Source organism: Lycium barbarum, chromosome 12 (assembly GCF_019175385.1).
Source record: "Lycium barbarum isolate Lr01 chromosome 12, ASM1917538v2, whole genome shotgun sequence".
In the NCBI taxonomy this organism is placed as follows: Eukaryota; Viridiplantae; Streptophyta; class Magnoliopsida; order Solanales; family Solanaceae; genus Lycium; species Lycium barbarum.
Window position 1 is genome coordinate 77,616,133 of NC_083348.1, and position 72,089 is coordinate 77,688,221.

The window sequence follows — 72,089 nt, forward strand, 5'->3', positions numbered from 1 at the left end:
GCCAAAGATGAGTTTTACAAACCCTAGCATTCTATTTATAGAAGTGCCAAAACGGGAACAAAATCTGGACAAAAATACCCTGCGTACACAACATGCTACTCGCATCTTGTGTCGCAGGTGCAACATGCCAGTCGCATGTTGTGCCAAACTGTAGCATGTTGTGCACATATCTCTGTCAGCACATGCTGCAGCAAGTGCTGCTCGCATGCACGACATGCTGCAGTAAGTGCTGCTAGCATGTGCTGCTAGAAAGTGCTGCTTGTTCTATTTTTGCTCTATTTTGCTCTGTTTTGCTCTGTTATGCTCTCCGGGCATCTTATCCTACAAAACGACATAAATACACAAAAAGTAACAATAAAAGTGCTTGAAAAGTTACAAAAGCTTAAGAAATTAGCATCGAATATCCCGCAATTTCACCGGCACATCAGTCCTCCCAATACAAACTTCTTGTTAACAAGAATGACAATCATATGAATATTTCAATATAGTTGTAAATGTTGACACCCTATTTTGTCCCGCCTTTCCTCCGAAATACCTATTTACGCTTCCAATATTTTTGGCAAATTAAAAAATATATTTATATTTTACTCTTATCAATACTGGCGTTTCATTAATCTATTACAGTTACTAGCTACTATTATTATTATTATTATTATTATTATTATTATTATTATTATTATTATTATTATTATTATTATGTTACCAGTACTGTTATAATTCACATTTTTGTCATTTCGGCACTTTTTACCAGCTTACGCACACGCATCGCATTTATCTTCGCATAATTAAATAATAATGTTTATTTACTGTGGACTTTCGAAAAATTGTTGCACGACTATTACGACGGCATATAATTTTATTGTCTGAGCACTAATAATTGCATATTTTATATTAAGTAATATTTTAACAATCTCTAGTATCGAGTTATTTAAATGGGTCTTTATTTAAATGTAGTAGCCCAATCAACTCGTACTATTTTCGGACCAATTCATAAAATCAACCTACATTTTCAATTTACCTGGCCACATTTTAATTCAATCAGCCCGTTCTTTTAATTCACTAGCCCGAATCAATTAACCCACATTATATTCCCAGCCCACATCTTCAGACCCAGTGCACATTTTAGCCGACCCAGTCCATTAAATCACTTGGACCAGGCCCAATTCTCATTTAACAAGGGAAACCCTAAGGTTCCCTCATTTCCCTCATCACCTTCAGCCGTTACCTCCCCTACCTTTCTCTTTCCTCCTCCCTTCTCTCTCCTTCTCTCCCTCTCTTCTCCCCCACGCCACTGTTGCCTCCACCTCCTTCTGTTCCCCACGCCTCTGCCATCCCCACGTTCCTCTGTCCACGCTCGCTCTCTTCTTCGCAACAAACCCTAAATCGCCTTATAAATAGTCGTTTCCAAGTAAGTTTAAGGGGGGATTTTTTTTTTTGGAGAGTGGGGAAATTCAAGAAGAGAAGTTCCAACCATCGAATCTCCAGAAATAAGAAGTTTTCAGCCATAGAATTTCTATTGAGTCTAGCCTGTCTTTTGCGGATCTTAATTTCTCTTCCTGTTTTCGTTCTGTTTGAGTGAGTCGAGGCTTAGAAACGAAGGTTCGATTTTGTTATAGACGAAAATCGCACTCAAAAGGATCCTAGTATCTTTCGAATTCGAGCGTAGATGGAATACTCTAAGTCCCATTTCGCTGCACCTGAAGCAGAAATAGTCCTTGGTTTGATTAAATGGGATAGTCTGATAAGTATGCTTTAGGCTTGGATCCTGAGATTGTTGACGCGAGAACCTAATGTCTGTAAGTAAAAAATACTCGAGAAGTTCCTTTTCAAATGCCTTTACTGCTACTTGCATTATCGGTTTTGCCCTCTGTGATTGAAGCCTTCTTAGGTTGAATTCATCCTCTTTGTAAAAGCATACTTGTTGTTCTTCTGTTCTTTAATTGCTTTCCCGATGCTTATCTACATCGCTAGCAACCTTCTTTATATGTTGTGCCTGGGTCACTACTATTTTGATTGCATGTCAATTGCATGAAATTCTGTGTCTGACTTTTTTTGATATTAGAAGGCCTTCATTTTTCTTTTTCTTTATCACTTTCTGATGATGAATATTAGCGTTCGCTTCTCTTGCAGCTTCCATTATACTTAATAATTTTGCTTTTACTAATAGTCTACTTATTTTATTATGTATATTGGTAAGGGTCACAATTGAGTTATTTATAAATAGCCTCAGAGAATTATGATAGGAAAAGTTAGCCCCTGAGTTTATAGTACCTTTTTATATTTATTTAAAGAAGTCACTAGCCTGTGCAAAATCTGTTTTGATTTACCTCCTTCCACATAATGCAACCCTCAATTGTCTGTTTGAAATCTCAAGAATGGAAAAAATGTAGATATAAAATAATTAGATTGCTTGGTAAAATCAGATCTGTTTAAGGGAGTTCTCTGTCCGAATGTGTACGTGCTAGTGTAGATCTCAATATGTTTTGTTGGTATTATGTTACGGTAATTATGTTCCAAACGGATGCATAAGTCTTTGTCAAATGCACAAGTTATAACAGAATATAGTAGTTAGGTGTTATATTGATTTTTCCTTTTTGTTGCAGCCTTCTGCCTGCTATTGTTATACCCATTTTTTTTTTTATTATTATTATACATGTTTAGCCTTGTTTGTTGATTGCATACTAATCCTTATCTTTCTTTTTATGCATGACCATCGCATACGAGTCCGAGGGACTCATCTCCCTCCACATTCGGTGTCGGGCCAAAGCCCAACACAAAATCTCCTTCTCGTGTCCAGCCCTATCCGCAGCAGCGATATAAAGAAAACTCACTGGGCCTAAGCCCAATCACGTGGACAGTTCCAGCAGTTGGGCCTTTAAAATGGGCCGGATCCATTTCATTTTTTTTTCTTTCTCTCTCTCTTCCTTATTTTATTGTTGTGTATTTTTATTTGCTTTGTATGACTAACCTCAACTTAGATGAATCCTAATGAATTAGTAGATTTAGTTTTAGTAATGGGTAGTTAGTTTAAGGAAGACTAAAATTAATTCCATAAGTTTTATTCCCTTCTTTTCATGTTAAAACTATTTATAATGTCTAATATTTATTTTATTTGGAATAATTGATTTGCAAAATGGCATGACTATATATTTTAAGAGAATCATATTTTATTCTTACTATCCTATACATTTCAAAACGTTACTAATACGCAAATATAAACTCAAGCATATTTCATAAACATTGTTTTCAAGATTTATCCAATTATACATATTTTTAGCCGAGTATAGTTAAATAAAGTTAAAAAGAGAAAAAAAAATCCATCATCTTTTGCATCCTATTTATAAAAAATAAGTCTATATTTTTACATTGCCACTTTCATATCACATGATTTTATTCAAAGTTTAAATGTGCTAAGTCCTTTCTTAAAAGTTATCACTTATATGCAAAATATCGTATTTCCTGCAAGCTTCATTTTAAAATAGTATTTTTTATTTAAACCTTAGCAACATTTATAGTTTATTCTAAATAGCATTTGAGGTCTCTTTTTGTGCAAATTGTCCTACAAGTCTTGTTTTAAACAACATTTTTATTTAAAGCCTTAGCATATTTTCTTAAGTCTTATTTTAAGCAACATTCTTATATTTTCTTTAAAAACCTTAGCAACATTTCCTAACCCTTTTTCTTAAAATTTAAAGCGTCTTATTTAGCATTAATTCATTAACCTAAGTTTGGCCGGATAACCGTAATTAACGGATTCTAAAGGATGCCTAACCCCTTCCATTTAGGATAATATAGAACCCTTACCTAAAATCACACTGGTTAAGCAGACTATTAACGGAGGTTTAGTTAGCTTTACCTTAGTTAATAATTAGGTGCCCTAATTCACCTTAAAATCAATTAGGTGGCGACTCCTTAAAATAAAGCAATATAGGAATCTCCAATATGTTGCACTCTAATTTAACCCGATTAAAATGGGGTATAACAGTAAATAAAGACGAAAATCAAATATACCTAGGAATACGTATTCTGCACAACAAACTGCCCCTTCCTAGTCATGACACATAATCACCTCCAATCCCGTAACATATAACCATCACGTTAGTAGCACCGAACACTCAATTAATTACTCATCGTTACCCTAGTTACTATTTACACACAATTTTCGTTAAATTGCGAATATATCCATCCAAACTTCGTGTCCGGAGACCTAATCATGCAATCTCTCATCAACTCTAAATGTATATACGATTTATTAATTAAAGTCTAACTCAAGTAAACCATAACCTACCTCAATGACGAACAACAATTTGAATTCCCATGAATTTCTCGCCTTCCTAGCCATTGTCCGAATCCATGAGAGATGATAATTGTGGGGAAAGATGTGGAGAATATTGGGAAAAGCCTCTTCTCTTGGTGTCAAGGGTTTTTCTTCTTGTGAAAACCTAATAGCAGCCTTAGAGGGTCTTTTACTAAAAAGAAGGGTGAAATATAAACTGAGTATCAAAAAACACGCTTACTGCCCCCCCTCGCCCGCTGCAGCGGACGAGGTCTCGCTATAGCTGTCCAATTCCTACCTTGGGCCCAAGACTTTTAACCCTTTTCAAAACTGATTTTTCTCACTATTAATCCCTAAAACATCCCATGGGGCTTACTATTTACGATCATAGACCTAGATTGTGCACGGTTTCGCGAAATATTAAGTAACGATCGGACGGGCCGTTATATCTCATCTTCATACGTCTTTCTCCTTCTAGTTTCTGGGCAATATTTTGTGCAAGCTCCATACTTCCACCCACTAGTGCAGGTGTTTGGGAGTTGTTGTCGAAACTTGGGGAGCGTGCCGGGCTAAATGATTTGCACCATGGTCGGTCTGAAAATCGTTTTCAAGGCAGTGGTTTGTCGCGACACAACGGTGGTTTTATAATTAGTTTTCTTGTTTTACTTGTTACTGATCTATATTGTTCTCGATTTTTACTAACACGTATTACTTCCTCCGTTTTAATTTGTTTGTATAGTTTGACTTGTCACGAAATTTAAGGAGGTAGAAAAAAATTTAAATCAAAAATATGTATAATGTATCAAAATATACTTTAATCTTATGGTCTTAAATATATCATTGTGAGATGTTGAAATTAAAGAATCGTCAAATTAGAAAAGAAACGTTCTTTTTTAAATATGTTAAAAAGGGAAATAAGACGAACAAATTGAAATAGCGAGAGCATTCTATTTTCTTGAACTAGACGGCCTATGCCCGTGCTGCGCACGGGCCCAACACTTTAGATTATAGTACATTTATGTGTATGTAGTTGTTTTTGAATAGTGATAATATATATATATATATATATATATACATACTATATTCAAAACACGATTAATATAACATTGTAGTTTGTACTCCGTATCTAAAACTTTATTATATTAGTGTTTACTACGAATACAAAGTCTGCACTTTTTTTTTTACATTATTTTTTTTTAATAAGGGGTTCATTTTTTTTATTTTTTTTATATTACTTGATTTTGTTAATATGGGGTCCATTTTTTTTTTACCGTGAGTTTAGAGATGGTGGGATCCACTTTTTTTTTTTTTTATATTGCTTGATGTCGTTTAGTATGGGGTCCACCCTTTATGGGGTGCACTTTTTTTTTTTGGACATTATTAGTTTGTACTATTTTTATGCATATAATATATATACATATACTATGTTCAAAACACGATTAATATAACATTGTAGTTTGTGCTCCGTATCTAAAACTTTATTATATTAGTGTTTGCTACGAATATAAAGTCTGCATTTTTTTTTTAACATTATATTTTTTTTAATATGGGGTTCACCTTTTGTTTTTTTTTTTTGATATTGCTTGATTTTGATAATATGGGGTCCACATTTTTTTTTCCATGAGTTTGGATATGGTGAGTTTCATTATTTTTCTTCCTTTTTTTTTATTGCTCAGTGTTATTTAGTATGCCCCCCCCCCCCCCCCTTTTTTTTTTTTAAGGGACAACGGACGACGAAGCATGGGTCTAAACTCATGCTTTATATAGTTTTTTTATTATTATTATTTTATATTGCTTGGTGTTGTTTAGTATGGGGCCTACCCTTTTGGACATTATTAATATATATATATATGTATATATATATATACTATGTTCAAAACACGATTAATATAACATTATAGTTCGTGCTCCGTATCTAAAACTTTATTATATTAGTGTTTGCTATGAATACAAAGTCTGCACTTTTTTTTTTGACATTGTTTGTTTTTTTAATATGGGATTCACTTTTTTTTATATATATATATATTGCTTGATTTTGTCAATATGAGATACTATGCTCAAAACACAATTAAAATAACATTGTAGATTGTGCTCCGTATCTAAAATTTTATTATATTAGTGTTTGCTACGAATACAAAGTCTGCACTCTTTTTTTTTACATTGTTTATTTTTTTTAATATGGGATTCACTTTTTTTTTTATATTGCTTGATTTTGTTAATATGGAGTCCACCTTTTTTTTTCCCGTGAGTTTGAAGATGGTGGGTTTCACTTTATTTACTTTTTTTTTATTTTTTAATATTGGTTGGTGTTTAATATGGGGACCACACTTTTTTTTTAAATGCTTAATTGGTTGGTGTTTTTTTGAATTTTTTAATATTGATTGGTGTTTAATATGGGGACCACACTTTTTTTTTTAAAAGTATTTTAAGTATGTTGTTGTACAATAATTTCATTTGCTCCCACTAATGGGTTGATACGCATGTGGAAATAAAAAATTTCCAACAATCTCCACTTGGACCACATGTTTTTGAAAATTGTACATAGCTAAACCTTATTGTGCGCACAATTTGCTATCGCTAAGCAATCTGGTCCATTAATCGTACTAATATGGGATCAAAGTGGTTTTCGTAACATAAATTTGTCACTAAACCAGCAATGGTCACTATCAGCAAAATCAATGACATAGATCAAGTATGGATGCTCCTGAAAATTACATGTAAATTTTGTCTCGGTCATGCCTATTTTCAACTAGTCCTACTTTATCCATCATTATTAATTTAATTGTTTGATTTTCTAAGCACTTTTGTATTTTAAGTATGTTGTTGTACAATAATTTCATTTGCTCCCTCTAATGGGTTGATACGTATGTGGCAAGAATCCATCATTATTGATTTAATTGTTTGATTTTCTAAGCACTTTTTTTTAACATTGTTTGTGTTTTTTAATATGGTATTCACTTTTTTTTTTTAATATTGCTTGATTTTGTTAATATGGGATCCACTTTTTTTTCCCCGTGAGTTTGGATGTGGTGGGTTTCACTTTTTTTCTTTTTTTTTTATTACTGGTTGGTGTTTAATATGGGACTCACAATTTTTTTAAAAATATTAGTAGTTGTTTAAAATATGTGAGCCCACAATTTTTTTGTTGGGCCCACAAATGAACGACGAAAAAGCGCCCCAAACCCACCTTTCTATATAGTAGTTGGTTGGTGTTTAATATGGGGACCACACTTTTTTTTAAAGTATTTTAAGTATGTTGTTGTACAATAATTTCCTTTGCTCCCACTAATGGGTTGATACGCATGTGGCAATAAATCCATCATTATTAATTTAATTGTTTGATTTTCTAAGCACTTTTGTATTTTAAGTATGTTGCTGTACAATAATTCCATTTGCTCCCTCTAATGGGTTGATACGCATGTGGCAAGAATCCATCATTATTGATTTAATTGTTTGATTTTCTAAGCACTTTTTTTTAACATTGTTTGTTTTTTTAATATGTGATTCATTTTTTTTTAATATTGCTTGATTTTGTTAATATGGGATCCATTTTTTTTTTCCCGTGAGTTTGGATGTGGTGGGTTCCACTTTTTTTTATTTTTATTTTTATTTTTATTACTGGTTGGTGTTTAATATGGGGCTCACAATTTTTTTTAAATATTAGTAGTTGTTTAAAATATGTGGGCCCACAATTTATTTTTTTGGGCCCACAAACGGACGACGAAAAAGTTACGACGAAGCATGGGGTGCAAACATTTTTTTGCATGGATTGCCCTTCTTTTGGGGTGGTCTTTAAATTTTGCCTCTCATATTTGTGTTCTTTAAGTTTTGCCCTTCGCTTGGATACCTGAGGTTCTGGGTTCGAACCCCCGCTCAGGCATAAAATAAAAAAATAATTTCGCAAGACAGGGTTAGGGGAAGTGTATGCCGGATCCGGCATACAATCCTTAAGGAAAAACTAAAGTTATGCCGGAGGGGGCTGTCACGCCCCAAAACCCACCCTAGACGTGACCGGCATCCGACGTCATGAACAACATCGGAAGAACCTAAGCAACACAATAATGATACTTGAATCCGCCAGGTTCAACATTCGCCTCCAACAGTTTATAAATTAAATGTAACAAATCATGAATACATGAATTAAATCAACTGAAGTCTTTATAAGTAATAGTCTAAAATGTGGCGAACACCCATTAAGTCGTACGAGACTTTTGATAATCTACCCACAATTCTGACAACTATCTATGGAGCTTCTGAGAGACACAACAATCGTCTAACTTCGGGACGCAGCCCGAAAATCTAGAATAATAAATGAAACAGGAAGTGTCCCACTAACAAGGATGTGAGCTCACCAAATCGACAACAGCAGCAAGTTCTCCTAAGCGTCGAGAGTATCACGAACCTGCTCTTCTCCGTTACCTAACATACCATCAAAAATAACAATGGTATGCCTGAGTACTTTCGTACTCAGTGAGTGCCTCGGGGACAACAAGTATTATAAAAATAAAATATAATAATACATAAAGAAATCAGTTCTGAAAGGATAGTATAAAAACAATGATTCCACTTTGTGATTCTTAATATCATTTGTTAAACAGTTTACAAAGCCATTAACCAATATGAAAACAGGTATTCAGCATATGTATCTCAATAAGAATTATCAAAATCGATTATAAAGTCTTTTGTCAAGTTACAACTTTCAATTATGCCTTTCAAATTGATCATGATTGTCAACAACAGTTCCACGAGAGATTACGAATATCACACATGCCGATACAAGCCCAAGAATCAATCACATCGAGGGGATGACCGTAGGGTTCCCTTGTCACAACACACCACACCGGATTATAAAATTCTCGGTGACCACTCATCCTCTCGAATGGCTAGGCATAAACACACCGGAATATGAAATCCTCGGTGACCACTCATCCTCCCGAATGGCTAGGCATAAACACACCGAAATGTGAAATCCTCGGTGATCACTCATCCTCCCGAATGGCTAGGCATAAACACACCGGAATATGAAAACCTCGGTGACCACTCATCCTCCCGAATGGCTAGGCGTAAACACACCGGAATATGAAATCCTCGGTGACCACTCATCCTCCCGAATGGCTAGGCGTAAGCACACCGGAATATGAAATCCCCGGTGAGCACTCATCCTCCCGAATGGCTAGGCGTAAGCACACCGGAATATGAAATCCCCGGTGACCACTCATCCTCCCGAATGGCTAGGCAAAATCACATCCACAGAGTTCATAGCATAAAAGCCGAATTACAATTCATCCCAAGGTAATCACATCACCATTTACCAGTAAGGTTTATTATGCCATATCGTAAAGATAAATCATTTCAAAGAATATTTTGAAAACGTATAACTTCTTTACGAAAGATTCCATGTCCTGATTCATCAACGAGAATATCATTACCAACCCTTAACCATCATTATTAAGCATCTCCTATAGAGGAAAACATTCATAATATCACATACATATGTAGGGTTTGTTACAATCTAGGTTTAATGTGGGTTTGTCCCCTCACACACATTAACCATTAATCAAACCTATAATAGATTTCAAGAGTGTTAAAACTAATTCATCATATCATTCAAAACATGCTTTTATAAAGAATCGATCTTTCAAGAGAGTTTGCAAAAGAGACATATAAATTACCTTCATAGTCGAAAGGGTTTCCAAAATAGACATACATCCAAAATAAGGTTTTAAAAAGGGACATACATTAGGGTTTTATATGAGAAGTTCACCCTTTTTATTCCATAAAGAACTTTCAAGAAAAGAAGTCATGCATTCCAAAATAAGATTTTCAAAAGAGACATATCTTAATTTGTTAAACAAGGTTTAACAAATCACTTTTCTAATAAAGAACACCCAAACCCTAGCTTGAATCACTTTGGGAAGACTTATGTTGCAAACCCTAGGTTTTGGTCACAAAAATCATGTTATAATGATTTAGTAATGTTAAGGATGCCCTTACCTTTGATTTGAAGACTTGGGGGAATAATTTTCGTCCTTAGGGTTGTTTAGGAAGTGGAGGAATAAATAAAACAAGGGTCTTATTTATATTTTTCTGGTGAAAACGGGCCAAAGGACGCCTCTGAAGAACGGACCGTCCTTCGTGTTACGGACCGTCCCTTAGTGGAAATTTCCAGAGAGTTTCTGGAAAATTTTGAGACGTTACGGTTCATGTTACGGCCCGTAACGTCTCACCGTAACACAGGCAAAATTTCCAGTGAAGACAGGCTTCAGTAAAATGGGCATAACTTTTTGTACGCAGCTTTGTTTGGGCTGGGCGACCTACCGTTGGAAAGCTATTTCAAAGATCTACAACTTTCATTAAGGAAGTTTTTCCAAATTCGCAATACATTTGCATGAAAATCGCCAGAAGACAGACCTACCAAAACTTAGGCGAATTTAAGAGCCCTTAAGAACTTCACTAGTTGGTTTGACTTCAAAACGATCATCCTCCACCCGAATTCATCAAGAATGGGTTCATATAGATAAGATATCATCTTAACACTAGAGTTTTACAAATTCACACCTAGTTCAAGTTTACGGGGTGTTACAGGGGCAGACTTTGCCTTGAGACACATATATATATATATATATATATATATATATTTTTTTTTTTTCTTTTCAAGACAAACTTTTAATTATGCCTTAAGGAAAAGTTCCGCCTTATGGGGCATACTTTTAGTTATGCCTTAACTAAAAGGGCATAACTAAAAGTGTGCCCCATAAAATATAACTAAAAGTTCTGTCTTATGAGATATACTTTTAGTTATGCCTTAATTAAAAGTCTGCCCATAAGGCATAGTTCCTTAAGGAAAAGTTTTGCCCCATAAGGCATAACTAAACTATGCCTTGAGGAAAAGTTATGCCCCCTTCGGCATAACTTTAGTTTTTTCCTTAAGGACTTTATGCCGGATCCGGCATACACTCCCTTCAGCCCTGCCTTGCGAAATTATTTTTTTATTTTATGCCTGAGCGGTGGTTCGAACCCAGAACCTCAGGTATCCAAGCTAAAGGCAAAACTTAAAAACCACAAATATGAGGGGCAAAATCTAAAGACCACCCAAAAGAAGGGCAATTGTGCGAATTGCCCGGGTGCAAACCCATGCTTGTATATAGTACTAATATCAAATGAAGACAAATCAAAATGAAAGAGAAATATGAGTTCGGGTAGAAAAGTCGCTATCAATCCCATAACTTTACAGGCGTTATCTCTACATTATGAAAGGTGAAGGAGCTTTATATCACAAATGACAACGTCATGGGGTAGTCCATAATTTTAAACATTTTCAAATAACAACGACATCTCTCCAGTCTCCATGATTACATGACAGAGGGGTGTGGGGTTAAAGGAATAGTTACGGTTGCAGTAAACAGTTAACAGTGTGTGACTTACCATAAATAATTGCAAGAAAATACTTTTGAGTATCTCCTCGAGTGTGACGGAGAAAGAGAGGGATCACAAATTACTACTTATCTCTCTCTCTTTCTACCAGACTTTGAATCGGAAGAGTACTTATTACTTCAATGGCAGATGAACCTGCTTTGACTCGCTGGACCTTTCCGGTAAATTTAGACTTCCACTAATGCACTTTGATTCTCTTGTGATGTTAAGACGATATATGTGTGAGTCGATACATGCTCATGGAGGAGTCGTGGTAAACTGGTAATGATTTAAGTATCGGAGAAGGAATAAATTAGATTTTGAGAAAATCAAAATGATTTTTATGTTCGTGCATTTTTGGCTTTGATTTATTTGCGTTATCTTCGAAATGCCGAGTTTTTGCTGAATTTTTAAGGTGACAGTTGGAGATTAAAGTGAAGTTTTGTAGGAATTTGATGTTTTACCTATTCATGCGTGAGACCAGGATTGACAAAAGAAAGAGATATTTGTGGTGTTAGTTTGACATTTCCTTAAAGTTTATTCTCTTTCATTTTCAGTTTTCCTTCGAAAGAAAGAGATTTTTTTTTTTTTTTTTTTTTTTATAATTACCAAAGAAATTGTTTTGATTTATTCTGTGAAATTTTCGGTTTCGATTCAGCCATTTTCTGCTCTCTGTATTTTATTTTATTTTCGATTGCAAGTGAAGTTAGATGAAGAGTGTGCTTGACATTATTTTGATGTTATGTGTTACTTTAGGAATTATCTGTGAGGACAGATTGTTCTGATGTTAGATTGACATTGCCTAATTGATTTAATACCTTTTTGGGCCTTGATTCTGATGTTTCTTACCGAAATTTGGCTCTTGTTCTTCCAGAAAGTGTGGAAGGTAACTGAGATGTAGTCATTAAGCAAGGAATTAAAATGTCTCCTTTTAATTAGTGACTGGATGTTAAAATTCATTTAGATATGAGATTTTGTCATTGTAGATGTAGTTTGAACTGCTCAGGTTTTGATTTGAGTAGTTGCGTTCTATCAGAACAAAAGTATGGTCTTCCCAGCAATGTGGAAATGAACAAGAAACAAGCTGTAAAGTGATAAATTATTCGTTTAGTAGATACAAGTGTTATTGAAGTTTGAAAAAGAGAAATTGTTTTGTCAATGCTGAAAATAAAAGAGATAACATAAAGTATGTGCCTGACCTTGAGTAGATTTTGAAATTTAAATAGATGAGTAAGTAGGCGAAGACTTTTCCGATTAAGTCGGATTGTTCAGCTTTTGATCTTATTTAACTTTGTGTCATAATATTGTCTTCCAAAGAATTTAGAAGGGAGCAGAAAAGAAGACGCAAAACCAGTATTTAGTTCTTAGTAGATTGAAGTTCTACTATTAATTAAAGGAAATTGATGGGGAGTTAAACAGAGTTGACATGAATAGTTTGTTAAACCGTATTGTTAGTTCTGTTCACAGGAGTTGCAATTGCTGAATGAGTCATAACTTGGATGTGTTTCTTGATAAAATGAACAGATCAGGGTTAGGGACATTGAGTATTTATATACAACACTTGTTTTTGGTGTCAATATTTAGGATTTTAAGTTGTTTTATGATATGAAGTTTGGGAGGAAGAAGGTTCCTGCACCCGATGCAACTGAGAATAGTGATGCTGTACAAAATGGAAATTCTTCGACTGTGAATGGAAATGGATATGTGCGGAACACTGCAGAATTATCAATTTACGAGCAGTATAATCAGGTATTTGCGGATGATGAATGAGATGATTATATAAATCCTATTGATAGTCTGACACGCTTAATCTTAGTCTGATACGCTTAATCTTACTTCTGGTTTAGGCTAATGGAGGCTCAGCACAATCTAATGGAGTTAACGGGGTTCAGTCTGCCGGAGTGGACGAAAAACCGTATGACACAACAACTAATGACCTTAAGTTTTGTGTTTGGTTGCGCAGAGATATTTCATATATATAACAACTTTCAACTACCAAAACTCCAACCCCTCTTCCTGAAGAAGTTCAGTAAATTTAAATGTTCATTTTCAGGCAAAGATCTCTACTTCCCCCTTTCGAGTCTGCAGAGATGCGCGCTTTAGGAGAAAGTTTAAGCAGGTAGGTGTTGACAAAATGACCTGAACTCTAGAGTAAATGCTGTTGACTGGATCTGGTTTTCAATCTCGTTCACCATCATTGTTAGGATTGGAGACTAATTTTGCTAAATTTCTGTCTGTTTTACATTTCCAGGGATATTCTTCGTGGTAATCCAGATGTTAAGTGGGAGAGCATTAAAGGATTAGAGACCGCCAAGCGTCTACTAAAAGAAGCAGTTGTCATGCCAATTAAATATCCAAAGTAGGTTTAGTAAACAATACTTGGTTATATGCTGCTTGTCTAACAAGTTGAATACAGAGGTTATAATATTGTTGTACCACCGAGTGTCGAACGGTTATAAAAAAAAATAATTCTTTGTACTCTTGTGGTGCAACCTAAAGGACGAAAGATTTAGTGCCAATGTCCAATCCAATAATGTCTTCGGACGTTTTATTTGTAATTTTCATGAACTTTTTCTCTTTGAAAAAGCATGATATTAGGACTCCTCGTGATTGAGAGAAGATCTACTTTTTTCTCTCTTCTTCTAGGTACTTCAAAGGTCTTCTAACTCCATGGAAAGGTATCCTCCTTTTTGGCCCTCCAGGAACGGGAAAGGTCTGTAAGCATGTTTTTCTTCCGTGTAAAAGGTTTTTTTTCAATCATATTCTGTATCCTTCAGCTCTGTATATAAACTGTGTTGTTAATTGCCTTCTGGTTGTACTTCTATTGGTGATCTGTCCCGTTTGATATTCATGTTGTTGAGATTCTGCATCCTGACATTTCTTTTCTTTATACATAAAGCTTAATAACTTGAGATGGGAGGGGGCTGAATACAAAAGTCGTTTTTGATGTTATAATGTCTTTTATCTCGTTAAACTTTTACTCTGTTAATTTGCAGACCATGCTTGCCAAGGCAGTTGCAACTGAATGCAATACCACGTTTTTCAATATCTCGGCATCATCAGTTGTCAGCAAATGGCGTGGTAAGTTTTTCCTCTGCAATATACTAAAGTGGTCTTTTCTATTTTTCATGTTGAGGGTTTTGATTCATTTGGCAAAGGTATGAAGATTATAGTTGGAAGTGGCTATTGACTCAAACATTAACTAAAAGAGGAGAATAATGCCAAATTTGTACGATATTAAAAGAGAAATGTGGAAGGGGTGATATTACCATCCTATTAATTGATCTTCAATGATGTTAGACAACCAAAAAGTAGATACCATCCAATTTGAAATAAAGTTACACATTTTATCTTGGTTTGTGCACTGAAGGTCATGCTATATCACGCTCCAATGTTAGCTGCGGATTCAGCTTGATCTATTTCTTTCCCTATAAAGTTGCCCTGTATTTAGTTATCAGTAAGGAAGAGATATCATTAATATAATAAAACCAGACACCAAGTTGGTGATTGATAAGTACAAGAGTGGGCGATCCATAATGCCCCAATAAAGAAGGGGATCACCTCTATATAAAAGATCCTATTCCTGAAACGAGCTAATGAAATCTATCATCCAGTCTATTTCATACACATCCCTGTAAGTTTACCAAAAGGCTAGCATACACAAGCATCTATAAAGTTGCCCTGGATATTTTTCCTTGCAATTTGATGGAACAAAGCAATATAACTTCTCATGATTTATGAAATGTCTAAGGTAAGCAAAACTGGTGTGTAGTTAAAACCCAATGCATGTTCTGAGTTATTATGCATAATGTGGTCAATGTGGTTCTATTTGTCTGCACTGACGTTCAGACAGCTCTTATGTGTGTTGTCAACTTTGACACAAGCTAGCACCTAATGCGGCTGACTTATTAAGGCATCTGTATGGGTATATGGGGTTCAGCTCTTCCACATATCATCAATTTTTTATTTCTGTCTTTGATTGTCAGCCTCTGCCTTCTGTATGTATCTTTTTCTGTTGCAATGTGAAAGACAATTGTAGAATGTTGAATCATCTAACTCAAATGAGATCATTCCAGTGTATCTCATCAGCTTCTAAATGAATAAAGTATTAGACAGGTCAGGTGAGAAAAGTGCTTCAGTTTTTGTGTTGTGTACTCTAAAAGTTTCTTGTGTGATACAGGTGATTCTGAGAAATTGATAAAAGTATTGTTCGAGCTTGCCAAGCATCATGCACCTTCAACCATCTTTCTAGATGAAATTGATGCAATTATCAGTCAACGCGGGGAAGCTCGTAGTGAGCATGAAGCTAGTAGGCGTTTAAAAACAGAATTGCTCATACAGGTGAAGCTTGATAATTAGAAGTGCATGGATGACATGTGAAAAACTATGCTTTTTGCACAGCGATGCAACTAAGAAGTCAAAAGCCTACACTTTTTTTCTAAAAAATTAATGAGTCAAAAGCCAATTACTGCCCTAGGGAATGATTTTGCCTTTTATTCTCTCTATATGTTTCTCCGACTCCCCCCCCCCCCCCCCCCCCCCCCCCGCCTCCTCCCTTCCCTTTGTGGCTTCACGTTGGGTGGGTTGGGGAGATAGAAGCACTTGAGGCAGTACCTCAAAGTCCTTCCTCTTAAAAGAATAAATGAAACTATGAACTAGCATCTTAAGAAAAATCTTTTCCTGCTGTTATGAGAAGTTACAACAGCTGAACCTTCTTCTGAAATTAGCAAATTAATAGAATTTCTTCTGGTTAGCACCCTTCTGAGGTTCCAAGTACAATTGGAATCTGGATTTTTTCCCTGACCGTTGACCCTAGAGATTTTTCAGCCACTTTTGGTTAGGTAACAATGCTCAGTCAGATTTGAATTATGTGCTGTTATACAGTCAGTGAGAAGTAAGTTGAGTGAGTAGGGTAGTCGTTGGAACTTAAAGAGAGGAAAGTCACTTGACACTGGAGAGGATAAGTAACTTTATGCCAAAACTTAGGAAATGGTTTGACTCATCTTTTTAGACTTAGCCAATAATCATGCAGAACCAGGATAAATTGTTTTAAAGAAATCACACTATAGATAAAACTTAAAAGTAATCCATAAACTTGTACAGTTTGCTTTATGTCCAATCTTGCCATTTCTTCTCTTTGATATTAGTGAAGACATTTAGTATGGTTTTATCAGAACTTTATCGATAGGTAATGGCTGAAATACACTGCAGATGGACGGTTTGAATCGGACAGATGAACTTGTCTTTGTTTTGGCAGCAACAAATCTTCCCTGGGAACTGGATGCAGCAATGCTCCGGCGTCTTGAGAAGCGGGTAATCTTTCGTGTGGGCTTGAAACATACTTTGCTTGATAACAAGACTATTTGCAAGAAATAAATGAATTAGAGCAAAATCATATTTTATTTTCAGTTATATTTAGCATCACAATGTTCTCATTTCTTCGTCAGTATCTCCTAGTAAAGCATGTCAAACATTTTATAATTTAAGTGGATGGAGCCTTTCTATCTATGTAAAAACATGTGAGATTTGAAGCCAGTAAATATTGGTCCAGATGGTAAAGTTGGGGATTAAGCTTTAACTTAGAGTTCCATGGTTTGATTCCCATAAATGCTATTCCTTTGCAGGTATGGTTGTTAAATGAACTTTCATCTTTTAGTTGAATAATTACATATTATAGATCTATATGGTAATTTCCCTCCTTTTTCATTGTTAAAGAGCTGGAATGGCTGGGTGGGGAAACTTTTGATTACCTTTTTTCTGGAACATGCTTAATATGCGCTTAATGTGAGTAGTAGAAGACTTGGCTGAAAAAAGGAAAAGAATAGAATTCAGTCATACTTAATATAGTCTCGTTCACTTGTAAGTCAAGCTCGTAACTATTTTGTTCACCTTTTGATTGTAATTGTAGATCCTCGTGCCCCTTCCGGAGTCAGAAGCGAGGTGCGCCATGTTTGAGGAATTACTACCATCCCTCCCTGAGGAGGCGCCACTTCCATATGATTTATTGGTAGAAAAGACAGAAGGTTTTTCCGGTTCTGACATTCGGCTATTATGCAAGGAGGCTGCCATGCAACCATTAAGACGTTTAATGGCACAACTTGAAGAGAAGGAAGAAGTGGTGCCTGAGGATGGTATGCCATATTTTATCCACTATTTTGTTGGGGTGGGAGGGGTAATAAGTATATGCCGGGATGTAAGGGGCTTCGTGTTTCTGGTTTTCTACTGTGGCAAGGGTATATGCTTACTATATTATTTTTCTCTCTCTGTCACATCCTCCTACCAGACTATTCCTTTATTTCTCAATACTGCCACATGCATGCTATTGGTTTATGGTGATATTTTAATGACAATCAATGCATCCACTCTGTTAATCTGTCTTCCAACAAAATTTTGGTTATAAGCTCTAAAATATGCTTCTTCCCCATGAATTACTGCTTGATCCAACGACCTAGAGAAGTCAATGTATGTTAGATACCGGTAAAGTGCACTTGATACATGTTCATTGTGTATGTGTATTTCATTACAGATCTTTACCTGCTCCAGTTACAAGAATACAGTGTGATTCTTTACCCAAATGAACTATTCCAGCAGAATCATTATACTTGACTCACTGAGTGACTTTGTTGTCATTGAAACTGTTGTTAACCCAGCACTGTGTGAAGAATTTTAATGAGGCACTTCTTTAGGTCCACGATCTCATCCATTTGTACTGAATTATTGCATTCTTCGACAGAGTTGCCCAATGTTGGACCAATAACCGTGAGAGATATTGAGATGGCGCTACAGAACACTAGACCATCTGCACACCTCCATGCACCAAGGTACGATAAGTTCAACTCAGATTATGGCAGCCATGTGCTCCAGTGAAGGCATCCACCTCTATCCTCTTCCTGAACTATTGACCTATGAGCTATTCAGCAGCGTGCCAGTTCAGATGTTAATTGTTGAACTTGTCGTGTTTGTAAAATGTATGACTATGTGAGTGGATGGTTGTATAAACTACATTCTTTAACAACTGGACATGTTGCTTAATACTATTTCTTTTACTCTTATGTATCTTCTCACATGGAGTAACGAGCATTTAGAAATTCTGAAATTTTGTATTACTAGCACGTGTGGTCTCTAGATAACGGGAGGTGAGTATCCTGTAACTGAGAGTTCCTCCCAATACTTTCATCATAATCAGTGGCCTATTTGGTCTCAACATCAAAATCAAGCATAAATATCTTATTAATCTTTGATTTTATTCTCATCATAAGACTTAAGCATGTATTTCCGTTGGTAAAACATAAATAGTTCAAAGGCATGCGAGTATATTCAAGTTATGATCATGTCTTCTCATAGTCAAACATATAAAAATAATTTTATATGGTGAAACTTGCACAAGTTCACAAATTAGTATAATGTTAGCATCATTTCTTGCAATTTTTCAAGCACTAGATAGAAAGCCATGCTTTTCGACGACACCACTTTTAGAAGGTTAGATCTCTACCCAACTCAGCCTTGACATGAGTGGAGAACCTATGAGGCTAACGATGCATCAAGGATCTTCAATTTTCATGAACAATCACTTTAAGGCCTCATTTGTTTGCACTTATTGGAGGTCTGAATCTGAATGGTTCAGTTCTTAAGCCATTAAGTGCATTTGTTTGCATTAAGATCTTAGTACTTATTGGGTCTGAATAGATCTTAATCATTAAGATCTTGAACAAGGTCTTAATATCATTAAGAGGTATCTTTGTATGAAACATTTTTATCACCAGCTCCAACCCACCCCCACCCCCACCCACTCTCCACTCCAACCCCACCACCCACCCACCCTCCACTCCAACCCCCCACTCCCTACCACCTCCGCCCTACCACCAAACTCAATCCCACCCCAGACCACCCACGCCCCACCACCAATCCCTACCCCACACCACCCACTCCGCACCACAATCCCTACCCCCACACCACCCACCACCACTCCCCACCACTAACCCTTACTCCACTTCACCCACCCCACTCCCACTACCCCCACCTCCCACCCCCACTCCCCACCAACTCCCCCACCCTAACTACCTCCCACCCTTCACCCCAACCGCCCACCACCCACTCACCCCTCCATCCCCACTCACCACCCACCACAACTACAAAACATCTCCACCATTACTAGTGAACATAAATGTTTTATTTTTTTTATCAAATAATATTTTATTTTATTAAATTTGTATTTATTTTCTACTATTTAGTTACTTTTTAATTTGAATTATATATTTATTATGTTTAAATAAATACATTATGCACATTCAGATATTGAAAAACAAACAGTCTTAATCATTCAGTGTTCAGACTTAGAGACAACATCTTAATCATTCAGATGTGCATTCAGATTTAGATGTCTTAATCTTAATGAAAACAAATGAGGCCTAAGTCATTCAAAGCTTCAGGAGCCTAACATAGCTTTTGGGATTTGGTCGTGGTCCATTTAACGCTTTACATGAAACCCAGGGTGAGAATGTTGTATTAAGAAAATCCACTAAATAGTTATATATATTTATTTGTGGATTTAGTTATTATTGCTAATTCCATTTGAAATTGCTAAGGAACTCAAACTTTGAATTTTGAATTTGCCTCTACCAAATTATATGGTTATAATTTCTCTATTTCTGAGTCAAATGATTTGGCTAATTAGAAGACAAGGTTATATTCAAGTTCCAAGGAAAAATGTAAAGAGCACCTAAGATTTTCTTGAAGGATATCATGATGATTTGAAAGCTAAAGATGGACCTATGCTATAAGAAAAGGGATCTCCTAATTGCCAACCCTGCAAAGAGGAAACAATGCTATAAGTAACTTATCATCAAATTCGGCAAATGCACATGATAACCTACGTGGGAATGGGGTATCTTAAGCAACTTTCCGACTGTATCAATTTTGTTTGGTTGCAAAAAAGCAACCAATAGAACCTCCTTTGTTGCCCTGTACTTGTTTTCTGCTAGAATGTTGCACAAGATTAGAAAAGGTGCCTTGTTATAACTTTAATATGCTCCAATCGTCAATTTTTTAATTATTTTAATTCTTCCTTTTGCTAATATTTGGCGAAGGCAGTTAGGGAGATTGTGGTGGGAAGACTAGTGTTGGATTCATGTGTATCGTACAATTAGCTTATGGCTAATATACATCTATATGATAATTGAACAGCTGGAGATGTTGCTTGTGGGGAAATTTTTAGCGATGATCCAGAAATGTTGATATTGGGATATTCAGGTAAGATGAAACATATCTCACTTGACCACTAATCAAAGACTAACATTAGCAAAAGAAAATGGGATATAAAGAATTAGAGTTGAAACAGGTTGTCTACTAGTGGCTCGGCTTGGTCTCGCTCCCTTCCCGCACTATTCCTCTCCACTAAAAAGAGCGATTGAGAATCTCATGTGGTTCAGCTTCTCAAAAAAAGATTATATAATATCACCCTACGGTTATTATTGAAGATCGCAAACACTTGCCGAAAACTAACAAGACAAATATTAGATACGGGAGAGAAGCAAACAAATATACCTTCTGGCAACTAATGAAGGTCACGAATGTGAGTAAGTTTTGCTAGTTTGTGAAAATACACAAAAAAGTTCGAGTTTTTTGCTCATGAGAGATTTAAGCAATGTTTTATGTAGCTCATGAAACATTTTAATATTTCTATTTTATATTTTCAAGAGTACCAAAAAAACTTAATGATATTTGAACATGTAATCTACTTCTGTTTTTTCAGTTTTTGCTGAATACATTGCTTGAGACTAGTAATTGTATATGCCTAAGTTATTAGCATCCAAAAGAAACAGCAACACTTTTCCCAAAGTTGCGTGGGACTTCCGACTAATAAGAGAATGCATTGTCTATATGGCCTCTATTTTTTTTTTTTTTTTTTTTGCCCGTGAAGAATCACTTCAGAATTTTACCAATGTTTGTTATAGGTATTCCCTTTTTCAGCGAATGATCCATACAATGATTCTTATTTTTGGATTCCCTATATATATATATATATATATATATATATATATATATTTGTTTTCGGTTGGCTAAGAGATCTACTAGAGGTGGCTTCATGTGCAGCATGTTAGGTGATACCAAATGGATCCCAAAGTTTTGTGATTCTTTTACGTATAAAGAACATTGACATATAAAATTCATAAAGCCGTTTACTAATTTGTTTCATATCTCAACAGTGAAAAAGTCTAAAGCATGCTCCTTTAAGAAAAGGATGGCAGACATGCACTATGCTGACGGTTTATGCCCAGGGAATAAAGGTTGCCCTAGCTAGCAGATTATATATATCTAAAAATTTAAAAAGAAAAAAAGGTATCCTTTTTGCCCTTTTGTCGCGTTATATTTAATTTAAACTTTTGTATATCCAGAAAAGAAAGAAGGCTAGAAAGAACTTATCTCTCTTGTTTAACCTATAAGAATAGTTATGGAATCCACCTCCAAAGACGTAATCATTATTTCCAAACGATCTCTAGTTGTATGTTATTTCTGAACAATAAATATTATAGATACATATATTACAAATGTTTAAAAGATTGTAAGCCCTTTGCATTTCATATAGAATCCTCTGCACAATGGGATGTTCATAATTAACAAAATGAATTTTGTCAATACCCTAGCAAGGAATGAGCTAGTTAATCTTTCGGAACATCAATCTCTATATTACACAATAAATGACGTCGACTATACATACTTTTTCTATTAAACGAGAAACTAGATCCCTTAAAAAAAAAATATTACATGAAAGCTCATTGTGTCCATTCATAGTCTGTGGTAGTTGTCGTGAGCTCCATTCTTGATGCATGCATAGACGTCCAGTGGCTAACAAATGAATATTCCCAACAAATGAAAATAATTTTTTCCTTTGCTGTTGGAATTTGGACTTACTATTTGTATCCTTCTTTGTGATTCTACCAGCTTAAAGAGAAGACTTGCCGATGTATATATAGCCAAGTACTCCGCTTTAACCTTCATGTTATCTTCATCTCATTAAAAGCCAGCAAAAATATGCAAACATCATCATCCAGTTGGCCAAGCTTTGATATCCTACTTGTTTCACCTGTTTGAAAATAATATGTACAATAACAACACCACATTAATCCAAAAAAAAAAAAAACCATATATCAGTTAATTTACTGTATGACTATTTATATCAATTCACTTTAATCATTAAAACCCAAGAATTAATGGCGAACAACTTTTGTCACTAAATAGCAAGAATTTGTCGCCAATCCTATCAATTATCAAAAAATCCTGATAGCTACGAGTTATTTAGCGACAGACTTACTATGAATTTCGTAGTTAATCTTTTTTTTTTTTTTTTTTTTGTAGTGAATTATGTATGCTTAATTACATCTTACCCTTAGTTGAGTTTATTCCTAATTAGGCAAATAAGGAAAAAGTTTACAAAGTAATTAAAAGTCTATGTTTTTACCATAGGAGGGGCAGATGAAGCAAGGGAAATGGAAGCTGATGATGGCTCTGTAGTAGTAGAAGTAGTAGACAATAACCCCACATTATAAACCATGGTTCCATCAGGTTGAAACAAGCCATAATTCCTCTCTGAAGTTGGCCCTGGTTTCATGTCTTCATTAAACAAAGCAAACACATAAATATCTAATCTCACATTAGGTCTCAAAGGGGTCCCTTCATTAAGCAATTGCCTCCTAAAAATGTTCCTATTGTAAATTGCTGCATTTTGTAGTGTGGCACCAATTTCATTAGAGTCGCCTTTTGAAGGCCATCCAGTCTCAGAAATTTTAACTTCTAGCCCATTAAAACCCATTCTTGCAATTGCAGATATAGCCGCATCTACCTGTGCATACAACATGTTGTCGTAGTGTAGCTTGGTGTATGGATCAACCATCCCTTGATTGGAATTGAATAGCACGTAGTCTAAGGAAATTTTGGTGGGACTGTCTTTGTATGCAAAATAAGGATATGCATTGATCCAAAAGGGTGATCTTGTTGTGGATAAAAATTGCAAGAATTGTTGCATGATCCCATTAAGGTCAGTCCTAAAACTACCAGATGAAGGAGGGTAAGAATTGGCTAAAACTGCAAGTGAATTAGGGGAAGAGACTTGAATGGATTGACTAAGTCCTGTTTTAACAAGTGCTGCATGGAGGTTAACCATGGCTGGCACAAGATATGTCATTAAAGACGTGTCTCCGTCAGTGAAGATCTCGTTGCCCACTGCGATGCCTGTGATGTTTGTGGCCGGAAAATAGGGCCTAATGTGGCTAGTTACCCATTGAAGGGCTTGTTGTTGGTCACATAATGTAGCTAGCATTTGATTCTCCACTGTCACAATTAACTCTATGTTGGAGTTGGCAAATGTTGTCAACACTTGAGGGTTTGTGTCATAGATTCTTGTCTTTGTTATCTTGAGAGCACGCAAAAGTTGAAGGACTTTATCTGGTGGTGGTAAATTGTTTGCAACTTGACCATAATTAATCCCAAGTGATTCTACTCCTCCAATATTGTTCAAACCTGTTGCACATAATTCAGAATATTAATCTTAGTAATCATAATGGCATTTAAAAACAAAAATTCCACACTATTAAAGAACGCGAATCTCCGATGGATGTTGGCCCTCGAAATGATATCAGAGACGTTTATGAAGAGCCAATTTCTGACGGAGCAGTGTAATTTAAACCATCTTGGAAAGGAAAAAATGAAGGTACATTACCTAATAAAATTAGGAGAAAGAATGTTGAAAGAATTTGCCACAATGAAGTTCTTGATCTCAAAGGGGCATCCATGGATACAAGTAAAGTACTCTAACTTGAATAAACAAATATGGATTCTTGATTGATGTTTCTTAGAAGAGAAGAGAGAGAGAGAATTGAGAGGAGAGAAGAAAGAAGTGTGAAGGGAGGTATATATAGGCATCTATGTTTGACAATTCTTTTCTTTACTTGCATGAATTTATTTATGTTTTCTTAGTAGTAATATTTTTTGGAGGGAAAAAAATAAGTTGCTTTTGGCTTCTTATTAATTGTGGACAGGTTTTTGAATGACTTTGTCTCATCATCTTAATTTTCTTCACTCATAGGTTCTTTTGGGTAACCAGTACTTTCATATTTGTTGTCTTTTCAAAGAGGTCACCCTTTAGTCCACTTGACAAGTATACCCCTTTCTTCATCCAAAAGAAAACAGCTACATTGATAATTTGATTATTTTATTTGCCACCAAGTGAGAGGCAATCCCAAATGTTAGGGCTATTTTGGTTGTTTGTTTTAACTATTAAGGAAAAAGTTTGTTTGTCTAATCTCGATGAGGTGGAATCTAGAACTATGGCATATGGTTGGGTATTGAGTCAATTCTTCGAATAGTCGTTATGCAAATTATCTAATAAAATTATTTTTTCCCCATATGATTATTTAAGTTTATATATTTGTCTTACAAAATAATAAAGGCTAAAAGTTACTTTAAAATAAAAGAAAAAGAGTCAAGTAATCCCTTAAGTTTGAATTTTCAATTAGAGTAATCCTTGTTCTTTAACATAAAACATAACAACTTTTTAATAATATAAAATAATATACAATTTTAGTAAAACTCTAACTGTGATATTAAAAATAACGGAACGCACAAAAGGGTTTTCGTAAAGAGAAAAAACATAGAAACACATTGAAGGGTATCATCATAATAATATAAATTATTTGACATCACATAAATTGAGGAGATTCTACATAATCATTGTGTACTAAAAAAAAATTAAAGTTTTCAAATATTATTTTTGTCAATCTTGTAATTATTTGGGTAAAAATTATTTCCTCCCGCTAAAAATATTAAATATCGCTCCCAATTTCGAACAATAGTTGTTCCTCCCCTTTATCGCATATCTCTTTTTATTTTTAGACATTATGATTTGTTTCTTTTTTTAAAAAAAAAATCTATGTTATGAACTTACCTATAGGACGAACACAATCTAATTAACGAAGTAAGAAAGTGAAAAATAGTTGGATGACCATTATTGTTCGGTGTTAAAAAATAAGGGGTGTTTTAACTCAAAGTCTAAATTTAAGGGACTACCTTGGCCATTTTTCTTTTATTTTTAAAGTGACTTTTGGCTTGTTACTTTATAAGGCAAATGCATAAACTTAAATGACCATAGGAGGAACAAAAAATAGATACATGACTTTACTAAGTAATTTTCTTAAGTTGAGTGACCATATGACTCGTTGGGTATTCTGCATTTCCATAAAAGAGAGTTCCGACATTGAATTTAAATTTTATGCACAAATAATTTTTAAAAAAAATCATATATATAATTAGGTTATTTGTAGGTAAATATAGGTAAACTTAGCTAATTTGCTACTTGCATATTGAAAACTATTAATACTGTAAAATGGGTAATTAATTCGTATCCGGTATTTATATCAATTAAATGAATGTTACTTCCTCTGTCTCATATTACTTATGCACATTCCCATTTACAAGTCCCTTAAGAAATCGTAAATAAAAGTGTATTTTTAAAACATACTCTAATAAATTACACTCTACTCAACATTGGTTACTTTAAAAAACAATTATGGTACAGACAAAATAGAATTTTTTTAATTAATTCTATCTTGGTTCTGTAAATTGACAAGTAATATTTTGATATAGCTATTTTTAGTAATGTAGACAACTAATATGGGACGGAGGAAGTAGACACTTCTCTTTTATACATTTAGTGGTCGTTTGGTAGATAGTCAAAATTATCCGGGGATTGTAATCCCAGGACTAATTTCTTCTTTCTCTTCTTTCTGTTCTTCTTTGTTTCTTTTTTGTATCGGAATGCTCGCAAACTTGAGTGTTGACATTTCGCTCTTTCTTAGCTGTTCTTGTTCGATGATTATCTTGACCGTTGTTTTCGTTTTCTTTGTTGCCCCCTCTTTTGTTTTCGTTTAGCCCAAGAGTTGGGATTATTTTATCCCATCTTCTGAATGGGATAAAATAATCCCAGTATAAGTGGGATAAGATGGGATATCTCATCTTTTATCCCAGGATGCATTTTGTGCTTTGTTTGGTACAAGGTATAAATTTATCCTAAATTTATACCTTGTACCAAACATGGTGTAAAAAATTAGTGCTGGAATATCCCAACTTATACCATGCACCAAACGACCCCTTATTGTTTAATCATGATTAGCTGATGTATATTTTACTTGAATTATTGTTAAGATTTGGTGAAAAGAGCGGGTGCGGGTAATAAATATGGTGTTAAATATGTATATCTTCTTAAATCCTGAATTTGACAATTATAGACTTAGACGTCTCACCTTTTTTTTTTAAATTTCTTTTTCATTTTATTTTTCACTTTGACAACTCGAGATTTACCACAGGTCCACTTTTATCTTTTGTTACTTTTTTTCCACCTTTCTGAAGCCAACAATTGGGTGAAGATGGTCGACGCCTAACTTCCCTTTGAGAATACAACTACGAAGCCTAAAAAGGGACCTTTTCTCTCCCCCTTATTCTGTTCAATTTTAATCTTGTAATTTGTAAAGGTTCATGAAATTTTTTGATGTATAATAGATGTATAATATAGTTATAATTTTTTTTTTATTTTTACAATAACGATGTATATAACACTTAACATCCCATGTAATACGGTAAATTTTATATCTTTCTATAGCAGCTATTTATTCATTGTGCCCAAAATTAGTGGCGTTTGCACAATTTTTATTAGAAAACTTTTTCAAGATAAATACTTTTGACAAAGAGTATCTGTAACATTAATATGTGGTTGGATAGTTATAGTTTCCTTTGGGAAAAATATCGTTTTTCTGAATGTTACCAACATATTGCTTTATGCAAAGTACATTTCAACGAAAAGTAGTCGTTTGAAAATAAATATGAAGCTCTATTCCTAGAAAAACTTATCCAAGCAAGTTAAATTTTCTTAAAATGTCAAAATAAACATTCAGAAAAGGAGTCCTTCGAATAAATGTAGACTTTTCTTGACATGCTAGAAAATTTGAGTTAGACACCTTAATCATGTGCCAACATATATACTATATAGCAAGGCGGAAAGTAAAATACATAGCTTCAAATAAAATTGTTAATAGTTGCTTGACATGTATAGATACCTAGTGGATCCTTAGATAGTGTAGACAATTCCACAAATATATAAAATGGTTATCCAATATACTGATTAAAAGTATTTTCAATGTCTACCGTACTAGACTAACATGCTAAGTATTGTTATCATATTATATATTATTTGATTCACAAATGTTTTGACATAAAAGGTATAATCCGACAAATTCATTAACAAGATCAAAGAGAGAGTTTTTCCAAGTGCGCGAAGTAAAGGTGAAAGTGAAAGTGATCCTCCTGATTTGATCAACTCAACTTATATATTGGAGTCGGCATATTAATATTAACCACCTTAAAGTGAAATAAATGTATATTAAAATATTATTCGAATTAACATAAAAACTTTACGAGCTATAATAAATAAATTACCCGATTACACCCTCCACCACATACGGAATATTCATTGTAAATATCCCAACGTCGGAATGTGTAGTATGTACGTTGGAGCTTAAACATATTAATGTGTTTTATTAAGTTGATAAACGAGTCAAAAATAAAAAAAAAATTAGAAATATAAAACCATAAATGAGAGGGCACTATAGTCATAGTAGACCTTCTAAGAAGAATGAGTAAAAATGAAGTAACAATGTCAAATGTTTATCGTAGATGTTTCAGGGGGGTAACGTCCGATCCCTACATCACACACACACATATATATATAAGATTCAAAGATATTTGGTATACAGTCAAACCTCTCTATAATAGCCCTTTTTTTTTTTAGATTTTTTGACTGCTATAACGACTGACTGTTATACATCTGTAACAACACTTGATATTTACACATTTAAAGCTTATTTAGTTGTTATAAATAAACACATGATGCATAAAATCTAATTTTTAAATTTTTTTAATGTTATAACAAATGATAAATTAAATTATTTAAATTCCAAATCTCAAAAACAATGAATACTTCACTAACTAAATATTAAAGAAAGTTAGTACAATTTCAATAAATTCATAACTAAATACACAAAGATTTAAGCTCTGAGGCACAGTACACTTCAAATCTACTTGAAAATTAAACTTTATAGGATTGATGGAAGAAATAAATATAGTTTTTTTTTTTAAATCAAAATATTTGGTCAAAATCACTAGACATATTATTAGTAATCTTAGAGATTCTATTTCTATAAAGATGGTTAGTTATTATGTTACCAAAAAAGAAGATAGATGCATGTTATAGAGGAGTAATTTTATAAAGATAATTGTTGCTATTATAGGTAAACAATTGTTATAAGGTAAAATATTAACATAAAAAATGGGTTTCGTGAATTGTTGCTGTTATAGGTAAACAATTGTTATAAGGTAAAATATTAACATAAAAAAGGGGTTTCGTGAAAAACTGAGCTTTTATAACAAGCTATATATATCTTAAGTGTAAGATCACAAGATTCAGATTTAAACATCGTGTCTGGTCAAACTAAATAGGCATTTGGTCATAGGATTTGACACTCCAATTTCAAGTTTTGATTTGATATCAGTGTTAGTTTGTGAAATCTGCACAAAACTTCAATTTCAATTTCAAATCCCAAATTCTCTAAAAAGTAGAATTTCAAATTTCAAGTTGTGATTTCAATTTTTTAAAATTTTAAACTTGACTCATAAGTTTATATTAGTAAAAAAAGACACATCATTTTAAATTTTACAAAAAAAAAAAAAAAAAACCAGGCTCGACATGAAGAAATTGTCCATACCAAGTTGAAGGACTATATTAAAGAATAACTAGTTACTACTATTGATGATTTTCCCGGACTAATAGACCTTTATAAAAATATGTGTATTTGAAAGTTTGTAGCATGTAATTGCAAGCATTTATTTATAAAAGGAACATGGAGATATGCTCTCTATTAATACGACACTTTAGGATATTTCGATACCTTGTTTATAAACTATAATTTGCTCATTAGATAAGATATAAGAGTTGGGGAAGTTCTGATAGTTCCACAAATTGTGGGGATTTCTTGTTTATAAGAAAAAATACAACATAAGAAATTCAAATTGCATGTCCAAATAAAATTTCAACTTCAAATTAACTTGATTTCATGCAAATCATAATTTGAAATTATGTCCAAACGGGCCCTAAGACACATAACTTAAAGCGTAGGGAGTATATATTATTCTTTAATTAGGAAATTGTTGATAAAGAACATTATCATGTACATATATTGTTTTCATGTTGTTCCTAGAAAATGAAAACTATTAGTGTATATTTCTAAGTTATCATGTTGAAAATAAAAAGAATTGTTGGTCATATATATGCTTCGTGTCTTGAGGCAAAGGCCCCAAGATCCCATCCCGTGAAACATACCATCGGTTTGTTTTTAAGTTTATATATTCGTCTGTATTTTCTTTTGGCATGATGGAAATTTCTGTTACAATGCTTTTTACCTTTTTATTTTTATTTTCTGACATTGCGTCCCAATTGTCTGTAAATTTTTTGAGCTAAGAAGTTCAAATTGAACTCCCAGGAATCCAGGAATTTAACGGAAAGTCTTCTCAAAACCTAATTTTAGCAACTTAATTACAAAATCATTTCACTCGATATGAACAAACATAGATATTAAAAGCATGTCTTATGGGAAAATGAAAGTATAAGCAAATGAAAGTATATATATTTTATTTAATATATATATATATATATATATATATATATATATATATATATATATATATATATATATATATATATATAGTGATGCCAGTTGACATAAAGATCAAGATGACAATCATAATAATTAACGAGTTTAAGTTATATAATTAAATCGCATGTATAAGAATATTTTTGTGCTATAAGATCATTTAAAGAATATCTACATGTAATCCTCCTTAAAGAAGTGATTTATAATCTTAAAAATAAGACAGGTTATCTACTACAGGAGGTAACGATAACCTGATATATGTTTAAAAAAAATTACACTAACTGTTAGATTATGTAAATATTTAGTCAAAAATATTTTGTAATCTTCTATTTTTAGGATAGCATATGTTAGAATCAATTAGTTAAATTAGTTCCTAATTTTTAGCCTACAATTATGTTGTAAATGATGTATATTAACCTATGGAATGAATGAGAATAATCACGGCAAATATTCTCTTACATGGTATCAGACTAGGTCTCTACAACCCTAGCAGCCGCCTACCTTCTTCGTTCCTTCCTTCTTCTCATCTCCATGGCTGACACGTCCAAGTTGCATCCTGCAACTACAGTCACCAATATCAAATCGTGCATTCCTATTGTTCTTGACTATGAAGGAAGCCAATACAATAACTGGGATACCCTCTTCAAGCTCCATTGCCGAGCAAACTTGGTAATTGATCAAATATTACCTCCTGCCTCCTCCACCGTCCCATCCCCAACAACCGCAGCCGAAAAAATTGCTGCAAAGACTCTATGGGAACGGCTAGATGACATCGTACGGCAATGGATATATGGTACGATGCCAAATTCGGATATATGGTACGATGCCAAAATCGGCTAGGGCTCTTGCTCTTGCTCTTGATGCCAAATTCACAAACACCAAATTGGTGGATTTCCCGAACGTGAAAGCATACTGTACCAGGCTCAAGGTTCTTGCAGACAACCTCGCCAACGTCGGCCACAAAGTCTCCGACGAACGTCTTATGCTCCGTCTTTTGCGTGGGTTATCGGAAGAATATAAGACTTTTCGAACAACGGTGCAGCACCGTACTCCTCTCCCATCCTTTGACGTTGTGCGGTTGATGCTCGAACTTAAGGAAGACAGCAATGGTGAGGACGCCATTCACGAATCAGGTTCGAATGCTGCTCTCGTTTCCTACAATATTAATTCTCATAATTTCTCTGTTAATGGGCAGCCCAACAATTCTGAAAATACCTCCAATAATCGATAAAATTCCCACAATAGTGGAAAGAAGAACAACCGCGGTCGTGGTAGCGGGAACCGCAACAACAACCGTGGTGGGAATGGCCAGAACAGCGGCGGGGGCAACCGAAACAACCACCAGACCAGCCTGCCCGCCGCGTCGCAGCACCAAGGAGCTCCTGCCCAGCCTTGGTTTTCCCCTCTTTGGACTTCTTGGGGGCCACAGCCGTGGGCCACTCCACCGTGTCCCTACCCCACCACAGGGTGGCAGCAGCCTCGCGGGTGGCAGCAGTCACGCCCAGCCCAGTCGCAGCAGGGCATTCTCGGTGCTCGCCCTCCCCAGTCATTCTATTCGGCAGCCCCTCTACCACAGCATGGTGGGTATGTGCCCACGGATATTGATCAGGCTATGCATACAATGTCCTTGAATCCGCCCGATGACAACAATTGGTACATGGACACTGGAGCCACATCTCACATGACCAACTCCCAAGGTACTCTCTCATCTTACTATCAATTGAGCAAAAACAATGGCATTGTTGTTGGTAATGGTAACATGATTCCGATTCATGGTTGTGGTCATACTTCCCTTCAAGTCAATCCCTCCCTAAACCTGAAAAATGTTTTACATGCACCTAAACTCATCAAAAACCTTATTTCCGTTCGTAAATTTACTATCGATAATATGGTTTCTGTTGAATTTGATCCTTTTGGTTTTTCTGTGAAGGATTTATGGACGGGGAGAAAACTCATGAGATGTGAGAGTTCGGGTGATCTTTATCCATCCTCCAAAAATTATCGAGCCATTTCGTCTTCCGTACCATCTGCTTTTACCATCATCTCTCCTCATATTTAGCACTCCCGTTTGGGTCATCCGGGGGATGTAACTCTTAGTTCTTTACGTAGTACTAATTTGATTGAATGTAATAAGGCTCGAAACAATGTTTGTCATTCTTGTCCTTTGGGGAAATTGATTAAAATGCCTTTTTATGACTCTCTTTCAACTACTACTATGCCCTTTGACATTGTTCACAGTGATTTATGGACTTCACCTGTTCTTAGCTCCTCCGGTCACAGATTTTATGTTTTATTTCTTGACAATTATACTAATTTTCTTTGGATTTTTCCCATCAAAACAAAGTCCCAAGTTTATGGTATCTTCTTGTCTTTCCGGATTTTCATTCTCACTCAATTTGAAAAAGAAATCAAAACATTTCAATGTGACAACGGGCGTGAATTTGATAATGGTCCTTTTCATAAATTTTGTGAACAAAACGGGATGCTTTTTTGATTTTCTTGTCTGCACACCTCACCCCAAAATGGTAAGGCAGAACGGAAAATTAAATCCATAAACAATATTGTTCATACACTCCTTGCCCATGAATCTATGCCCCTCTCCTATTGGCATCACGCTTTGGCCATGGCAATGTACCTACACAATATTCTCCCTTCTAAAATCTTAGTATATAAGACACCCACTCAGATTCTTTATCAAAAGAATCCATCATACTCTCATCTCCGAGTTTTTGGTTGTCTATGCTTTCCTCTCTTCCCTTCCACACAAATTCATAAGCTACAATCTAGGTCCACTCCGTGTGTTTTCCTAGGGTATCTTTCCAATCATCGGGGGTACAAATGCTATGATTTATCGAGCTGAAAAATAATCATAGCCCGACATGTGTGGTTTGATGAAAACTCTTTTCCATTTTCAAAAATAAATAATCCAACTCCTACCTCATATGAGTTTTCGGGTGATGATAATTCCTAATTAAGAATACATTTGTTGCATGACCAGGCCAATGCTCCACAAATGCAGCCATTATGGCCCGCTCCCCCTCCTGCAACCCAACACCCGAACCCACCCATTTCCTCTCCTCCCTTGTCGCTTTTCCAGCAGGTCGCTTCCACCACCTTAGCTGCCCAACAACTTCTTCCCTCTCTTGGCGTGGCCCCACTCTCTCCTACCAGCAGTCCCGTCCCTGCCAGCCCCATCTCACCTACATTGCCACCAGTTACTCGCATGACTACACGTAGTCAACATGGGATATTTAAGCCGAATTTGAAATACAAAAATCAAGCCTTAAGTGCCACCACCACCTCCATCTCTCCTATTCCCCGAAATCCAGTTGGTGCATTTAATGACCCGAATTGGAAAAATTCTATGCAGGATGAATATAATGCTCTTATTGTTAGAAAGACTTGGGAGTTGGTCCCTCGTCCTTCAAATGCTAATATTATTCAGTCTTTGTGGATTTTTCGGCATAAAAAGAAATCTGATGGTTCTTTTGAGAGGCATAAAGCCCATCTTGTAGGTGATGGCAGGTCTCAGCGGGAAGGTGTTGATTGTGACGAGACTTTCAGTCCGGTTGTCAAACCGGCAACTATCAGTGTGGTTCTTACTATTGCTTTATCTCACTCTTGGCCCATTCACCAACTTGATGTAAAGAATGCTTTCTTACATGGCAACTTGAATGAGACCGTCTTTATGTATCAGCCTTTGGGATTCCGGGACCCGGCTCGTCCTGATCATGTTTGTCTATTGTGTAAGTCTCTTTATGGCTTGAAACAGGCACCACGGGCATGGTATCAGCGTTTTGCTGAATATGTGGCAACCATTGGTTTCTCGCATAACACATCTGACAACTCTCTCTTCACTTACTGTCGTGGAAAAGATACTGCTTACATTTTGTTATATGTGGATGATATTATTCTAACTGCATCTTCAGATTCTCTCAGACTCGGTATTATGTCCAAGTTAGTTACGGAATTTGCAATGAAAGATTTGGGTCCGTTGAGCTATTTTTTGGGGATTGCCGTCTCCTGGGACAAAAATAGCCTATTCATGTCTCAGAGTTCTTATGCAGAGGACATTCTTGATAGGGTAGGCATGTCACAATGTAAGCCTTGCCCCACACCAGTTGATACAAAGGGCAAACTCAACGCCACTTCGAGCGCCCCATATGAAGATCCTACGAAGTATCGTCGTCTGGCAGGTGCCTTGCAATACTTGACATTTACTCGACTAGACATATCGTACGCAGTACAACAAGTATGCTTGTTTATGCATGATCCTAAAGTCGAGCATATGGAAGCATTAAAACGCATTTTGCGTTACATTCGAGGTACGATTGAATTTGGTACACATTTATACAAAACCTCTCTACAGTCACTACTATCATATACAGATGCTGATTGGGGAGGATGTCCAGACACTCGACGCTCCACATTGGGTTATTGTGTGTATTTTGGGGACAACTTGATTTCTTGGTCTTCAAAGCGCCAACCTACTCTATCTAAGTCTAGTGCTGAAGCTGAGTATAGAGGGGTTGCTAATGTTGTCTCTGAATCTTGTTGGATTCGTAATCTGTTGCTTGAACTCAATTGCCCTATTCGTAAAGCAACTTTGGTCTATTGTGACAATGTGAGTGCCATTTATTTATCTGGAATTCTGGTACAACATCAACGTACCAAGCATATTGAAATGGACATTCATTTTGTTCGCGAAAAGGTTAGACGTGGAGAGGTTCGTGTCCTACATGTTCCTTCCCGTTATCAGCTTGCCGACATTTTCACCAAAGGTCTTCCGCGCGTACTATTTGATGATTTTCGAGACAGTCTAACCGTTCGTAAACCTACCGCTTCGACTGCGGGGGTGTGTTAGATTATGTAAATATTTAATATTTTGTAATCTTCTATTTTAGGATAGCATATGTTAGAATCAATTAGTCAAATTAGTTCCTAATTTATAGCCTACAATTATGTTATAAAGGATGTATATTAACCTATGGAATGAATGAGAATAATCACGGCAAATATTCTCTTACACTAACAATGCATATAATTTAATCTCTCAATTAACTAGCATATTTTTCTATAGCAAGCACAACAAGAGCCTATGAGATTGGAATGATAATAAAAGATTTATCTCAGAAGATAATTCATAAAGTGTTAAATTATGGTTTTATCTCACAATAAAGCTATGAGAAAACTTTTTGACAAAGATGAGAATTAAGGTGTGCGTATTTGTTAACTTTTTTTGCCTTTGGGTGGAACATTCAAAGTTTGGCTACGTTTATTATTTTATTTCTGTTTTGGCAGACCATTTGAAAAGAAAAAAGTTGGTTCGATAAGTGGATAAGGTGTCAAATACGTGGGAATGATGAGACTTAGAACGTTCTTATCTTAAATCTAAGTTTTTTATTTAGCATTTTTATGTTTCAAAATAGAAAAAAAGAAAAACAGAATTTGGCTTCTTATCGAGACCTGAAGTTGCAACAGTACTGAGATATTGAATATGAAATTCAGATGCAACAATATGAACATTTTTATTACGTACACTCCAAATGGATCTTTTTATAAGACATTAAGATTTCTTTTTGTCCAAAGAAAAACTCATTCTAATATTCAGCAATATATTTATTCATATCTGAATAATGATGACGCAATAAAATTACAAAATCACATTTTAAACCTGATCTTGCTGACTGTTTTAGGGCCCAGATGACAGAGAAACTTTTTCTTGGGTGCTAATTATCTAATTAAGAATAGTAAAAGATGTATAAATTAGACCAACATGACTGTTGCACTGGCAAATTAACTTTTTGCTTAGCCACTCGGTTTGTCAAAGAATTCAAATTAACTTTTTGCTTAGCCACTCGGTTTGTCAAAAAATGACTACAACAATAAAAGTAAACGTTGTTAACTTTAATACTCGTACTACTAAGTAGATGTTTAGTTAGAACGCATTTCCTTGAAAATTAAACCACGAAGACTTTTGGTGAATTTTTTTGCAGGAACACGACACATTCTTTGGTATGTAATTAATTATTGTTCTTAAGGAATTACGCCACAATTTTTTTGTTTATCTAGTACTATATACAAAGCTAATTTGGTGGCTTAATTAAAGTAGCCAATAAGCTAATTGAAAGTTCGTGATAATATTTGGTGGTGTAAAGTAGCCATTATGGATGTTTGTTCAACCTTTGTGATACAGACATGAACTGAAAATGCAGTAGACGAAAGATTGAAAACCTTTAAGGCGACATATACATAAGTTGGAGAAAAAGGGTGATCAACCATACACTTTTCACAGTCATCAAATTAAAACAGATGATGAGAATTGTATTCTAATTGCGGCATTAATTGTATGGTATATATTAATTCTAAGAATATATCGAGTGCACTGGATGATGAGAATTGTATTCTAATTGCGGCATTAACTGTATGGTATATATTAATTCTGAGAAAATGATAAAAATGGTCCATTAATTATGTTTGAGGTAGGTTTAAAATAGTCCCTTAAGTATGCATTAAACAATTTTGATCATTTATATTTGTCAAAAGCTAACACTTTTAGTCTTCTTGAATATTTATTGCGGTTAGATTTGACAGAAACAATGAGAAAAAATAATAATTAGTGGGAACTCATGTTTAGAGGTAAAATTTTTGTAGTTTTTGTTATTTTGATTTATTTCTATAACCAACTTTTTGAGGTGTAATTTCTGTTATTTCTTAAGAGTATATCTTAATTAGTGAATTTGTCCGCGCTTCGCACAGTGTGAGTGCTCATTTTATATATTGTTAGTATTTAAAAAGTCAACATATTCTTACTGCTATTGTTCTTTTAAGCATTCTTTAAATAATATAAACTATAAAGAATATTGCTAATTGTTATAGTTTTCATGCCTCTCCTAAAAAAAGAAAAAAGAGAGAGAAAGAGATCAATAACCAAATCTATGTTTAATAAAATTTTAATATGTAAGCTCATATAAAATCTGGCTTGCAATAATATTAGAATTCAATCTTGTAGGAGAAGGAAAAAAATGTTGCAAGTACTTGGATGAGTCAAACGCTAAATAAAAATAATTGAGGGTAGCGATTTATCAAGCTCTCCTTTCATGTTAAAGCTTCAATTGCTAAATGATGTGCTCTTCAAGTTCATTATCATCCTTCCTCTAAAGGTTGTGTAATTGCAGCATAATACAAGAAAAGATAAATAAATAAAATAATTATATGCTTGCATCTTTTTTTGTTAACCATCTATATCCGGTAAGAACGAAAAATGAACTACAAAATAAATATATCTGCACCTTTTGGCCGTTCCTCTCTTCTTCACCTTGTTATTATTTTTCATGTTTATATCCGCAGTTAACAAATTAACTGTTAATTTCAATTCTTATTGATGTGACACATTTTGTTATATCACAAAACTCTCTCTTATTCTTTTTCTTTAGGTTTTCTTTAATTCCTTGAAAGTGCTAAATGTTGTATGTGCAATCTTATTTTTGGAATCAAATAATCATATCTATGTAATATTTGTATCAATAGACTACACACAAGAATTAAAACGATCTTGATCATCATGAAGTTCTTGTGCTCTTACAAGTTTCAAAATTATTTATTATGAAAATGAATTATAAAAAGTGAATTACTTCTTACTTCTTAGCAAAGAAGCAAACTTTGATGAGGGAGGAAGGACTTTCGAGCCTCAACACATGTTATTGACTCGTTTTATATTTTTCGCCCTCCAACAATGTACAAACTATTGCTAAAGTACAAAATAATGGAATTATGATGCAACAAAAAGATGCTCAACAGTGTGTCCAAAAATTAGTCTGAATTAGGGGTGAGCGTTTGGTTTTTCGGTTCGGTTTTATCAAACTTCGGTTTGGCTATTTCGGGTTCGGTTTTTTGAAGGTGGACACCGAATACCGAACCAAACTAGTTTGGTTCGGTTCTTTCGGTTTCGGTTTTTTAAAGTTCGGTTCGATTCGGTTTCGGTTTTTTCAATTCGGTTTTGTTTGATATGATATTAGAAGCGATTCCCTTGACACTAACTCATATTCTCAAAAGCAATAAAACATAAAACTGATAAATTGAAATCAAAATCAAACAAACAGGATATACAAGAATAGAAAACTATAACCATGATATAGGATTACTAGGTGTTATATACATACCGTAAGAATAATTAAGAAAACACATAAAGGACATACATTAATCCTAAAGACACATCCTAGTTGTCTTCCTTAACATATTTGATTTTCTCCACTGAAGTAGAAAATTAGGGATACAAATGCAAAAGAGGGCTTGTTACAATTGGGGTTTTTTGGCTTTAAACTTAATGGGCCTGGACTATTTTATTTTTTTGGGTAATGTATTAAATTTAGGTGTGTGTTCAGTTTTTCGGTTCGGTTTTATCAAACTTCGGTTCGGCTATTTCGGTTTCGGTTTTTTGAAGGTGGACACCAAACACTGAACCAAACTAGTTCGGTTCGGTTCGGTTTGTTGAAGTTTCGGTTCGATTTGTTGAAGTTTCGGTTCGGTTCGGTTCGATTCGATTTTTTGATTTTCGGTATTTATGCCCAGCCCTAGTCTGAATCTCCAATAACAAATAAAAATAAAACTTGCCCAAAAAAATAAAATAAAAAAAGCCCGGAGATAGCTATTTGTTTGAGCTTCTTCAATAAAATGAATCCATCTCAGTCCTGCAATTTTCTGTGCAAGTTAAGAAATATCCTACAAGAAAAAGAAGACAAAAAGAAAATAAAAGCATAAAAGAACAAGGAAAGAAGAAAGAGAGACATGAAATTGGTCAATTATTTTTAACTTCACTATGGAATAGGCATGAAACCAAGAACACAAAGCGTGTTTTGAAATGAAATTTGTGGAAAATTACCATTGGTTTTTCCATAACGGGCAAGAAAATAGAGAAAACACACAGACCCTTTGTTGCTGCCGTTGCCTTGCTTCTTTCTTTTCAATGTACAATCCGTACAAATTAATAGCCTCAAAGAAGAGGAAAGGAGGTAACATTTTTTTTTTTTCAATTAAGGTAATTTAATGTGAATTATGGATATTATTAATTAACTAATTAAGAGCAGAAGTTATGGATGAAGAGGTGTGAATTATGGAGATGAATTTTTAAAATAAAATAATTAAAAATTTAAGAAAAAAACAAAAAAAGGAGAAAAAAATAAAAAGGATCTTTGGACAAAGAGAGGTGCATCACTCTTCTTTTTACCTATCTTTATAATATACTCCTATATAAATTTAATCTTAGCAAATAATTTAAGGGTAATGTAAGAATAAAAGGTCGAAAAATTGACAACAGAACGTGGGTCACAACTTGACACTTAAAACTTCCATCGGTTCTTCACAAACGACATGCAATTAATATATAAAATTAATATGGACTTCAAATAGGAAAGAGGAAAAGAACCAAGATTATTTACAGTTTTTTTTTTAGCAAAATTAGAAGAAGAAATAGCAAAAAAAGAGAAAAAAGATAAATAGCAATGATGGTCACAGTGAGGTGCCACATCACCTTGTTTATGTGGCTATGCCTAGCTTTATATTATATATAGATATTAGTGTCTTAGTGCAGTTTTTTGTGTTGCATATTTTAGGATTTAATGGGACTTTTTTGGTATTTATGGTTAAATATTTTTTTCCCATTGTTTTCGTCAAATGTAACGAATATAAATTGTTTAATATTTGACGATGGAAACAAATATTGTTAAGTTTTGGCAAATTTAAAGAACTAAAATTGTTCAGTACATAATTATGAACCTATCCTCATCATTTTTGTCATTTTCTCAACGGAGGCCTTTAATCTCATTTTTTTGCACGGATTGCCTTTTTTTGGGGTGGTCTTTAAATTTTGCCCCTCATATTTGTGGTCTTTAAATTATGCTCTTCTTATTGCTGGTCTTTAATTTTTGCCCTTCGCATTGCAACTCTGAGCGTTCACGCAGAAATCATGAGGTTCTGAGTTCGAACCCCCGCTCAAGCATAAATTAAAAAAAAAATTGCAAGGCAAGGTTTGGGTCGCGTGTATGCCGGATCCGGCATACACTTATTAAGGAATTACCAAATTTATACCGGACCCGGCATACTCATGCCTTATGGGCAGACTTGGCATAAGTATGCTGGGTCCGGCATAACTTTGGTAATTCTTTAACAAGTTTATGCCGGTGGTGGCATACTTTTAATGGGCAAACTTTTATGCCGGACCCGACATAAACTTGTGAAGGAATTACCAAAGTTATGCTGGACCCGGCATACTTATGCCAAGTCTGCCCATAAGGCATAGGTACGCCGGGTCCGGCATAACTTTGGTAATTCCTTCACAAGTATATGCCGGTGGGGGCATAGCGAAATTTAAACTCTGCCTTGCGAATTTTTTTAAAATTTTTGATTGTGTGGGGGTTCAAACCTGAAATCCATGAATTTTAGCCGAAGGGCAAAATTTAAAGATTTCAACTATGAGGGGCAAAATTTAAAGACCACCCCAAAAGAAGGGCAATATTCATTGACCATTACCTAAGCCACTGGCAACATTCTCGGTTGCGCAATTTGCCATATATAGTTTAAATGTTAGTTTACGCGTGAATGAGACTTTTCGGACTCCTAATTACTAATTCCCATCCAAGCTGCCTTCTGAGAAAAAGTAACAAGATCGAAAGCAAAATTAGATAGATTGAATTTTTTGACAAATAATAAAACACAACGTACTAAAATGACCATGTTAGTTGGTCAATACAAGTCTATCTTTTCATTTCCTTTCTCTTTTTTTTTTTTTTTTGGTCCAAAAGGAAAAGAAAAGAGATTTTGGATAAGCATGCACGAATGTTGCTTTTGTTGATAGAAGGAAAAGTGTGTTGGAAATGCCTGTCCTATACGGTGGGTGCACAGGCGGATCTAGGATTTGAAAGTAATGGGTGTCATAATTTTCTTCAACATACATCTTGTTAGGAACGTGTATTTAGGTCGGGTCCATCTCTTTTTAGTTTATTCGGGTCAACTTAATAGGCTTTTTATTTATTTACAAATATGAAAATTACACCTCAAAAATTAAAAAACGAACATATTTAGCATTTTAAATAAGGAATCACACTCATTAACACCCATTAACAACAGAAGTAAAATCAACATTTTCACCAAGGGACTTGCATCTCTTATGTGTATTAAAAAATGAATTTGCACAAGTAAAACAACATCTTCAATAAGGGAATTGCATCAATCAAAATAAGAAAAATAATAGAAAAACTCTTCAATAGGTAAATACTCCCCATAAGTAAATGCAGAATTAGATAAACTACAAGTTCTCAAAAATAAATCATAAATTTCATGTTTTTCTAAGCAGTAATTACGAAATTTCCATCACAATTTAAGTAGTTAAGTGATTTAGATTAAATTTAACAATTATGGAATAACATAAATTTTTATTATACACTCCCTCCGTCCATTTTTATTTGTCCATTATACTAAAAATATATGTCCACTTTTACTTGTAAGTTATATAGTTTGAAAAACCAATACATAATTTATCATTTTATACCTATTTTATATAATTCATTTCTCATTTTATTTATTGCTTATTAAGAGTGTCCCAAGTTAAATATAGGCTAGTAAACATGGACGGAGATAGAGTAATAAACAAAAGAAATTATAAATAAATAAAAAATTGAATTTTGATCTCCATCCAAAATTCTCATTAAGACCCAAGTTTTTCGATTTAAATACTCACAGATTTGAGATTAAGAGAAATGCTTAATTTAAAGGATTTTGAAGTTTCTATTTATGTGTTCTCTCTAGAGATCACAAATAAAATAATAGAAAAGAGAAAAGACAATATAAATAATAAAAAGATAACTAAAAAATTGGGAGGGCCGAAAATGGTACAAAGGAAGTAAAAAGCGCAAAGAAAAACGGGAGTCAGAAAATGTTCAAGATAGATTCAAATTTTTCTACCAGCCGTGACACATTTATCTAATTTACGACTGGGGGTGGCAGAATCAAGACTTTAACATAATTTAAGCAGATTACAACATAAGTATATAAAAAATTTATTTATCGAGGGGGTGCCATGCCACCCCCAACCTATAAGGTGGATCCGCCCCTGAGTGGGTGCATGCATGCAAGCTAGCCGTGTCGAGGTTTAATTTTTAACCGAAATTTCTCGTGTAAATATTGCTACTAATTTGACTCTCCAGTCGAAATCAGCAGTTGTGTCTTTTTTGACATATTTTTATGGATTGTTAGTTAAGAACTAGTACTAAGTTTTCTTAAATTGAGCGTTTACTGACAAGGAAAACAGAAAATCTAAGAGAAGTACGCTAATGAGTAGATATGTTTGCTCAAAGACATGTTTCTTTTTCATTGGAATCTTAGCTTTGAAATGTTAAGGATGATGCATGGACCCCATATGAAGATTTTGTTGTGCTGGAAAACCATTAACTAGTTGAATGTGTCAGAAAGGAGAATTCGACTTCTTAAGTTGCTTTCGCGGAAATGGCGGTTCCAAAGTTGCACAATATGATAAGTACTCACGTTGAAACATCTACATATATCTTCATTAATATCTAGGTGATGAAATGAATGTGATTCCTGGCTTCTTATAAAACAAAAATCAAATTTAAATTCTTAAGAGAAAAATATTACTTTTAAGCTGGAAGCTCATTACTTTTTGATAGACCACATATAAGAAATTTTTTAATTAGATGGATCAATAAATTTCGAATATCAAGTTATATATATATACTTGTGTTCACTGAATCTCTTGGAAGTTGGAAACATTGCAAGTGTCGGCCACACCCCACAACCCCAAATTTCTAAGTCTTACATGTTTTGTTGTCGGCAGAGAGTACTGTGTGTTAAGGGGGTTAAGGCACATGGTATATAGCATTATATTTTTAATAGGCTTAGCACATAGCTATCTCTTAAATTTATTGTGATATTCTACATTCGAACTAAGTCATATATGTATATACTAATATTCGTATTGGCAAATTAGAGTGAAATTTATTTACAAGCTTATCATTAGTTGTGTACTTATGGTCAAATTTGACGATTTTGAACTATTTTAACGAGTATTATTAATTCACGAACATTGTGTTTTCTTTGTCTATTTAAAAACAGTAAGTGAAAACAAAATTTTTTACAAGAAAAAGCCAGGTTTCGCCAGCTCGTCCATGGAAGGACAAAAAAAACACTAACGGCTACTGATTTTGTTGTTTTTATGCTCCTTTTTAGATATTTTCTTCTAGTGCTTTGTAACTGAAGGTAATGTCCTTATAGGAATGAGCTAGTAATCACCTGAAACAAATGGAGGAGGGGGATACAGAAAATGAAGACATCCCTCGTTTATTCAATTTCTGTAGCACTATGATCTTAACTTTTAGGGTGTGTTCGGTATGGATTTTTCTCATGTTTGATTGGTTAAATTTTTTGAAAAATATTTTCTCTAAAAAAATGTGTTCCTTAAAAATGAAAAAAATAACTCTGTCAACATTATGGAAGTAGGAAAAATAAGTTCCACACGAGTGACATTTCTCATTGATTTTATTCTCCCCACCTTTCAATACACCTCATCTTCAACCCAGTTCCTGTAGCCCTCATTCCAACCCACACCCTCCTCCCTAAGTATTTGTCTAGATTATATATAAATACTTTTAGAATAATATTTGTTGCTTACAAACACAAGAAAGTAAGTAAGAAATTCATTTATTTTCCTAAAAAATATTTCTATGAAAACATTTTCCTTCGTACGGACACACCCTTAAACCTCATATTATTTGTTCTGATTAACTAACACTTACACATTGTTACTAATTATTATTAATACTCGAAATTTTCATTAAAATACTCCAAATTTTCATTAACTAACTATCTTTTAGGAGCAATTAACCATCCATAACTAGCTTTTTCATAGTTACAATTCATAGCAACATTAGGTATTTTTATGTATTTGAATGTATTCGAGTTGGGTTCGAACTTGGGCGGGCAGGGGCAGAGCCCACACCTAATAACCACTCCAGCCACAGCCGCTTGATGTATTTTGGTATAGCTATGAATGGTAATTTATGAAATCACTGTAGCTACTAAATATAAATAAATTAAAAGATAGTTATTATCAATAGTTACCTCTTGGAGGTAGCTATGCCAAGTAATTATTCCTATTATTTTTAATGTTACTACTGTATATATTCTTTTTACAATATTTTTCAATCACCGATTAGATATCGAAAAATATTTTGGGGAAACAACGTCGTTGCCCCCTGAAAATAAAATAAATTATCCGCCCATACCGTTCTTACTTTCATGTCCCAGAAACTATTTACCCAAAATTATGATACCAACATGGTATATAAATATAAGTACATGGTATCATGTTCATTTATTCAAAAGACACACTTTTCTCAAAAAATCTCTATGATACTATCATCTTATATACATATACTGTGATGGTATCATGGAGGACTACTTTAGTCCTTCTCATAGTCCTCCATGATACCATCATGATATATAAATATACTGCGATGGTATCATGGAGGAAGGGTTTTGACCGAGGGGGTACTTGGGTAAATATTTTTGACCGGTTGGTAAGCAATGAAACTAGTTTAGAAGGAGACGTGTGCGGGTAAATATTTTACATTTGTGTTGTTTTCTTCATGGAAAATGTCAGATAATACCGAGCATTTTTTTTGTGCGGATTGCCCTTCAAAAGCACTAGTCATTAATTTTTGCCCCTCAAGTTGGTGGTCTTTAATTTTTATCCTTTGTCTAATACCTCAAGATTAAGGGTTCGAACCCCAGCTCAGTAAAAATAAAAGAAGGAATTTCATAAGGCAGAGTTTTGAACTCTGCCTTTTTGCATTCGAAATTCTTCCTGCAGGCAGAGTTTTGCATTCAAAAATCTGCCTAAGGCCTAACTTTGCTACAAAACTCTACCTTGCGATTTTTTTTTAATTGAGCCGGGGTTCGAACCCTAAACCTCATGGTATCAGGCGAAGGACAAAAATTTAAAGACCACCAATTTAAGGAGCAAAAATTAAAGACCACCCCAAAATCCATTCCTACGAATCGCCCAATACCAAACGGGCAATTCACAGGATTGCCCTTCTTTTGGGGTGGTCTTTAATTGTTGCCCCTCAAATTGCTGGTCTTTAATTGTTTCCCTTCACGTAGAAACCCTGAGATTCTGGGTTCGAACCCCCGCTCCAGCATAAAAATAAAAAATAATTTCGCTAGGCAAGGCTAGGGGAAAGTTATGCCGGAGCCGGCATACGCGCGCTTAAGGCATAACTAAAGTCTGCCGGAGGGGCAGACTTTGCCTTTAGGCATATATTTTATTTTATTTGCTTTGCAAGACAAACTTTTAGTTATGCCTTAAGGAAAAGTTCCGCCTTATGCCGCATACTTTTAGTTGTGCCTTAATTAAGAGTCTGCCCCATAAGGAATAACTAAACTATACCTTAAGGAAAAGTCATAAGGCAGAACTTTTCCTTAAGGCAAAGTCTATGCCTTAAGGAAAGATTCCGCCTTATGGGTCATACTTTTAGTTATGGCTTAGCTAAAATTATGCCCCATAAAGTACAACTAAACTATGCAAAAAGTTATGCTGGATCCGGCATCACTTTAGTCATGCCTTATGTTACGTCCCGTATTTTTTATACATTGGGACAACCCGGATTAACTATGATAATTCAAGGCCAAGACTATTCCGGGATTTGAAGTCGGGACTTTCGACCTTTGATTTTATTTTGAGACATAAGTTATATATGAAATTGATGGCATTGAACACTTAGGAAAAATTGGGACCACAATTCATAAAATTGAAATTAAAAATCTTGCCCAAAAATGGCCTTGTAGCCGTGTGGTCCACAAAAAGGTCCCACACATTGTGTGGCCAATTTTAATTGGTCCAACACATTGTGTGGGCCAAAGGCAATAAGGAGATATTTTAAGGGACTTAAAAGATGACTTCAAGTCATCTTCTCATCATTTTATCACTTAGAAAAAGAAAAAAAAAAGAGAGAGAGAGCAACAAGCTATGGAGGCTCACGGCTTGGACATGGAAAAAAATCAAGTCCAAATTTTGCCTCTCCAAAATTAATTCTTTGGTACAAACCCACTAATTAGAGGTACCTAAGTAACGTGGAAGTGTCGTTGGAGCGAGCAAGCCATCAAATTTGTGGATTTCAAACCCTAGCCTAATGGTGGAGTAAAGAAGAAAGGTAAGAATTTTTCTTGCTTTATGAGTTGTGAATGTTTTGTGCACAATGTGGTATGTTAATATGGATGGAAATCATGAAATATAGCATGTTGGAAGTGGGTTGTGTGATGGGTGTTCTAGCCGTGTGTATGGATGTGGTTATGTAAATGGGTGTTGTGACAAAATTGATGAATTAAATTCCTTGTAGCATGTTTGATTGTCGTAGAGCGAAGAGATAAATTAGAACCATCTATATGTATATATGTGGGTGTGGCCGTGCATGGTCCCAAATGTTTGTCAAAGAATGAATTAATATCGCTTAGCGTCGTAATGGTTATTGTGGTGACTTTTATGTTGGAAATAAGAGTTTAATGCCCGAAATTGATATGGTAAAGGTGCGGACTGATTTGGAGAGCTTTGTGCATTGAATGCAATCCTTATATGTGAGAACCATTAACATATGTATATGTGTAGTGTGGACGAATGTGAGTCATATAATATGCCGAAGATCGCATTATTTTCGTTTAAGCGCTTTAGTGTCGTCTTTATGAATTCTAGTGGAAATAAGTGTTTAATGACTTAAGATTGATGTTGTGATTATGTGGGCTGTTTTGAGGCTTGTTGTGCGTTTGACGTAATTCGTATATTTTATGAGAAAGTATATCGTTATATTGTGAATTGTTGATACAAAACATGATGTGAAAATGAGGAAAAATGAAAAAATAAATAAAAGGGACTGCTCGGTTAGGGACTGGTTTCGGCCAGCTTGGATTTTTTTTTTGGGATCGTTGGAAAAATTATGTGAATGGTTTAGAAGTCCTCTAATATTGTGGGAAAGGATTCGGGTTAATAATCGAATGTACGAACGATATCGTGGCTTGAAAGTAAGCCGTTGAATCGAATGTTTGGAAGGTTGTTGAAAGATGTAAAAGAGAGCTATTAATGTTGTTTTGCCTTTCGAATTGATTATCAATGTTACTAGGTTGGTTATTGTGGTTGTTGTTGTTGATTTTGAGCGAGATAAATTCTCGGGATGACCTATTTACAGGGGAAGTGCTGCCGAATTTTCTGTAGAATTTAATGATTAGTTGGAAAGAATGGCTTAAGTGCCCTTAGCTAATGTTTGGTATTCGTTGGCGTATTTGCAGACCTTGGGGAGCCCGAGGCGTAGATTGGATATTTACTTTAGATTGACCATCTTGGAGTGCGTACGAGGTATGTAAGACAACTTCCTTTCTTTTTGGCATATCTTAGTTTTTCATAGACTAAATTAGAGCCTTAAGGAAATTCCAAATCCGACATCCGAGCATGTTATGATCCGTATATGTTCTTTGACATTCTTATGCATGATTTGATGAAATATGAATCTTTATGTATTCGAAATAATTGTTCTCCGAACTTTGCACCCAAAGGATTTCACTTTAAAGAATTCGTAAATTTGGAATGTCATATCTTTCGTATAAATGCTCGGATTGCTCCAATATTTTTATAAGAGTTTGCATTATGTATAATGAGTATGTTTTCCATAAACGGGCCCGACTTGGGTAAATTTCCGTCCGTGGGTCCCGCGACTTCCCTTTATGTAATTCGGGAACTTTTGAAAGATTAGTATAACCATTATTTCGATTTTCAAATATGACCATTTTGCTTATGTTTGAATTTATGAAAATGATTTTATGCATATAACTACTCACGATTCTATTCGTGCATTCTGTTATTCCTTTCGCCGAGTCCCGGGCCGGTTCTGTTGTCGTGCGCACTTTGTTATACTCCGGAGTTATGCTGTGTTTATGGTTCACCGAGCTACTCGCAAAAGAGAGTCTGATTCCACTTATATTTGGTGCTATGCTGTGTATGGCGTTATGCGGTGATGTGATACGTGACGGGGTTACGGAGATTTGAAACTTTCTGGTGTTATGCTGTGTTATGGCGCCATCGACGGGCGGGCGACCATATTCTTCTGTACCCTATGCATGACTTACATGTTTGAAACTAAACATTTTGATATGATTGGATTTGCACTTATGTTCGACACTTCTGTTTCGTTTATGTCTCAGGTTTGTTTTCTGTATATTCTGCTTTGCATACTCAGTACATATTTCATACTGACCCCCCTTTCTTCGGGGGGGGGGGGGGGGCTGCGTTTCATGCCCGCAGGTACAGACGCACAGTTTGGTGATTCACCAGTTTAGGACATCCCCTTCTGCTGTTTGGAGTGCTCTTCTCATTTCAGAGCATATGAGTTGGTATATATAATTATTCGCCGAGTATGTATATATATTTGTTAAGGGGTACGGCGGGGCCCTGTCCCGCCATATGATTTGGTTGTCTGTTTAGAGGTCTGTAGACGTAGTTGTGGGTGTGTGTGCCTACTTCTGTTCCGATGTGTTTGTATGATGCTATTCGTTATGGCAGCCTTGTCGGCGTGCATTTGTATCCGTGTTTTGGGCCGTTGTGCCAATTGACAGCCTTGTCGGCTTTTGACATATATGACAGCCTTGTCGGCTTTTGACATATTTGATAGCCTTGCCGGCTTTTTGAGATATGTGCATATGTTCGGCGATGTACATTCCGCCGCCTCTTTTGATTCTGATATGATGTTTTGTACGCGCAATCGCGCAAGATAATATTTGTTCCCAACTCTGTTTAAAAATGATGGATATGAAATCTGTGTTAAGCTTTGCTATGATGATTTAGTTTGTATGTCCGTTTGGGTGCCCAAGTAGGGCACCAGTCGCGGCCCACGGGGCTGGGTCGTGACACCTTAAGTGCGCATATGCCGGCTCCGGCATAACTTTCCAAGTCTTGTTTTGCGAAATTATTTTTTATTTTTATGCATGAGCGGGGGTTCGAACCCAGAATCTCAGGATTTCTACGCTAAGGGCAAAACTTAAAGACCACAAATATGAGAGGCAAAATCTAAAGACCCACCCCATAAGAAGGACAATCCGCGCAAAAAAATGATACCAAACACGCTCGTGTCTTGTAGTATGACTGTTAGAAGTGGTTTCTGGAGAAGTATCATTTTGTTGAGACCCAAATTCCTCCATTCATGTAGGCCACGGGCGTTGGCCCAAATGGTACTATTGGGCCTACTCGTCTAAATCATAAAGCCGAGTCTCAGTGGTAGAACAGAAACGTGCTAAACGCCATTATGAATTATGAAGATCATCACAAACATACAACTGGAAAATGGACTATACTATCATATATGTTTGGTTTTATTTATTTCAAACTTCCACTTTCTCAATTTTCTTCTCGTGAATTGAGATCTTGTTATTTGAGTCCAAAGGGCGTCACTTTATAATATTTATTATAGATTCATTTTCTCAATTTTGATTACATTAATCAGAATTGTCTTGTAATTCATGTGTACATGTGTTACCTGGCCTTGCATTCCTCTTCCCTAATTAATTCATCTCAGTGTTATCTATATCAATTTGTGCAAATCTAAATTTATTATTGATAGCCCCTTCAATCCACAAGTACATGTTGCTAAGAGGTAATCTTATTGACAAATTAGAGAGAGAATGAAACTCTCGTAAGAGGATAGAGGACAAGCTCGTTTGGTGAGCTCCTTACATTCTAATCTTCTATATTGAGGTGGAGGATTCCAATTTCATTAATACAATAGCATCTATTTTCAAAACTAGATGTTATATAATTTTCTATGTTTATTTATTCGCAACTGATTAAGTTATATCCATTCGATTCATTTATATGCGTCATAAGCAAGAAATAGTAATGAAGTATTGAAATATTTTTAAATTTCACATATTTGTAGAACTATAAGAGGTTGAAGACCTATGTAGGTAAAGCATCAAGATCTTCTAATCTTCCCTTTTTTCTGGATGTTTTATTCTTGACGACAAGTGCATAAATAGCCACTTTGAGCACCAGTGTCTAAGAGAAGTAAAAAATTACAAAGTATTTAACTTATAGCCATTTCAAAATCAACTTCTGAGCCATAGTACTGAGTTGAAAATATTGAGTTTGAAGATTGAAACTTTAGACATATGGGTCTAAATTTCAGCTTGCCAAAAAAGTAACTTTTGTTCATATATTCTTTGAATTTTAATTTGAATGAATTTCAATTTCGCATATTCAAGTTTGGAGTTAGCATATCCCACATTTAAAGTTGGCACAGTCAAATGCCATTACTACACTTAGATTGCATAGATACACTTCAGTTGAAAAGAATAACGCATTTCAGCATTATCCCATCTCTAATTAAAGACTGTCCAGAACACTAAACTCTCGCTATGCATGATATTCGAAAGAGATGTGAATTACTTTCATTAAGAACTGGTAACCTTAATCATGTTTTAATTGCTAAATCCAGATAGATTAAAATCAACAATTTTCATATCCGTTCGAAGTAAATTTCGTACACAAGTTCATGAACGTAATCTCAAAGCAATATTATGGGATAATATCAACATTAGTTACAAATTAAATACTTTGCAAAAAATAAAAATAAAATGGGAATATATTAAATCAAATATAACACACGTTAAATGGGCTATCCTTTGCAAATCGTACCCTCTTCTCCCATAGAGAAGAACACAAGAAAAAGAAAAGAAAGAGGCCGATATATTATTTATTACTTTACTTTCAGCTTCAAGAAATCGGCTTCTTGAACAAATATTATAATGAGCTCTTAAAAATTTCACTGTTTTGTCTTCTCTTCTTTATGTCGCAACCTAACAAGCGATCTTCTTCCATCAATACAACGCCAATGAAGAAGGCTAAGCCTCAAGAGAACAACAACAACAGCAAATTCGGATCCTTGGACGACCCGTGTGTGTCAATGATGCAAGATTCGGGTGTTGGTGTTGGTGTTGGTGGGGTCACTTCTAATCTGTCTCGAAAGAAAGCTACCCTTCCTCAGCCTCCTAAGAAACCCCTCGTTATTAAGCTCAACAAAGGTTAGTTTCCTCACTTCTCACATTTGGGTTTTAAATAGATTTAAATTTGCATGCCCTAAGTTGAGTTTGTAGGTTTAGAATTGCAATTAATGGGGGATAAAATTGGGGGATTTGAACTGGAATTTGGAAATTTACCTTCACTGTATTGAAGAATTTGAGTTGCTCTGGTGTGCTAAATGTAGCATTTTGGGAGTGAGACATTTGAGTTGAAATGAACGGATAATTTTGATACTTTATATGACTCCATTGCTCAGCTCTATTTGCAATATTAGGGTTCTGATTGTGACTGGTCAGTGTGGAGTGGGATTTGTGGGCTAAAACTGGAAATTGACCCAATCAAATTGAAAATTTGAATCTTTTCCACCAGAATTGATGAGTGCTAGATTTCAACTGGAATTTGAAAGTTTCCCCTACTGTATTGAAGAATTTGAGTTGCTCCGGTGTGTGGGGTTTGTCTTCATTTTAAATGTAGTATTTTGGGAGTGAGACATTTGAGCTGAAACGAACGGACATCTGATTATTTTCTCTTTTATTTTTGATGTCTGGGGCAATTCAAAACTAATTTCAACAATTTCCCAGCAATTATAGTATTTATGATATGGTGACTCTTGATAGAAGGGTGTGGACGTCGAGTGTCAGGGTAGAGGGATAGTAGGTTGCCGTGCGGATTTCTTTTCCGTACCACGAGTATTAGTATCATTTTATGTTTTCCTATTCTTAGATCTCTAGTACAACCTGATTGTTTCTTTCACTTTGTTTATCTTATTATCTTGTTGTTGTTACTGCCTTTTCATCTCTTCTTGAGCCGAGGGTCTATCGGAAACAACCTCCTTCCCTTCACAAGGTAGGGGTAAGGTCTGCGTACACTCTACTCTTCCCAGACCCCAACTGGTGGGATTATGCTGGGTATGTTGTTGTATGATATGGTGACTATCTAAAAGTTACTATAAAAACTTCTCCACCCCTGTCAAGCTACTATAAAAACTTCTCCACCCCTATCAGTAAGCCTCTGCACATTAGTTGCCTTATCATATCGGGAAGAAATCAGATCTTTGTTTTAATGATAATCGAGAAATTCTCGAGGATCAGTGGCACATGTTTGATATCCGGAAGAAACCGGATCTTTGTGCCCCTGAAGTGTGTTTTCATTTTTTTACCATTCTAGTATCGATTTGAAATAAGTACATCTCAGTATCTGAAGACTTTGCTGGGTTGCCTAAAAGATACAGTCCCTTAGACGGCCAGTTATTTGTTGCATTTGGATATTGGGCTTGGGTAAAGTTATGTTTTGGCTACTTTATGATGGTTGGAGTCCTTAAAATGTTGAGAAAATTATTAAAGAGGGACCAGAGGTTTCAAAAAGAAAATTTGGAGCATAACTATATGTAGTTATAGAATGTGGAATATGCACGATATTGGAGAGTTGCATTACATGTTATGAACCATGAATTGAGACTTCTCATTCCTGTTGGTAATGTCCTAAAGTATGTTGCTATGACTCGTTTAAGGTAATAGCTCTGTAAAAAATACCAGAAGATTCAAATGTAAAAGCTCACGCGTCGGTAACATTGTGGAAATATACACCAGGGTGAGGTTTAGTGATCAATGAAGTGGATTGAGAACCATGAAGTCTCAGGTTCAAACCCCAGCGGAGGCAAAAACACTAGGCGATTTCTGCCCTTCTCCAAGTCTTCGCGGACAGAGTTACTTGGTACCTGTGTTGGTGGGAGGTAGCAGGTACCCCGTGGAAGTAGTCGAGATGCGCAAGCTAGTGTGGACACCACGATTATAAAAATAACATTGTGGAATTATAAGATCAGATAGACCATTGTATTCCATATGCTTGTTTCTATTGATGCAAAGTCTGGAAGTTTTATTGTTCCAAAGATTTGATGTGGTGCTAATTAAAAAAAGGAGAGAGAGGATAGATCTGCAGACAATTTTCTCCCTATATCACTTCATCTCCTTATCTAGAGGCTGGACCAAGAAATTGTAATTATACCACTCTTTGTGGCATAGAACTGCTATGGGGTAAATGTATAAAAAGTGAAATTAATGTATACAAAGCAATATCTCATGTATCCAACTTCTGGTCATTTTTTTCTCCTTGAAGGAAAACCTGCGCTTCCGACAAATTTTGAAGAAAATACATGGGCAACTCTGAAGTCAGCTATCAGTTCAATATTCTTAAAGCAGCCTGATCCTTGTGACTTGGAAAAGCTTTATCAGGTGCATTTTGTAACAGTATTTACCTTCTAGTACTGTAGCTTCTATCTGTTAATTTATTGACTTTTTTGTGCTTAGGCTGTCAATAACCTGTGTCTGCACAAGATGGGTGGAAGTTTATACCAACGGATTGAAGAAGAGTGTGAGACACACATAGTTGCAGCACTGCAGTCCTTAGTTGGCCAAAGTGAAGATCTTGTTGTTTTTCTATCACTTGTTGAGAGGTGCTGGCAGGACTTCTGTGATCAGATGTTGATGATCCGTAGTATAGCGCTGTATCTAGATAGAACGTATGTGAAACAAACCCCAAATGTGCATTCGTTGTGGGATATGGGCTTGCAGCTTTTTCGCAAACATCTTTGTCTAGCTTCAGAAGTAGAACACAAAACAGTCTTTGGGCTCCTTCAGATGATTGAGAGTGAAAGGTAACTTAAAACAGTTCTTGGTTGAATATTATGATTGCTATTTTTTCCTTGTCTCAATTTTACTGATACGAGTTTCAAATTTTGACAATTAAGCTTGTAAAGAAAGGAGTGAGTGAGTGACTTGAGTAGTCCCTCAAGCAATGTGTTTACAAGAATCTAAAAAATGGAAAACATATAATTACTACCCTATAAATCTTCCTAATAACAATTACATTGATTCTAAATCTTTCCATATTCAGAAGGCATACATTCCTGCCATATTTACAGACTTTCGACACTAATCCTCAAGTTGGACTGTACATGTTTTATGCTCTTAGCATGCTACAAATATGCTTAATTTTGGAGTCTCGGAATGATTTTGTAAGGATATCTGCTTACTGATCATTTGAGTTGACAAAACCTGTAATAATGCATCATGTCATTCTTCTGTCGAATGAAGTGGAAATTTACTTCTATACGCTTTATTCTTTCGTGGGAGATTGGATCTGAAGCAATGGTAGCACAGCTTGATTCTGACAGATCAATTTCATCGGTTCATCTCGTGCTCAGCTTAACTCTGAGAAGTAGCTTTAGCCATATAATCTCACATGTAGTTAAAAGCATTGCTAAGTATTCTGCCTCTTGTCTTGACGTGGCTACTACATCTTGCCTTTTGCTTTTCCAAGATATTAGATTTTCTTCAATTAAAACACTGTTTTGAAGTGGACTGTCTATTTGGAGAAGATCCTTCTAAATCTGCATCAGAATATGCCATAATGCTTGCATGTCCCCTATCCTCATGTAATAGAACTAGTGGAGATGAGTCTGTAGTATACCTTAGAATTCAAGTCGCTGCATTATAATGATTGCCACAGGAAGCTTGGAGAAATTGGCTAACCACATTGACTACAAACGAGATGTCGGGTGTGATTGTAAGATAATTGAGTTAACCAGCAAGCCTTTGCTATCTACCTAGGTCCTTCCAAAAACCTTCCCCGTCCTCAGACAAGCTTAACATTTTGTCTTAACATTTGGATTCATAGGTGTATCAATTTCTTCCCATATATCCAAGGCATACTTCCTTTCTGAAATAACAATCTCACTACTAGATTTTACCAATTCGATTCCTAGGAAGTATTTCAGCTTACCAAGTCATTTGTCTGCAAGTGCCTGACAAGATGCTGCTTAAGTTGGGTAATGTAATACCTATCATTACCTGTTATAACAATGTTGTTAACATAAACAAACCAGTATACGTTTTTTTTTTCCGTTATAAGAATGTTTTTAAAGCACAGAATGATTAGCTTCACTTCAAAATATGCCAAACAGTTGGACAAAAGTGGTAAATGGCCAATCCAGTCCCTCGGTGATTGAATAAGGCCATGGAATTATGGAAAGATCGACATAGTCAACATTTTAACCTGGATACCCCTGAGATAAAGATAAAGAGACATGCTGGCTACCTCCAAAAAGTTACAGAGATCCTAATAAGTGATCTACATCCTCTATACATTGTTGTTTACAAATTACACCAAGTAAATAAAGATGCAATACAATTCTATTTAACTTTTATTCCTATAAGAATATCTTATTAAGGGTAATATGAAAATGTAAATTTTAAGAGTTTTAAGATGTAAAGTGTACCAGGTTTGGAACAGACAATAAAGGAAAGAGTGCCAAACAAATTGGGACGGATGGAATACTTTTTATTATTGCAACATTTTTATGCTTAATTAGAAAAAAGAGGTCTTCCAGTTTCTTCCTTTTATTATTTTTCTTTGTTCATTCTGGTGTAATTCTTCCAGATTAGGTGAGGCAGTTGATAGAACTCTCCTTAACCATCTTTTGAAGATGTTCACTGCCTTAGGAATTTACGCAGAGAGCTTCGAGAAGCCATTTATTGAGCGCACTTCTGAGTTTTATGCTGCTGAAGGTGTCAAATACATGCAACAGTCAGATGTTCCAGATTACTTGAAGCATGTGGAGGTGTGCTTTCTCTGCTTCCTTGTAGCCTATCTTTTTGAACTATAAATGACATTTGACCTATTTTTTCTCCCTCATGTTAAGTATAATCCAATCATCCCAAAGAACTGAACTTACGGTTTTTATAGTCAAATGCATTTTCCTCTGACCATGTTTTTGTTCACGTGATTCTTCAACATTTTATTTGTATTTTGCAATCTTTGGTTAGTTTCTCAACTCTAATTTTTTTTTTTTAAAAAAGAGAATCTATTTGTGGAATCAAACTGTAGTTGGTCAATTTAACCTTCATAAACCAACCAGTTGCTATGATCAAGTACCAGACTGGTCTTCTTCTCTCCTTATCAAAAAAAATGATCAAGTACCTGACTGGTCTTTTCTCTCCTTGCAGGTAAGATTGCATGAAGAACATGAAAGGTGCTTACTCTACCTGGATGCAAGTACAAGTAAACCACTGATAGCAACTGCAGAGAGGCAACTTTTAGAACGTCATATTTCAGCAATACTTGATAAGGTATTTATGCTGAGGTAACTGTAGACAACTATAGAGTCAAGTAGGGGTGCGGACAAAGTATTCTTATGGGTGTCCTGTAAAGAAAATAATGGAAGTATAAGATGAGTTTCAATGATGCATCAGCTTCAAAGTGGACAATGTAGATAAAGTTCTTAGAAACATAAAAGGGGTGATGCTCATCATCATCCCTGTGGAAGGGTTTTAGAAGCGTGGCTATTTAGCAAGGGATTTAGAAGGAATAAAGGAGAAGCATGGCGTGACAAGTAGTTCCTTTAGCACTCGTGTGGAAAATATCGAGGGAAAGTAACAGGAGTGTCGTTGAAAGGATGGAAAACTCTTTTGACAAATTAGGTGGACATTCTATCTCGTTTTTGGGTGCAATCATGAGGTTTTAGATAGCATATATGATTGGCTGAGATAGAAGACACCCATTTTTGTTTAGATTCTTTACTTTGTGTATATCACTTGTATAGTAGGGAATTGTTCCACATATTAATGAAGTTTATTACTCTATAAGAAGAAACTTTTCTGTTTCCTGTGTAGTTATGGACTGCTGCTGCAATTGGTACGCTTTTCTTAATTGTGTTTCTCATCTCCAGGGTTTCATGATGCTGATGGATGGAAAGCGTATTGAGGATCTTCGAAGAATGTATTCGCTCTTCCCTAGGGTAGAGGCGCTTGAGTCATTGAAGCAAACTCTTAGCTCGTACATCCGAAAAGCTGGGCAAAGCATTGTGCATGACGACGAAAAAGATATGGTATCTAGCCTGTTGGAATTTAAGGTATCCGTTGATACTATATGGGAAGAAAGCTTCTCTAAAAATGAAGCATTCGGCAACACTATCAAGGATGCATTTGAACATCTCATAAATCTCCGTGAGGTACAGTTGTTCAGTTATTAACCTATCTTGATATGTGACTTTCCAACCACTAGCTATCCTTCATATTTCTGTATTCATGATTATCTCAAGTACTCTGTAATTAGCACTGTTGATGTCACTTAGGGAGCTGCTGTCTAAAGGAATTTAAATACTCCTGTTATTTGAAGTGAATGATTAATTGTATTGATACCCCAACCAAAACAACTGAACAGCATATTTAACTGATCCATTCCAGATGTAATGACTTGGGTGTTTGCTCAATTTTATTGACCTCTGTGGAATACCTGTAAATACATCCTAATGTCTAAGATTTTGGCACTATCTTTTTAAAATAAAAATAAAAAATAAAGAACTAAAGAAAGAAGGAAAAAATTAGGCACAATGTTGTATAACCTCACTGTAATGAGACCTTATTTACCCTTTCTTTCCCTTCTGTTTTCTTGTTTCTGCAGTTGGCCGCGGTAGTATGGGAATGGGGAGAATATAGATCTAGTGCATTATTTATGAGAATGCTTTATCTAATGTGAAAAGAGTTGCTAGTAACACTGGGCTTTCCTTTCTCGCAGCTCTTTTCATGTTTTAAATGAAGTACACGTGCTATTGACGCTGTGTGTTCCTTTTCCTCATCTCTTTTCATGTGGTAAATGAATTACACTGATCATGCCCAAGGGGTTCTAGAATAGAGTTCTTGTGTAATATACCTACTAGAAATAGGCTCAAAGAAACCAAAGTTGTCAATGGTTTTAAGGAAAAAGCAAAGTCTTCCTCTTTATTCATCTCTGTGCAAACCAATCAATCCATGCAAATAGGTGCACTGTTCCAGTTCCTGCGCTGCTGTGTGTGACCTGGTGTTCCAGGCATATCTTAATATGTCATTGGCAGATTCTCATGCTGCTGTAACATATGGCATAAAACTTGAAATAGATGAACCTGCATCTTACAAATTATCTAGAGTTCTTGCTTCAGCCTATAGAACATGTCTGCCATTCTAAGGTGATTCTTTACTTCTTTCTGTCAGTCCCTGACCCCTCGCTCGTAATCATCAGAATAGGATAATTGTGGTCACAATGATCCTGCATTAAGACTCGTCGATGAACGTATCATCATGGAAACTTTTTCCCGTTGGATAGATCATCTTAATTTAGGCCACATTGTTAAAGTCATGCTCGCGTTATCCTAGTCCAGTTAGTTGGTTGTTCAACTTGCTTGCATCTGCTCATTGAAATTTATTTTGTGAGATGAGATCTGCAATATTGGATTGTGGTAAATAGTAAGTATGGTAGTTGCTCTGGTCTACTTTAATAGATCTGCCATTCTGGGTAGATTGTAGCCTTGTCATACTTCTTCCCTCCCTTGTAAATATTGTCTTCCTGGACCTTTTCTTTACTTTGTGGCCTGGGGGCAGATTACTAACGGTGATTATTATTTATTATACAAAATACATTCTGGTACACCAGGGTGCAGTATTTACTCAATTAATTCGCAAAATTCATTGGATTATTTTGCCATTTATAGAATCGGCCTGCCGAGCTGATTGCTAAATTTCTGGACGAGAAGCTTCGTGCTGGAAATAAGGGTACTTCGGAAGAGGAATTGGAGGGTACACTTGATAAAGTCTTGGTCCTGTTCAGGTTTATACAGGTATGATGAAAAGAGAACTTGAGGAATCTGTAGCCGGATCAGCCTGTTTATGTTGCACGTGATTTGATACTTCCTGTATATCGTGCATGTGACATATTTCTTAGTGTATGTTTTCCTCTTTGGGTAGGGTAAGGATGTATTTGAGGCATTCTACAAGAAAGATTTAGCAAAGAGATTATTGTTGGGAAAGAGCGCTTCAATCGATGCAGAGAAGTCCATGATCTCTAAGGTCACGTCTCTTATGTGTAACTTCTGCTTTTTCTTACTTCATTTATCTTGCTGTATACTGAGTCTTTTCGTTATGGTACAGTTGAAGACTGAATGTGGTAGTCAATTCACTAACAAATTGGAAGGAATGTTCAAGGTATGAAGGATATTAAATATATGCATCTCCCGTCATTTTTTTTGAAGTTGAAATACTAGTTGACCAGGTGAAATAATTTTGTTTCGCGGTTCCCCGTTCTGCCAAAAAGTGGTTTTCATTGAACATCAGATAAAAGTCCATCTATCTTGTTCTGAACTGACAGATCTCTACTAAAATTTGAACATCGCATCTTGGATTTAAATACCTTAGGTTCAGAATAACCTTTGCTCCACATGTACTTTATTCTAGCACTTCTGTGTACTATAACTGAGAGGTTTAGACTTGTTACCGCACAGTTACCAGAATAAACGTATCCTAGAGTCTCTAACTGATTTTATTATACCCATTCTAGAGGTCTAAAGTGTCCTTTGATATTGGAGAATAAATTTGCTATTTTTCTAGCTTTCATGTGGAATCACTGCCAGGTTTTAATCATTGATTTTGTTATTTTAATCTTCGAAACCATTATCCAGGATATTGAATTGTCAAAAGAGATAAATGAATCCTTTAAGCAATCTTCTCAAGCCAGGAAAAAACTGCCAACAGGAATTGAGATGAGTGTTCATGTATTAACCACAGGGCAAGTTGCTTATCCTGCTAAACGTTCCATTACTTTTCAAGCTTGGACTTTTCTCTTTCTTCATTTTGCATTTTGATTGAAATTAAAGCTCATTGATACTGGTCGCTATGCAGGTACTGGCCAACATATCCGCCCATGGATGTCCGGCTCCCCCATGAACTTAATGTCTATCAGGTTTTGCACAAATTTACTTACCATTTAGGTCCTCTTTTGCGCCTTTAGTATGTTTGTGTGAACTACACGTGTCCTTATTACTTTGATCTGTACTGCAGGATATTTTCAAGGAATTCTACTTGAGCAAATACAACGGTAGGCGGTTGATGTGGCAAAATTCTTTGGGGCACTGTGTTGTAAAAGCAGAGTTTCCCAAAGGTAAAAAGGAGCTGGCAGTGTCTCTGTTTCAGGTTTGTTACTCTTTCATTGGATGTATCAGAAATACTTATCCGTTCTTCTAGCTAACCCTATCACCTATGCAACAGATGTCTAAATCATTTGCTGGTTTTTTGCCCATCTCTTCTTTTCTGCAGACTGTTGTTTTAATGCTTTTCAATGATGCGGAAAAGCTTAGCTTTCAAGATATGAGGGAAGCAACTCGAATTGAGGATAAAGAGCTCAGGAGAACTTTACAGTCTCTTGCATGTGGTAAAGTTCGTGTTCTCCAGAAGGTGGGTGGTCACTACTAGGTGGAGATTCTTACCTACTTCATGACCCCCAAATTGATAAGACGTATTTAGTTTTAAAAGGCCGATTTCCCAGCTTTTGAAGACTGATTTGGACTTAGATTGATTTTTGCATTTGAGACAAAACTAAGTCACTCCATCCCAATAACATGGTTTGGACTGCGAGATTCAAACAGTCTAATATTTGACTTGATTTCGACATTGATCCAATTTAAACAACAAAATTTGTTGCATTCAGAAAGTTTATGGGAAGTACTATAAACTGATATTTGTAGGAGGTAGCAGGTAACTGGTGGAATTAGTCGAGGTACCCGCAAGCCGGCACAGACATCACCGTCATAAACAAAAAAAGAAAGAAAGAAAAGAAGCTATATGCAAATAAGTTGTGTGACTCCTCAAATAGTAATTGTGTCATGAATTAGGACATACCGAATAGAAACTACATAAAGGGTGTTGCAATAGAAAAAGCAGCAACATATTTTGAGTGCTTCGTATTAGAAAATTTTGTTGATTTTCGAGAAGAATAAATTAATCAACCATTCTGCAATATTTGAGAATATATTAACTCTTATAATGAATATCATTCTGGTTTCAACCTTACACTGCTGAAAAAAACAAGTTATTTTACAGATTCCAAAAGGAAGAGATGTGGAAGATGACGATACCTTTGTGTTCAATGATCAATTTACTACTCCACTCTATCGGATAAAGGTACTTTTTGGTACTTCGAGAATATTAATCTTCTGTTTCTCAGAAAGAGAAGGAAAATGTGAGGTTGTTTCAAATGATTCTGAAATGTTTCGTAAGTAAAGATTTGACATATAAATGCTAATCATTATCCATGTGTACAGGTAAATGCCATTCAGATGAAGGAAACAGTTGAGGAGAACACAAGCACCACAGAAAGAGTATTCCAGGACCGGCAATACCAGGTTTCCTTTCCTATTTCCTCCCCTCTCTACCCTTGTATGTTGGGTTGAATTTGCAAAAGGAGAATCATCTAAAGGCAATGAACTTTTTGCATCATTTTTACCTGATAAATTTTTTGTCTTCTCTTAATTGGAGTGCTTCACAACTTTGTGTAATAACTAATTTTGCTAGGTTGTTGATTGCTACCTTTGCTTCTTTTTTTCCTGCTCTAACTTCATGTTGGTAGTCAACATTTCTGTTTCCTATAAGGCCATAGATAGTCAGGAAAAAAAGTTAGGTTCCTTGACATGGCTTGGGCTAAAAACACTCGAGGAAACGATATTTTCTATTAGCATATAGGCTCTTCATATCAAGGGAAAACTTCGGACATATCGTTCTTCTTTGCTATTGACATAATCGAGTCTTCTGTCTTCACTTTGGCAGGTTGATGCTGCTATAGTTAGGATAATGAAGACCAGAAAAGTGCTGAGTCATACCCTTTTGATAACTGAACTCTTTCAGCAGGTAAAGTCACTTCTTACCTTAATGTATCACAGATAATTTCTGAATCGTGTTTTGGGAAATGGATCTGGTGCACGCTCTGAAGATGCATGAACTCAACACAAGAGCCCTTTTAATTAAAACTTAATCAGTTGTCCCTATGGGTGTCTTGCCTTCAATCCTAACAGGATTGCATTTAATACCCCGTACAAATAGATCTGTCTCAAGTTCCTTACTGAAGTGACAAACTTAACAATAAAGCTTTCAATGAATTTAAGTACAATCAAAATTATTTAGTGTTACTGAGGCTATACCTCTATCATGTTCGAAAAAGCTTGTTATGGTTTTTGAAGGCAAATAATTTATCAACAAAAATAGTAATATGACGTTGAGGTAGAAATGAACAGGAAATATCAATAACAACAGCAACAACAACATACCCAGTATATTCAGACAAATGGGGTCTGGGGAGGGTGGGGACGTGGGGTGTACGCAGACCTTACCCCTACCTTTGTGCGGTACAGAGGCGGTTTCCGATAGACCCCCAGCTCAAGAAAATCGTTTTTCAGAAAATGGTTGAAAAATGAACAGGAAATATCATTAAAATTATTAGGCTGGGAGTACCTTCTCAAAAAAAAATAAAAAATTATTAGGCCGGGAGTGTACTTTGAACTTCTATTTAGGCTGGTAGATCCTACACCATGAATAGGTCACTGCTCTTTGATTTGCAAAGTGGTAAATAATGTTGTTGCATTAGAGTAGACAAAATATGACAAATTTCTTGAAAATGTATAAAGCTTATACTGAGAGGAGAAACAAAGAAACCAACAGTTGATTGTCTTGCTGAAGTTTTGATTGCTTTTCTCTATCAGGATGTCTTATTAATCCTCCATTTTGTTTCTTCTGTTATGAATGTTGAAACCATAAAGTCTGGATCCAATTGATTGTAGCTGGCTTTTGTATACCAGTGCTAAAGATTGGACAGAGAGAAGATAATAAAATGGTTGTCAATTGGCCTCAGTGGTTGATGATAATGCGAAATCCTAGAGCGATTGATTAAGATAGGCATTCCAATTCATGTACACTTAAATAGCAATACTACAACTATGAATGTCATATGCACCGGTTGAGGCTCTGCTAGTTTATATATTCCAAGTTTGTGACTTCTGTAACTGAACAAATCTTGTGGAAAACTGCAATTGTTGCCACATTCTGGTATCGAAATATTGGTAGCTGTGGAGAATATATTCTTAATTATTTAAATTTAAGTGTATTTTGGCTCCTCAGCAATGCTTTAGAAACAAGCTACTCAGATGCAATTACTATAATATGGTAGACACACAGACATAGTTTGGTTAGTTATGAAAACTTTTTTTAAGCATTCTGATCAATCAGAAGTTTAAGTAAATGATGCTTTGACATTCAAAGTGTAATTCTATGTACCATTTACTTACCTTTTCTCAAAAAAGTTCAATTCAGTGTACCATTTTTTTTAAGCCCTAACTCTGTTACATATTGGTGATGCAGCTTAAGTTCCCTGTAAAACCAGCTGACTTGAAGAAAAGGATTGAAAGCCTCATTGAAAGGGAGTATCTGGAACGAGACAAGAACAATCCTCAAGTTTACAACTATCTTGCCTAGAATGTCCATTCTCAGATTCAACTGTAAAGCTTGCGTTTATTTCATACAAATATCTACTCCTTTGAAGCACATGAACAAGTGCCTTTTTTATTTTATTATTCTAACTTCACCTCAAGTAAAAATGAATGTCTTATCAATAGAATCTTCAAAAAGAATGTGCATATTTGGGTTTGCGTTGCTGACGAAATTATGCTACGCATGCTCCTATCAGCAAGTAATGGAACTTTTTCTGATTCTACATTTTCTTATTATCTAGGTATTATGCCTGATGTATGCAAGTTAACTTACCTATAATCTCACCACCTATGGGCTCTGTTTTTTTTGATAAAATATACGTTACAAGCTCTCAGGGTTATAGTTCAATTGGTAGAGCAACTCGTTTACACGGGCACCAATGTTTTTCAAAGGAGTTCCTCATACAATTAGAAAAATTGATCTTGTTGAGAGATCGATTTTTTACTTTGGGAACCATAGCCTACAAAGGGTTTGGTCCAATTTGGACACCCATTTAGGAGGTGTCAAATAGACCCCATTATTGATTTAACATCTTGATAAGGTGAATACCCAATCTATTCTATGCTAGGCGTGTTTCCCTGATTTTACCACTAATCTGGACACGCTTGACCTTGTCTGTATCAGCAGTTTAAGTTTATGTGCAGAATGCCACACAAATATTTAAAGAATCTAAAGAGTTTAGTATAATGTATCATAGGAGCTGACATGGATCTTTCACATGTTTAACAGCTAAAGAATGGCAGTTCTTCATTTTCAGGGGTGACATTCTAACATCAAGAGCACAATGAAACAACAATACAGAAATATTTACCTATATATTCAAAATTATGATTGATCCCAATAAGAATGTAGGCAGAACGGCAGATATCTCATTGGAGATATTATCATCTCTCTCCAAATTTGAGAACCAACTCCTATGGAACTTATGTCATTATTGTGCTTTTACAGAGCTTATAATCGTTACAGCCTTTCCTTAAAGTTATCCTTTTTAGCAAAATAACTATCTTGCACAAAGCTAAAAAATCCCAAAACATTACATTTCCTATAATACGTGTCTGAAGAAACAAGCTACTACAAAGCTAAAGCACCCAGCAAGAAAATAGCAAATCGGCCATCATTGGTCATTCTCTTTTAGTTACAGCCGAGCTCAAAATCTTAAAAGCTAAAAGATCACAAAATTTTACATCTGAAGAAACAGACACCTTCAAAGCTAAAAGCAGAATTTCTCAACAAACTGCGTTATCTTCCTCTTTAATTATCATTATACAAAAACGCGAACCAAAGAAACAATCTATCTCATGGACAGAAATCCAAAACATATTAAAAAGCACGAAAGTACCAATCTTCCCCCCTCAGAAGCGAATAAAACAAGTAAATTAAACAAACAGAAAGCTAAAATTTGGAAGAAAATAGGAAATGATCAGACAATTTTGACGGCAGTAGAAGAAGCAGAACCGGACTCGGTCTCTTCAGTTGGGTTTGCATTTAAAGGGGCACGGATACTGTCTTGATCATCATCAGGGTCATAGTCAGGATTGAGATTCTGATCAATGGCTTCTCGACCCTTTTCAAGACAAGGCTTGCAAGCCATCTCTATTGTTATCCAACCAAGAATTACACCTGCTATTGCTATCACTGCTGTTGTTAATGCCCCCATTTCCCCCCCTCTCTCTCAGATTTGAGGAATTGACCAGTAAGAACTGCAACTCACGCTAAGTATTTTATACCCTCCAGATCCAAAATTGGGTCTTTTTTGTAAGTGGCTTAGCACTAGGAGAAATAAATGTTAATCAGTCCAGCAGAACACCCGGCTGTCCCATTTTATTGTGTCAAACTTTATATTTTTCTTGGTCTCAAAAGAATTATGTGTCCCTATCTTTAAAAATAATTCAGCTATAAACTTTTAATTTTATTTTTAGTGAGATGACTTGCAGTAAGCCTGTCAACTGGGGCGGTTGAATCCGTTGTAATCAGTGATCCGAACAGGCTAAATTGGTCCCGGATCCAGATTCCCGATTCCCAATTAATGGGTATCCGTTTGAGACGGGCCAATTAGGGGTTGGCAAAATTGGAATCGTTGGACCGGTCAACCTATTAACTGGCTGAATATTTTTTTTTCTTTTTAATTCGGCCTGTCACTAGCCATTACTGGGCCGTTGCCCAACGAACCAATTTGCAGAAATGGCCGTTGGCAACGGCCAAAATATGATTTTTTGGTCCCCCCACCGTCTCCCAACCCCCCCCCCCCCCCAAATTTTTTATTTTTAACACTTTAAACCCTCCCCACTCCTATATAAACCCCTCTCCATTTTATTTTCATCTACACCAATTCTCTCTACGCTCTCTCAATTTATAACTACTTTGCAACAACTAGCCACTTTAAAATTACAATTTCTCTCAATTATACACTATAAAGTTTCCTTCAAGTTTCAATTTTATATTTTGCAATTATATAAACAAAGTGTTGATGGAGTTGGAGATTTTGCAATAATCCGAAGTAGCTTCAAAGCTTTGGTGGATTTGCAATTCTAGCCGCCTTCAATTCAATGTTTGCATTATCGAAATTTATTCTGGCAATTTTGTACCTTCGTTACAACTCTATCTTTAATTTCTGCAATTTAATTTTCGCAATTTAATTCTTGCAATTTAATTTTCGCAATTTAATTTCTTGCAATTCATTTTCTTGCGATTTATTTGCTTGCGATTTAATTTCTTGCTATTTAATTATGAAGAGACGGGGCTTCTTTGGTGGTAGTAGTAGTTCACCTAGGAGTCTAGAACCAAAATACCCCTAAAAAAGTGGGGTTGAACCAAAACACCCTAGAAAAAAAACTGTGACAAAAGTACCTTTAACGTAGTATTTTACTGCGTTAAAGGACTTAACCATAACGATGCGGTTAAGTCCTTAAATGCAGTAAAATATTGCGTTAAAGATTTTTTTTTTCTATAACGCAGTATTTTACTGCGTTATAGAACCCAGTAAAAAAATAATTTGGTCAATTTTTTTTTTTTTTTTTTTGCAACACTTAGTGTTTTTTTCCATACTTTGACCAACAGTTAGTCGTCTGTCAAGACTCCGAAACATCAATATTTTATATAGAACCTGATATTTTTTTCTACGTACAATAATGTAGGCTCAATACATCAGGGATACGTAAACATTCGGATCGTCATTTTAGGGGTTGAAAAGGTGCCCGAAGTAAGTTTTGTTTGAAAACTTTAGGTTTAAGTGTTCTATATACATAGACCCTCATTTTTGTTTGAAGACTTGTTGTCATTAGCTAAAAGTTTTTTATTTTTAGGGTTTAGATTTAAGTGTGTTATTTTTTAATGCGTAACTTTATTTTGAAATACGCGATTTTTTGCGCTCGGACGTCCGATTTAAGCCTTTTTTTGCAACATATTAAAAATAAAGCTACGCATTAAAAAATAACACACTTAAGGAACATTTAGTTTTTTTTTCCATAAAAAGATCGTAACATCTTATTTTAATAAATCTTTTTTTTGTAACACTTAGTGTTTTTTTTTCCATACTTTGATCAACGATTAGTCGTGTGTCAAGACTCCGAAATGTCAATATTTTATATAGAACTTGATATTTTTTTCTGTGTACTATAATGTAGGCTCAATACATCAAGGATACGTAAATGTTCGGATCGTCGTTTTAGAGGTTGAAAAGGTACCCGAAGTAAGTTTTGTTTGGAAAACTTTAGGTTTAAATGTTCTATTTTTGTAGGTTTTGATTTAAGCGTGTTACTTTTAAATCAAGACATAACTTTATTTTGAATATAAATCTAATTCAATTAGATAAAAACGTATTTTAAAAAATATAGAGAGAAAAGCTAGTTGTAAAGTGGTCAAACTTTAGATGGTCATAACTTTAGAACACTTAAAACCTAAAGTTTTCAAACAAAACTTACTTCGGGCACCTTTTCAACCCCTGAAATGACGATCTGAACGTTTACGTATCCTTGATGTATTGAGCCTACATTATTGTACGCAGAAAAAAATATCAGGTTCTATATAAAATATTGACGTTTCGGAGTCTTGACACAAGACTAATCGTTGGTCAAAGTATGAAAAAAAACACTAAGTGTTGCAAAAAAAAAGTTGACCAATTTTTTTTTTTACTGGGTTCTATAATGCAGTAAAATACTGCGTCATAGGAAAAAAAAATCTTTAACGCAGTATTTTACTGGGTTAAAGGACTTAACCGCACCGTTACGGTTAAGTCCTTTAACGCAGTAAAATACTGCATTAAAGGTACTTTTGTCACAGTTTTTTTTTTTCCTGGGGTATTTTGGTTCAACCCCACTTTTTTAGGGATATTTTGGTTCTGGACTCTTCACCTAGTGGGAAGGGAAATAGGGGGAGGGGAAATATGGATGAAACACCTAATATAGGTCATGACATTAGTGAAAATAATTCAATTTTAGATAGCGAAGTAATGGAACACCGATTTGGCCCAACCTTTCATCAAGTTGATGATGATGATGAAACACAATCACCGAAACATCCGATAGGAGATACACAAGCACAACAATCACAAACACAAGATGCACCGCCAAAACCCACTCGTAAGCCAACGTCTAAAGTTTGAAATTATATGACTAAAGATAGGGAGAAAGAAATAGTCACATGTAATCTATGTGGAAAAACATTTCAACTCAAGTGTAGGAACAATAAGGATGGGGGAATGGGTTCACTATCGGGTCATTTAGCGACAAAACATAAGGATGTTTGGGGAGAGCGAACGGGTTCCGGGGGTATTCAAAAAACAATAGACCCACATACTGGATATTTTTTAGTTACAACAAGAAGAAAGACCGTGTAGAGATAGCTAAAATGGTAGCTTATGATGCTTTATCATTTTCCTTTCCTTCGGGGACGGGTTTTGTTACATATATTCAATGTAGTTATAATCCGATGTTTGAGGGTATTCCTAAAAGTACTTGTAGAGAGGATATTATCGATTTATATAAAAAGTATAGATTTTATTTGCGCCATATACTTAATTGTTTAAATTGTAATGTTGCCCTTACTGCCAATCTTGGTCTTAGTGTTAATAAGTTAGATTTTTTTGCTATTAGATGTCATTGGATAGATGATAGTTGGGTGATGCAAAAAAGAATTATAACTTATATTTATGATGAAGGGAAGGGTGGTCATGACGGTAAATTTTTAGCGAAGGGAATAACAACTCTATGAACTTTTTTAACATTAACAAAAAACACTTTATATTGCTTTAGATAATGCTTCTAACAACACATCGGCTGTTGGCCTTACAAAAAAGGAATTAAACCCTCCACTAGAAAATATTTTTCATGTGAGATGTAATTGTCACATTTTAAACTTGATTGTTAAAGATGGTCTTAAGTTATTTGACAATTCTATTCAAATGGTTAGAGATGCAATTGCTTTTCTTTTTTGTAATGCCAATAGAGCTAAAATTAGATATTTTAAGATTCAATGTGTGAGTGTTGGTCTTACACCTAAGAAAATTAAAGTTGAAGTTGATACTAGGTGAATTATAGTTACATTATGTTGCTACAAGCATATGAATATGGGGTTCCCATACAAAATACTCACAACAATCACAATGAGGAGATGAGTGAGTGAGTGGTTAAGTAATTCCGATTGGTAAGATGTTGTGGAATGTTTAGCACTTTTAGAAATTTTTTATAATGCTACTCTTGCTTTTTTTAGACAATTCTATCCCGCGGTTACCGGAATTTTAGCATACTTAGCCAAAATAACTAGAGTTTTATATGAGTATTGGGAAAAACCGGTTTATCAAGCGGCTATTCATAGTATGAGGGAAAAGTTTAAGAAGTATTATTTTCCTATCCCAACTTTATTTATATTGGGTTATATTTTAAATCCTTGTCTTAAAACTTATTTTACTGTTGAGCTAGTTAGACTAATATTTTACTGCGTTAAAGGACTTAACCATAACGACGCGGTTAAGTCCTTAACCGCAGTAAAATATTGCGTTAAAGATTTTTTTTTCCTGTAACGGAGTATTTTACTGCGTTATAGAACCCAGTAAAAAAAAAATTGGTCAACTTTTTTTTTTTTTTTTTGCAACACTTAGTGTTTTTTTCCATACTTTGACCAACAGTTAGTCGTTTGTCAAGACTCCAAAACGTCAATATTTTATATAGAACCTGATATTTTTTTCTACGTACAATAATGTAGGCTCAATTCATCAGAGATACGTAACGTTCGGATCGTCATTTTAGGGGTTGAAAAGGTGCCCGAAGTAAGTTTTGTTTGAAAACTTTAGGTTTAAGTGTTCTATATACATAGACCCTTCATTTTTGTTTGAAGACTTGTTGTCATTAGCTAAAAGTTTTTTATTTTTAGGGTTAATGATTTAAGTGTGTTATTTTTAAATGCGTAACTTTATTTCGAATATACGCGATTTTTTGCGCTCGGACGTCCGATTTAAGCCTTTTTTTTGCAACATATTCGAAATAAAGCTACGCATTAAAAAATAACATACTTAAGGAACACTTAGTGTTTTTTTTCCATAAAAAGATCGAAACATCTTATTTTAATAAATCTTTTTTTTTTTTGCAACACTTAGTGTTTTTTTTTCATACTTTGACCAACAATTAGTCGTGTGCCAAGACTCCGAAATGTCAATATTTTATGTAGAACCTGATATTTTTTTCTGCGTACTATAATGTAGGCTCAATACATCAAGGATACGTAAATGTTCGGATCGTCGTTTTAGAGGTTGAAAAGGTACCCGAAGTAAGTTTTGTTTGGAAAACTTTAGGTTTAAGTGTTCTATTTTTGTAGGTTTTGATTTAAGCGTGTTACTTTTAAATCAAGACATAACTTTATTTTGAATATAAATCTAATTCAATTAGATAAAAACGTATTTAAAAAATATAGGGAGAAAAGCTAGTTGTAAAGTGGTCAAACTTTAGATGGTCATAACTTTAGAACACTTAAAACCTAAAGTTTTCAAACAAAACTTACTTCGGGTACCTTTTCAACCCCTAAAATGATTATCTGAACGTTTACGTATCGTTGATGTATTGAGCCTACATTATTGTACGCAGAAAAAAATATCAGGTTTTATATAAAATATTGACGTTTCGGAGTCTTGGCACAAGACTAATCATTGGTCAAAGTATAAAAAAAAACACTAAGTGTTGCAAAAAAAAACGTTGACCAATTTTTTTTTTTACTGGGTTCTATAATGCAGTAAAATACTGCGTCATAGGAAAAAAAATTCTTTAACGCAGTAAAATACTGCGTTAAAGGTACTTTTGTCACAATTTTTTTTTCTTGGGGTATTTTGGTTCAACCCCACTTTTTTAGGGATATTTTGGTTCTGGACTTTTCACCCAGTGGGAGGGGAAATATGGATGAAACACCTAATATAGGTCATGACATTAGTGAAAATAATTCAATTTTAGATAGCGAATTAATGGAACACCGATTTGGCCCAACCTTTCATCAAGTTGATGATGATGATGAAACACAATCACCGGAACATCCGATAGGAGATACACAAGCACAACAATCACAAACACAAGATGCACCGACAAAACCCCCTCGTAAGCCAACCTCTAAAGTTTGGAATTATATGACTAAAGATAGGGAGAAAGAAATAGTCACATGTAATCTATGTGGAAAAACATTTCAATTCAAGTGTAGGAACAATAAGGATGGGGGAATGGGTTCACTATCGGGTCATTTAGCGGCACAACATAAGGATGTTTGAGGAGAGCGAACGGGTTCCGAGAGTATTCAAAAAACAATAGACCCACATACTGGATTTTTTTTTTTAGTTACAACAAGAAGAAAGACCGTGTAGAGATAGCTAAAATGGTAGCTTATGATGCTTTATCAGTTTCTTTTCCTTCGGGGATGGGTTTTGTTACATATATTCAATGTAGTTATAATCCGATGTTTGAGGGTATTCCTAGAAGTACTTGTAAAGCGGATATTATCGATTTATATAAAAAGTATAGATTTTATTTGCGCCATATATTTAATTGTTTAAATTGTAATGTTGCCCTTACTGCCGATCTTGTTCTTAGTGTTAATAAGTTAGATTTTTTTGCTATTACATGTCATTGGATAGATGATAGTTGGGTGATGAAAAAAAGAATTATATCTTATATTTATGATGAAGGGAAGGGTAGTCATGACGGTAAATTTTT

The 72,089-nt window shown here is 35.1% G+C and overlaps 5 protein-coding genes across 6 annotated transcripts; 3 read left to right on the top strand and 2 right to left on the bottom strand.

The window, feature by feature from the left end:
• Nucleotides 1-11,588: 11,588 nt before the first annotated feature.
• On the top strand, nt 11,589-18,741 carry LOC132622432 (uncharacterized). 2 transcript variants are annotated; one of them, XM_060337035.1, is made up of 11 exons: nt 11,589-11,871; nt 13,274-13,438; nt 13,537-13,604; nt 13,743-13,808; nt 13,941-14,048; nt 14,336-14,402; nt 14,686-14,770; nt 15,870-16,030; nt 16,901-17,002; nt 17,598-17,820; nt 18,423-18,741. In XM_060337035.1, exons 1-11 carry the CDS (start codon nt 11,833-11,835, stop codon nt 18,554-18,556), a joined length of 1,218 nt encoding a protein of 405 aa, XP_060193018.1. In that variant the 5' UTR covers nt 11,589-11,832; the 3' UTR covers nt 18,557-18,741. The 2 variants fall into 2 exon arrangements, with proteins under 2 accessions (XP_060193018.1, XP_060193019.1); XM_060337036.1 differs by having other exon boundaries at nt 11,591-11,871; nt 13,301-13,438.
• A 3,505-nt stretch (nt 18,742-22,246) lies between these two features.
• On the bottom strand, nt 22,247-24,577 carry LOC132623675 (glucan endo-1,3-beta-glucosidase 14). Its single transcript, XM_060338467.1, has 3 exons — nt 24,405-24,577; nt 23,148-24,205; nt 22,247-22,772 (listed from the first exon to the last, which is right to left on the bottom strand). The coding sequence occupies exons 1-3, from the start codon at nt 24,475-24,477 to the stop codon at nt 22,695-22,697; spliced, it is 1,209 nt and encodes a 402-aa protein (XP_060194450.1). The 5' UTR covers nt 24,478-24,577; the 3' UTR covers nt 22,247-22,694.
• A 6,687-nt stretch (nt 24,578-31,264) lies between these two features.
• Nucleotides 31,265-31,672, top strand: LOC132624483 (uncharacterized). Its single transcript, XM_060339256.1, has one exon. It carries the CDS (start codon nt 31,265-31,267, stop codon nt 31,670-31,672), a length of 408 nt encoding a protein of 135 aa, XP_060195239.1.
• Nucleotides 31,673-51,203: 19,531 nt separating this feature from the next.
• LOC132621551 (cullin-4-like) lies at nt 51,204-64,129 on the top strand. The gene is made up of 17 exons (XM_060335871.1): nt 51,204-51,570; nt 53,684-53,799; nt 53,875-54,221; nt 56,006-56,186; nt 56,572-56,694; nt 57,294-57,575; nt 59,091-59,216; nt 59,344-59,445; nt 59,527-59,580; nt 60,054-60,160; nt 60,274-60,334; nt 60,433-60,564; nt 60,688-60,825; nt 61,471-61,551; nt 61,692-61,772; nt 62,194-62,274; nt 63,778-64,129. Exons 1-17 carry the CDS (start codon nt 51,336-51,338, stop codon nt 63,889-63,891), a joined length of 2,361 nt encoding a protein of 786 aa, XP_060191854.1. The 5' UTR covers nt 51,204-51,335; the 3' UTR covers nt 63,892-64,129.
• Nucleotides 64,130-65,006: 877 nt separating this feature from the next.
• LOC132623632 (uncharacterized) lies at nt 65,007-65,723 on the bottom strand. The gene has a single exon (XM_060338418.1). It carries the CDS (start codon nt 65,561-65,563, stop codon nt 65,327-65,329), a length of 237 nt encoding a protein of 78 aa, XP_060194401.1. The 5' UTR covers nt 65,564-65,723; the 3' UTR covers nt 65,007-65,326.
• Between the last annotated feature and the right edge of the window lie 6,366 nt (nt 65,724-72,089).

Excerpts from the sequence above, each read along its gene's own strand:
- LOC132623632 (XM_060338418.1), bottom strand. The coding sequence starts at position 65,563 with ATGGGGGCATTAACAACAGCAGTGATAGCAATAGCAGGTGTAATTCTT.
- LOC132623675 (XM_060338467.1), bottom strand. The coding sequence starts at position 24,477 with ATGGATGCCCCTTTGAGATCAAGAACTTCATTGTGGCAAATTCTTTCA. Across the intron at positions 24,206-24,404 it reads CTTTCTCCTAATTTTATTAG|GTTTGAACAATATTGGAGGA; the intron begins GTAATGTACCTT and ends TATGTGCAACAG. Across the intron at positions 22,773-23,147 it reads CTTCATCTGCCCCTCCTATG|GTGAAACAAGTAGGATATCA; the intron begins GTAAAAACATAG and ends ATTTTCAAACAG.
- LOC132624483 (XM_060339256.1), top strand. The coding sequence starts at position 31,265 with ATGCCAAAATCGGCTAGGGCTCTTGCTCTTGCTCTTGATGCCAAATTC.
- LOC132621551 (XM_060335871.1), top strand. The coding sequence starts at position 51,336 with ATGTCGCAACCTAACAAGCGATCTTCTTCCATCAATACAACGCCAATG. Across the intron at positions 56,187-56,571 it reads ATTACTTGAAGCATGTGGAG|GTAAGATTGCATGAAGAACA; the intron begins GTGTGCTTTCTC and ends CTCTCCTTGCAG. Across the intron at positions 62,275-63,777 it reads TAACTGAACTCTTTCAGCAG|CTTAAGTTCCCTGTAAAACC; the intron begins GTAAAGTCACTT and ends TTGGTGATGCAG.
- LOC132622432 (XM_060337035.1), top strand. The coding sequence starts at position 11,833 with ATGGCAGATGAACCTGCTTTGACTCGCTGGACCTTTCCG. Across the intron at positions 13,439-13,536 it reads TTTACGAGCAGTATAATCAG|GCTAATGGAGGCTCAGCACA; the intron begins GTATTTGCGGAT and ends CTTCTGGTTTAG. Across the intron at positions 14,403-14,685 it reads GCCCTCCAGGAACGGGAAAG|ACCATGCTTGCCAAGGCAGT; the intron begins GTCTGTAAGCAT and ends GTTAATTTGCAG.